This window comes from Hordeum vulgare, chromosome 4H, assembly GCF_904849725.1.
Source record: "Hordeum vulgare subsp. vulgare chromosome 4H, MorexV3_pseudomolecules_assembly, whole genome shotgun sequence".
In the NCBI taxonomy this organism is placed as follows: domain Eukaryota; kingdom Viridiplantae; phylum Streptophyta; class Magnoliopsida; order Poales; family Poaceae; genus Hordeum; species Hordeum vulgare.
Window position 1 is genome coordinate 370909592 of NC_058521.1, and position 72089 is coordinate 370981680.

Here is a 72089-nt window from a genome sequence, read left to right on the forward strand (position 1 = left end):
AATTCACAAGTAAGTCAAGGTAGATCAATAGCAATGAGTATGCATAGAAACACACAGACAGATAGAAAAGTGGGCTCGTGCAACCAAAAGATGAGCACAAAAATGTGGTTTTCCATGAAAACGCTCGTGTTGCACAACACTAGAGACACGCTAGCACGATTGCTCAAATGGGCGTGATACGAATTTGTGCACAACCTATAATAAACAAAATGTGTCATCTTCCTATTCCCGACTTTTGCTATATGTATAAGGCACAATGTCTCTCGCTCAAGTGATCCAAGATGATTAAGCATGATATTTTCTGATATCAATGTGATGCAATTGGCGATCTATTGCTCTTTGCGCTTGCTTAAAAGTTTTGTTTTTCTTTCTTTTGATGAATACATTTTGTATGGCCCCTATGCGGGAGATTCACAAACAAGATAACAATTTTGTATGCGGGTACTAATGAAACACAAAAGATACTAGTATGACACCACAATATGATGGTTATGGTGTTTGCATGCAATTGTAGCTATGCGGCGTATTTATCACTAATGCGCACAAGTAGCGTGGCCCGCAATACTTGATGTCTAGTATCGATAAGAAAGTTACACAAGAAACCTCCGGGTAACAATGCAATGGAAAGGGTATATGTCAAGGGTGTCATTGCGGTTACCGTCCTTGCTTACGGTGAGGTGTCAATGAAGACTTGGTTGGCGATGATCCGTGGCGACAATGAGCGGCGATGTTGGTGTATAACCACTCCTAATTAGCCGAAACACCTTAATAAGTGGCGGGGCTTGTGACTCAGAATCTCAAATGCAAAGGATTGCGAAAGAAAAATGGCGGAAAAATTGCAGAAGAAATGGCGGAGTTTGCGGAAGCGAAACGTTCTGCTTAAGCTGGAAGGACCGGTATGTCCGGAGTTTCCGGTGGCCGGAAGTTCCGGGCTGGCCGGAAGGTCTGGGGAAAGCGAGAAGTTCCGAGGGTCCGGAAACACATGATGAACCCTAATGTCCATATCTGAGATTTGGGCGGAAAAACAGGAAGAAAAACTCAAATCCTGCAGTGAAAAAGAAAAATTGGTGGAAGGAGGTGATACGGCCATTTTGCATCATGTTTTATTACTGTTATTTATAGTTTTTTATGCATTTTGTCACTTGGTGGAGTAATTCTAATGCGTTTTCTCTCATAATATGCAAGGTTTACATCAAGTGGTAGAATGCCAGCAGATGGAATCCTGAACCTAAAAAAAGCTACGTTAGACATAACTATTCTGCACATCTCCAATTGGGATGAAAATTTATGGATATTTATTTCATAATAAATAAAAAATACAAGAACAAAGAAGTGTCGATGGGGGGCCACCAGGCGGCACTAGACACGAGGGCGCTAGGCACCCATGGTGCAGCTTGATGTCTAGTGGGCCACCTAGCCCACCTCTGGCGCCCATCTTCCGGTATAAATTCTCCTTCACCCTACAAAAATTAAGGAGATGACTTTCAGGATGAAACATCACCGTCTCAAGGGAGAACATGGACAGGAGCACTTTTGCTCTACGGTGGAGTGATTATACCGGAGCAACTTCCCTCCCACAGGGGGAAATCGAGGCCACCATCGTCACCAACAACCCTCTCATCTTGCGGAGGCCAATCTTCATCAACACCATCTCCTCTCAAAACCCTAGTTCATCTCTTGTATTCAATCTTGTGCCAGAACCTTTGATTGGTACCTAGGGTGTGTCTAGTAGTGTTAATTACATCTTGTAGTTGATGCTTTATGATTTATTTGGGGGAAGATCTTATGTTCAGATCCATTATGCTATTTAATACCTCTCTGATCATGAACATGTTTATCACTTGTGAGTAGTTACTTTTGTTATTGAGGGCACATGATAAATCATGTTGCAAGTAGTCATGTGAAGTTGATATTCGTTCGATATTTTGATGATATGAGTGTTGTGATTCCCTTAGTGGTGTTATGTGAACGTCGACTTCATAACACTTCACCATATTTTGGGCCTAAGGGTATGCATTATGGAGTAGTAATTAGAGGGTGGGTTGTGAGAGTGACAGAAACTTAAACCCCAGTCTAGGCACTACTTCGTAAGGGCTGATTTGGAACCCTAAGTTTAATGCTATGGTTAGAATTTTTTCTTAATACTTTTCTCGTAGTTGCGGATGCTTGTCGGAGGGTTAATAATAAGTGGGAGGTTTGTTCAAGTAAGAACAACACCCAAGCACCGGTCCACCCACATATCAAATTATCAAAATACCAAACGCGAATTAGCCTAACATGACGAAAGTGACTAGATGAAATTCCCGTGTGCCCTCAAGAACGACTTGCCTATTATATGAAATTGTTCTGGCCTGTACTTTTCCACAAAAGGATTGGGATACCTTTCTGGACCTATTGTTACTATTGCTACTTGTCCCTTGTTACAATTATCTTGCTATCAAACAACTTGTTATCGCTATTTTAGTGTTTGCAGAAATTACCTTGCTGAAAACCGCTTGTCATTTCCTTCCGCTCCTCGGTGGGTTCAACACTCTTACTTATCTAAAGGACTTCGATTGCCCCCCTATACTTGTGGGTCATCAAGACTCTTTTCTGGCGCCATTACCGGGGAGTGAAGCGCCTTTGGTAAGGAAAAGTTTATATTACGTGCTGAAATTTACTGTTACTTGTCACTATGGGAAGTAATCCTTTGAGGATCTTGTTCGTTGTATCTTGACCTCGACCAGAGACACCAAGATTTGTCCCTCAACCTGCTAAACCTACTGAAAATGTTTACTATGACATTCCTTTGGCGATGATACAGAAACTGCTAGCTAATCCTTATGCAGGAGACGGAACAAAACATCGAGATATGCACCTAATGTATGTGTATGAATTTTGTGGATTATTTAAGCTTGCAGGTTTATCCGGAGATGAAGTCAAGAAGAAGGTTTTCACTTTATCTTTGGGGAAAAAGCATTGACATGGTATAGGCTATGTGATGATATAGGATCTGAATTGGAATCGATTGCAATTGGAGTTTCATCAAAAAACTTATCCTATGCGTCTTGTTCATCATGATCGGAAATTTATCTATAATTTTTGGCCCCGTGAAGGAGAAAATATCGCTCTAGCTTGGGGGAGGTTGAAGTCAGTGTTATATTCATGCCCCAATCATGAGCTCTCGAGAGAAATTATTGTTCAGAATATTTATGCTTGGCTTTCTCATAATGATCAAACCATGCTCGATACTTCTTGCTCTGTTTCATTTTATGAAGAAGACTATTTAATTCAGGTGGGATCTTATGGAAATAACTAAATGCAACTATGAAGTTGGGAGCTCGACGAAGTTAAAGAGTGAGGTATAAATCCGAAGTTGAAACTGAAACTATTATCACCCACCTATTAAAAATATTTGAAGAATCAATTAAAGTCGAAGATGAAACTATTATTTACAATGTTGACCCAGTTGTGCCTACTCCTTACATTGAGAAACCACCTTTTCCTGTTAGGATAAAGGAACATGCTACATCTTCAACTGTGGTTAATAAAAGTTATGTTAGAATAACCAAACCCCTGAGCAAATTAAGGTAGAACCTAGTACCGTTATTGTTGAAGATCTCTTGGTAGACAATATTGATGGGCATGTTATTTATTGCTGTAATGAATCTGCTAGAATTGCGAAACCTAATACCAAAGATAAGAATAGACCTGTTGTTGGCATGCCTGTCATTTCAGTCAAAATAGGAGATTGTTGCTATCATGGTTTATGTGATATGGGTGCTAGTATTAGTGCTATCCCTTTTTACCTTATATCAAGAAATTATGCATGCGATAGCACCCGCTGAGATAGAAGGCATAGATGTTACTATTAAACTTTCTAATAGAGACACCATCACACCACTTGGGACTGTTAGAGATGTTGAAGTCTTGTGTGGAAAATTAAAATACCCTACTGATTTTCTAGTACTTGGCTCACCACAAGATAATTTTTGACTCATAATATTTGGTAGACCCTTCCTAAACACTGCCAATGCTCAAATAGATTGCAAAAAGAAAACCGTCAGTGTTAATTTTGGTGGTACGTCTTGTGAGTTTCATTTCTCCAAGTTTAGTAAACAACCCCATGACAAAGAATTGCCTAGTAAAGATGAAGTAAGTGGTCTTTCTTCTATTGCCATTCCTCCTGCAGATCCATTAGAACAATATTTGCTAGACCAAGAAAATAATATGCATATGCATGAAATAAATGAAATAGATAACATGTTCTTTGAGAAAAAACCTATCCTTAAACTGAACTTGCCTGTTGAAACTTTAGGAGGTCCTCCTCAACATAAGGTGATCCTATATTTGAATTAAAGCAATTACGTGACACTTTAAAATATGCTTATCTTGATGAAAAGAAGATATATCGTGTTATTATCAGTGCTAACCGTAGAGAGCGTGAAGAAAAAAGATTATTAAAAAATTTAAAGGAAGCACCGAGCTGCTATTGGGTATACTCTTGATGATATTATATAAGGGCATTAGCCTCACTCTGTGTCACCACAAGATAAATATGGAACTAGATCCTAAACCAGTTATTGATCACCAATGAAGACTGAATCCCAAAATGAAAGAAGTGGTGAGAAATGAAATATTGAAGCTTCTGGAAGTAGGTATAATTTATCCCATAGCTGATAGTAGATGGGTGAGGGAGTCCGGAATTAAGTCGTCCTGAGGTGGTCGGCTTTTATCTTATGGGCCGGACTAATGGGCTGCGCTGTTGAATACCGGATTGCATGATGACCTTGTATCTGAGAAGGAAAGATCAGAAGACTGGCATGTCATCCAAGTTAAGTAGTCTAGGTCGGTGCATCTATCCCCGGTTGGAGGTTGGTTATGTGTAATCGTAAGAGCCCATGGTCTCTATAGAAACCAGAGGGTTCCATCCGTATAGGCAATTTGACTCATCTAGGGTTTTAGCTCATACTATCTTGAGGTAGATCAACTCTATAATTCTCATGCACATCAATATAATCAAGAAGGACGTAGGGTTTTACCTCCTCAAGAGGCCCCAAACCTGGGTAAACACTGTCTCCTCCGTCCCGTGTAACCCATCGATCCAAGGTCCACAGCTCGGGACCCCCTACCTCAGATCCGTCGGTTTTGACACCGACATTGGTACATTCATTGAGAGTTTCGCCAGTAGGATTGCATGAAGGGTTGATGGCACTCTTAGTCATCACGAAGAGATTCACAACAAAGATGTCTTTGTCCCCGGATAGGTCTTCATGTTCAAAAGCATCGTTCTGCATGCCGATTCGGCCGACCGCCTTGTCCATGTCGAAAGCTTCACCCCCAGCCAGGAAGTAAGCTTGGAGAGCCTAGAGTTCACCACTGACCCCAGGGAGATCTTGTGTTAATAAAGCTCCTAGCTCCTTTCGAGGAGCCCACGAGCCCCGATGCTTTGACTTCGGAAGCCATGGATCCTAATACTGGTATGAATTTTGCCCTTAGTCCGACCTTAGAGCCCGACGTGGTCGATACACCCAGATTCGTCTCAGCCAAACACAGCCCGGGAGCGTCCTCGAACGGCCACGGGCATCAGTACCGCGGGCCAACTCCGAGAACTCAAACGATATGGACTCTGTCGAGATCCCATTACTACAAGAGTTACTCGGCCGGATCCAATCTATGGGCATGATCGATGACCAACCTCCGATCTACGATCGAGTCAGGCTTAGACTCGATGCCACGGAAATTCGCGTCCCATCCATCACGCATTTGGTCGCCACCGTCGAGTGCCCGGCTAAGGGCTTCCCACATCAACTACCAGAACTAAGGACGGTCTACGTCCCGGTTACCGATAATCCGGACTCCCCTATAATCCAGAATTCGTATCTCATCCCGATAATAACCTGGGGCGAGTGGACAATCCGGCACGCTACCCAAAATCAGCGCTGTGGGGTATCGTCGTAACCATGGACCCCGAGCCTGCCGCGCTAAACCCCACTAGAGCACTGGACACGGTCGCCAAGATCTTGGACTCACATCTCATGGGAACACAAATTTTTTTCCCATCCAACACCCAACTCGAGCATCCCTCGGGAAAAGCAGAAGAGTTTGGTTTATTAGGCCATATAAGGTTATACAATGGCCACGGGAATCAATACATCACTTCTGAGCCATCCTCCTCAATAAGGATATGGCAGAGGGCCGCGGCAAGTAGGAGATGATCAACGCCTTCCAGCATAGTTGCCATGATGATGGCATCCTCAACGCCCTCGCTCATTGCCGAATTGAAACCTTCATCGAGCTGTCAAACCTAATGCTCAAATATTGCGCCATGGATATCACTTGGGAAAAACAAAAAATGTGTACATAGCCTGGCCATATCGAGCAAACTAGAGGAATCCGGAGAAGGCGCACACCCCCATTTACGGGGCCGCTTACCTCCGATCCCACAGAGAAAAGGAACAAAACACGGAGGAGAGCTAGCTCGGTCCTCGACGCACTACTGGACAAGCCATGCCCCATACACTCGGCCCCGCCTAACACAAGCTCCACCCACAGCCTTCGAGCATGTTGGGTCGTCAGGTAAGTTGCAAAAAGTGGAGAAGGCATTCTCAAGGCTACGAAAGAACGGCGAGGAACGCCGCCTGATAGCAACGCACATATCCTAACGATCTCCAAAACATTTTCCTCGAAAAATCAAAGAACAAGAGCTCTTTGAGAACTTCATCAAATCCACCATGTAATACCGACAAACCCATGGTCGGACACACCAATTATCTTTGACAAGGATGACCAGCTGATCACCAACACATCCCGAGCACCTACCGCCCTAGTTTTAAACCCATAGTCGATGGCTACATACTAAATAAGGTGATAATGGACAGGGGCATCGGTCTAAACCTCATTTATGAGGACACACTCGGAAAAATGTAGTTCGATAGGTCCCGAATTTGACAATGCAATACCACCTGTCGGATTTTGGGCTCCGCAAAACCCTACTGATTCGAACACTGGGCGTGTACGAAGGTCTCTCCCTGCTTCGCCTCGCCTCACTCATTACTCGATGCAAATGATGAAAGACTCACTCGATGGCGAGGGGAACACAGAACACAATAGTTTACCCAGGTTCGGGCCGCTCCAAAGCGTAATACCCTACTCCTGCTTTTGGTGGATTGCCTCTCTCGGAGGTGGTGGATGAATTAGTACAGTGTTCTTGGGCCTCCGGAGGTCGAGCGACTAGGTGTGTTGTTCTACCGTCCGAATGAACTCCCCCTTTCTCAAGTATCCTACCCTATCTATTTATAGCGGAGTCCGGGTCCTCTTCCCTCATAGCTTCAGCGGGAAGGGATCCCACAACGGCCAATTTTGAAGGGGAACAGGGGAACATGGTCCTCTGCCCAGGAATGGTCTTCGCCTGCAAAGTAAGTGTCCGTGGCGCAGAGACGGGCCCGTGGATGACGTTTGCCCTACTAGTGGGATGTTGTGGCTTTGTTGCACGAGAAGGGAAACCTTTGGAAGATGCCTTTGGGAAACCTGTATGCTCCCGCCTCCTTTGCACCAAAGGGGAAACTGACCCGTCTTGCCATCTGTTGCTCGCCTGACGTTCCATGGCGTCATCCTTGACTCCTGAGGCCCGATCTTGCTTTGAAATATCCGTCGTTCCGGAGGGGTCCTGAGGAGGGCCCATGCGGGTCTTGATGTCATTCTTCCTCGCGAGGCTTGGCCCCTCGCGAGGGCCTCGTTCAGGGTGGTGCTGCTCCTTGCTGATCTTGCACTGATGAAGTGCGCCAACCCTGGGCCCCAGATCCCAGAACGCCGACAGTAGCCCCCGGGCCCAAGGCATGCTTAGGTTGGCTTCTCGGCGAAGCCTTGGAGGCGTCCCGAAAGGCCGCGGGCCCCATTTGCCTGCGGACCGATCCTTTAAAATGGAGAGCCAATCCCATCTGAACTACATCTCCTAATATGAATCTCTCGCCCGTCTCCGCCCCCTATCCATTCCGCCGCTGGTTCTTCCTCCTGTTCCATGCGAGCCGCGTCATCTTTACCTTGTTCTCTTTGTCATGCCTCAGAAAGGGGGAGAAGGCGGGGACTCGCGGGGCCCACTTGTCCCGGTGGCGCCCCGGCCTGCGTTGGAGCGGTCGACGGCGGTAAACCTCGAGGGGTTGGAGAAGGTTCCGTTGGTGGTTGCCTGTCACGCCCAAGATGCGACCCTATCCTCAATTTGGCACGAAGGCCTCGTCAGGGATAGAAGCACATCTCGTCGTGTCGCAAGAATGGATATCGTTACAAGTACATGTACTGAAAAGAAGAGATATATATACAGAGTTGGCTTACACTCGCCACAAGCTACATCAGAGTCACATCAGTACATTACACAATCATCAAGAGTAAGAGCAGGGTCCGACTATGGACGAAATCAAACGAGAAAAATAAGAACGACGTCCATCCTTGCTATCCCAGGCTGTCGGCCCGGAACCCAACCTAGATCGATGATGAAGAAGAAGAAGCAACTCCAAATGAACAAACATCACGCTCGCGTCACGTAACCTTTACCTGTACCTGCAACTGGTGTTGTAGTAATCTGTGAGCCACAGGGGACTCAACAATCTCATTTCCAAAGGTATCAAGACTAGCAAAGCTTAATGGGTGAGGTATGGATAAGTGGTGAGGTTGCAGCAGCGGCTAAGCATGTATTTGGTGGCTAACTTACGAGTACCAGAAATAAGAGGGGGAAGATCTACGCATAACGTACGTGAACTACAGATGATCAAATGAATGATTCTGAACACCTACCTACGTCAGACATAACCCCACCGTGTCCTCGATCGGAGAAAGAACTCACGAAAGAGACAGTCACGGTTACGCACATAGTTGGCCTGTTTTAATTAAGTTAATTTCAAGTTATCTAGAACCAATGTTAAACAAAGTTTCCACGTTGCCACATAACCGCGGGCACGGCTTTCCGAAAGACTTAACCCTGCAGGGGTGCTGCAACTAGTCCATCACAAATTACCACAAGCCGCATAGAAATCCTCAATCACGAAGCTCGCGATCTCGTCGGATTCCCTAGTGGAAAACCTCAACCCTGAGATTACTCAAAGCATCACCGGAATCCCGATGCACAAGATATCTCGTCAAAGGTAAAACTAATCCAGCAAGGCCGCCCGATGTGTCGACGAACCCGATAGGAGCCGCGTATCTCGTTCTCAGGACACGACGGATAAGCACAGCGTACGGTGGCCTGATAGAAATCTCCCGAGTTGCCCCGGGTTGGCCCCGCAAACGGCTCTAGTTTTGGACCAGCACCAACAGCACTGGCCCCCCTGTATTATGTAGAATTACTCCTCGGGTAGCGCTAACTCCCTATGCATTTCAATTTAACAGAATTATTATGTTGGGCAAATAGTACCAATGTTGGGCCTTGCCAGACCAACTTTAATCTAAAACGAATTATCAAGGGGGTCCCCATAACAACCCCGATTGTGTTAGGAGCGCTCAATTATGGAACATAACACCGGTAACCGAAAACTAAGAGGGCAAAGGTGGAACAAAACACCAGGCTAGAAAGGCCGAGCCTTCCACCTTTTACCAAGTATATAGGTGCATTAAATTAAATAGCATTAATATGGTGATATGACAAGGAACCCATGTTTTCACATGGAGGCATCTACACCCGCAACTAGCAACGCTAACAAAGGGTTAAGCAAGCGGTAACATAGCCAATCAGTGGTTTGCTAGGTCGAACAGGTTGAAGGTTTCATGGCATTGTTGAGAGGCTGATATATAACATGTGGTAGGCAACGAGACATAACGATAGAGACGGTAAAACTAGCATGGCAATGATAGTAATGGTATCTGGGGAAATGATCATCTTGCCTGAGATCCCGCTTGGAAGAAGAATGCCTCCGTGAAGCAGAAGAACCGACGTAGTCGAACGGGTCCTCATAATCCGACACGCTTGCGGAACTCTAATGAGACGAAGCAAACCGGAAACAAGAATCAACACACGGAATTCACCACACGATGCACAACACAAATGATGCATGAGCAGCTAAATACATGCAGGTCACGGCATGACAATTCACACAAACAAACACTACACATTAAGTGAAGTTCAATATGCAAAGAGTTGCAAATTGACGAAACTTCACATATGAATTATTAAGTTCACTCCCGGTTATTTACATGGAAATATTAATGTTGTCAAGCATGCAAGAGGTGAAGCAGAAATTAACCTACCTATCTAGTCATTTTAAATGAGGTCGGAAATGACATATAGCATCTCCGAGACGACCTCACACGTTAATTTCCAATTCTGTCCAGATCGGAACTAATGCATCTAATTAGTTGTTAAACAGCAAAAAATAGGTTCACGTGATTCTACGCGTCAAGGCAAGCAATTTACACATAAAGAACATCTCCAACGGAGCTACGGATCAAAAGTTACAAGCACCGCAAGGTATGATGGCATGAATGCAATATGTGTGCAACGACGGCTACGAGCACTTTAAAACAAACAACCAGCAAGAGAAAATGAAACTACACGAGATTCTAAGCAAGTTTCATGTAGGACACGATCAAAACGGAGCTACGTTTCGAAAACTACGAGCAAAATAAGAAAATACTACAATCTGCCAAAATCAGCCACATAGCATATTCTACGCCTCACAACTTCGGCTACACAACTCCGATAAGCTCAAGCAAGGCATGGCACGGAAGAGGGCAAGAAGCACTACTACAAACATCTAACAACAACTAGCATGGAAGCAAGGAGCACTAGGAAAAGAAGACACAAAATGGCATCTCACACACTATGTCAGACTTAGTGAAAATAACACCTCCTGAAAGTGCAGTTTTCAGCCTGAAGCAATATTGACAGCAGAAAAATCCTAAGCTACATGTCTCCAAATGGCATGAAACTTCACAGCATGCTAGAGAAACACAAGGGGTACAACTAACTCCATTGGACCAACCTCAAAAGAGCTACAGATCACAAGATGCAAGCAAGACAAGACAGCAACAAAATAATAACAGATTCCAGACTTAGAAATATTTCAGCTCCTCTAAAACAGCACTATTTCTAGCAACTTGAGAGCAAGCAAACAACACCTAAACATGCATTTATGTTGCAACTAAAAATACCAGGGGCTAATCAAAACATCTAAGAAGAACTCTCTAGTTGACAACTCCGTCAAACGACGCACGGAATAAATCCTACGAATTAAACAAAAGGGCAACATAGCAAAATATCACGCGAACTAACTTGCTCAAAAGCTAAAACTAATTGCACATAAAAATCCAATGGATTTTTCTGCCTCGGAAACATATAAAATATGTGGGGTTTGCAACACCAAATAAAGCCACACAATAATGCGGGAGAAAAATCCTAGACACGGAAAAAATAAGCTACCGGCAATCCCTACACGTAAAAATACAATTGACCGCTCTAAAATACGTGCAAAAATGATTCCTAAAACGTGGGCATTTATACTACGGCATCCGGGCTATCCGAACACGCGCAAAAAATAAATACCGGTCGTTCCCCTATTGGGACAGCACGCTAAACAAAGCATTTGGCACGTTAAACTAGCTCAAATAATTATGCAAGTTTTATAAACGGGTTCTACTCGAGAAACTACACGAAAAGCATATAAAAAACTTCGCGATCCGACATACGGATTAAAAGTTACGGGCGAAACTATATTCGTCTAATTCCTGAAATAAAACTAAATCAAAAACTCCTAAATTCCAACGGGCCGAATCTGGTGGGCGTAACATAGCAACACAGCGCACGGGGCGAAAAACAGAAAGGGCTTGGCGTCTCACCGTTGGGCCTTTCGGCCTGCTCGGAGGAGTAGCCCGGCTAGGCTGGTCGGGCCCCGAGGCCAGGCGCAGGAGTCGGCCGACTCGGGCCAGGGAGGCTGGCCAACTGGGCCGGGACAGAGGAGGCCCACGGGGCGAGCAACGTCCTCGTCTCCTCCCGTGCCCGAGGGCACGAGGACAGGACATGGCGGCGGCGGTCTGGAACCGCCGGAGGACGTCGACCATAGGGCGGAGACGGTCGGGATGGGGCCGGGGTCGGCCGGATCTGGCCGGCCTTCGCCGAATCTGACCGCCGGCGGGGGCGAGGCGCAAGGGCGGCGGTGCTGGGCAAGGCGACAAGGGCTCGGCCAGCAGGGAGAGCGCGACGCTCCGGCGGCTGCCGGTGGCCGGCGGGAGGCGGCGGGACCGGGTGTAGCAGGAGCTGCGAGGCTCCCCGGCGAGGGGCTGGCCGGCGGCGCAGGAGGCTCCGGTCAAGGAGGTGCGGCGACGCCCGAGAGGAGGAGGCACGGGCAAGGAGCTCGAACGGGGCGGCGGCGGCTCGGGCTTGCGCGGCGGCGCGATGCGGGCTCGGGCGGTCCCCGGATGGGCCTGGCGGGCCCGCGAGGCTGGCGGGGAGAGAGGCTGCGGGAGAGAGAGGAGAGGTGGGGCAGCGCGGATCCCGAGGTGGGATTAGGGTTAGCTGCCTAAGATTTAGGAGGGGGTCTATATATAGACAAACGGGGGGGGGGGGGTTCGGTTAACCGGAACCGCGTTCCGAATCCAACCGCGGGGTCGGATTCGGACAATTCCGAACGCGGGTATGGGTACGCGGCCGTGTAGAGGGAATATCCGGAGACGAGAGGGAGAACGGGCGGCGCGGCAACAATTTTTAAAACACCGACAAACGTCCGACGGTAGCCCGAATACGATGCCGCTACGGTCGACCGTTCGGGTACCAGACGGACTCCGATCGCGACGAAATTCGACAGGCGGCCTGGCAATATTAAAATAAGACCGCACGTCAAATCCCAACCCGATCAGAGAAAGTTTTAAACGCACTTTAAAAACAGGGTTTCGACGGTGCCGCGGGCGCGTGTGAGTGCGGTCGGGCTCGGAACGGACAACGACGAACGCGAAGAGAACCGGCAATTAATAACGGATGCAAGTTTTAAAAACGGGCGGCAACGGAGACGCCAATGCAATGCAGATGATGCGCATGATGCGATGATGATGCGACAACTGAAAATACCCACACGACGAAAACGGAAAGAAAGGGGAAGCTTCTGGAACGTCGGCATCGGGCTGCCACATTGCCACCAACTCCAATGAATGAAGGGCCACCCAGATTCGGCTGGGCTCATGGCCTCAGGGAGAGAGGGCATCTCCCGCGGTTCCTCTCCATTTCCATGCCCTTCTTTCGGGTGTGCTGCCGCCATTCTCGGGCTCCCTTGGCGCGGTGCTTTTGCACTACCCGATCCACGCGCTCCATCTGCCCCCCTCTCTTTGAACCTCCTCTCAGCCTTTGCGTTCTTGTGCGAGAACTTTGTGGGAGTCACCTCTTCCGTGGCATTGCTCCGCCACTTCTTCTCCCTTGTGTGGCCTCCGAGATGCAGTGTTCTGGGTGTGCGTCCTTGAAAATTGATGACGTATCAGCCCTCAGGATCCCAGGCGTCGAGTTCCTCCCCGAGGTGGAAGGGTTGCAGCGACAATGGGTGGTGGTTGAGGCTGCCGGGGATGGGGCTCTGTTTCTACCTCCTACTTCGCCGGCGACGCCGAAACAGGGGTGGGAGCGCGAAAAGCTTAGGAACCCCCGGCTCGCGGCGGTCTTGACCCGGTTTGGACAACTGAGGGGTGCGGGGGTGTTGATGGCGATGGTGGTGCGCGAGTTCATCTGCCGACGGATTGTTCCCCTTAGACGCCACTCCCGCCCCATGTGGGCTTATGCAGGGCCCAACGACTCGATGAGGACTCAAGTCGCCCACTTTTCCCCTGATGTCCTGCGTGAGCTGCTCTACCGGTTGACCGGCGAAAATCTTGATGAGCTTCCCCCGGATGGCCAGCCGTTATACCGCCTCAAGGCCCCGAGAGCTATCACTGCGGAGATGCCGCTCTTCGACGAGTGGGGGATCCTCCCTGAGGGGGAAAACATTTTCGGAGGCTGCGCCCCCTGGGGTTCAGCCCCGCGAGGACCCTGATTGCGTGATTGCCTCCGTGATCATGGTGAGCGACGCACCGGCGCCCGCCCCCCAGCTCTGGCTCCGCGTCGAGTCGGGGTTGGTGGTGACGATGGTTCGACAATAGAAAGCGCCGCCCCCGCTACCGAGCCTCGCTCGGGAGATGCCGAGTCCCTCTGCCGGGGCGCCTCCGCCGGTCGAAAGAGGAGGTCGCCCGAGGGCGGCTGGCTCCCGACGCATGGGGCTTCGGCGAGGAAGAAGTGGATGGCCATTGAAGAGTAAGTGCCGGTCTCCCTCCTTGTCCTCCCTTTCGCGCCTGTCTTCTAAGCCTATGTTCCTCAGGACTCCGTTCGACGACCCGGGAGGCAAATCTGCACCGCCCGCTCCGGAGGCCGCTGGGCGTCCTGCGGCTTCTTCCCTCGCACTCCTCGGAGCCCGGCCTCCGAAGCCTCCTCGGCGCTAACCCCCTGCGGCCTTCTTCGTAGGAGGCCTTCAGTTCTTCGAGGGGATGCCTTTCCCCTCACCCGTGGCACCTCCCGTGGCCATGACGCTCCTTCCCCATGGGCCCCTCCAGCATGGTGATGAGGGGCCTCATGGGATGCTTAACGTCGACGAAACGAGCACATGGGAGCCCCTAGCCCCTGAGCACGGACTTGGGCCGGGCGACCTCTTGCGCGCTTCTCCTATTCGCTATTCTAGAGATGAGGACCCCCGCCTGCCTCTGGAGCCTGTCGCGGGTTCGCCCGCCGCACCCTGGGGCTTGCTCCGCACCGCTGCGGATGCGCTTCAACGTCTGGGGGCGGGGCTTCCCAGTCACGAGGCCCGCCGGGAAGGTGAACGCCAGTACCTTGCGTCGGGGTGGCGCCAACTTGAAGTCGCCGTGAACCTAGGCCGTCTGCAGCGGGATCATGCTCACGCAGAGGCAGAGGCATCCCTTGCTATGGCGGTAAAGGCCCGCGAGCGCGCCCTTGCCGAGGCTCTTAAGGCTGGTTGTCGATGCAGGGCGTCCGAGGACCGCCACAAGGAGCTCTGCGCCCTCATCGCTCGTCTCGGAGAGCAAGCTCCACCGATGGTTCCCCAGGGGGCCCGCCGGTGGAGTCCTTCCTTGTCGGTCCTCGAGCATCCGCCGACTCGCTGGTGCTTGCAGAAGGGAAGTAGTGCTTGGAGCAGGAGTGTTTAGAGATGCGGGAGCACCTGCTGTCACTTGTCGAGGAGTCCCTTGCCTCTCGTGAAGCGAAGCTTGAGGAGGAGGTAGTCAGGAGGGTGGCGGAGGCTCGATGTTCCCTCCTCCTTGATTAACGCGCGAAGTTGAGGCTCCAAGAATCCTGCTTCCTTAAGCACCGTGACTGCGTGCAAAATGAGGTCAGTTCCCTCCGGAAGAGGTTGGATCAGGAAATGGAAAGCCGACAGGCCACGCTGGACGCACATGCCATTGCCGAGTGTAAGCTGTCTAACATCTATAAAGAAGTGAAAGGCGCGTCTTCCCTGGTTGGAGAGGCTTCCGAAGAGGCCGCCCGCGCTCGCAGCCTCCAACTTGAACGCTCCAGGATGTTCCAGTCCATTGAGCAGAGGGCTTCCCGCGCCCTAGGCGACATCTACGGAGAAGGCGTCTCTGGTCCCCTGATTCCCAACGACTCCGGGTACTTGGGCTTTTTCTACGGCGTCGTGTAGCGTCTTGAGGCAAGCGCCGAGAAGGCCTTCACGCTCGCGGAGGAGAAGAGTCGTGACCTCTTGAGTCAAGCTGCCTCAGACGTCTTCAGTCACCTTCTTTGCCTTGACCCTCATTTCGACTTCACTTTGGTGCTAGACCCAGTGCCACAGACGATCCGCACGGCCCTGGCTGAGTGGGTCGAGGTTCACGTGGAATACCTGGTGTCAAGTCTTGCTCTAGAGGGCCGCGGTATGGGCTCCGATAATGACGTGCCCTCATGATCTTCAGCCCTGTACTCCTGATAGGTTCATGTGATAAGTTTAACACAAGTTGGGTCGTGTCTGATGGGTACCTTTTAGCGTGTTTCCTGGTGTCGAGGTACGTGTGGCATTTCCATTCTTGCTGCGATTGTCGCCGGCCTGAGATGTCGCAATGCTGATGTTTTGTCATGCGAGCGTGGGCTCGTTCACGTGTCTCCTTCCTGCTTTTGGGGTGGTTTGAAGACCCTTTCAGCACTCTATGTGTGCGGGTCCCGGTCCCGCACATCTCCCTGTCGCCGTGCGGTGCAACCCCTTACCAAGGCTGCTCCTCACGGGGCAAAGCCCCGATGCCCTGGGGGGCCAGGTATCATTGTGACCAGTGAGGCACCTAAGGTGTGCTGCTTAGGAGCCCCCTTTGACACTCAAGCCGCTCTGCATCATCGGACCCCAGTCCCGCACATATCCGTGCCACCGCGGAGCTTGCACTTCGCAGGGCGGGGCCTCACCACTTCCGGTGCTGAGCAGGTCATCGCCGATAGTGGCAAGTGGAATTATGACTAGTAAGGCTCCTAAGGTGGGACCCAGGAGCCCCCTTTCTAACGCTCGAGCGATTCCGCATTCCACCCGTTTTTGCGATTGCCCCTGGAGGACCTAAGACCCCTGAGGTTCCCGCTAAATATCAATCAAAGGAAAGGATAAAAGGGAACACAAGTCCGACGAGATGAGAGAACACAAAAATGAATTCCCCACCATTCTTTTCTTTTCAAAATGTCAAACAGGGAAACTCGCGAGCTCTCGATAGCTCAGGATACGACAGAAAGGGAAAGGCCTTAGGGGGCCTCAACTTAAAACACAATGAGGAAACAAGAAGAAACCGCGTCCGACATCCTAGCTATTCACCATCTCCGTCTCCCCCCAACGCTGAGCATAGGGATTCCACTAGGCGTGGGGTGGACCCCTTCCGCGTCCTCAGGGGGCCCTGGGCGTATACAACCTCGGCTCGTTATTATATGAGAGTTTCATGATGGGGGTGTATATGGGAGGCCGTGAGGATGCTTTGGCCTCGCGAGTTTCCCTACCACCGAGGCATTAGGCGCCTGATTCCTGAAGTCATTGGGGGACTGTGTTGATTCCTTCGTCTTCTCCACTAGGCGTGGTGTGGAGCCCTTCCGCATCCTCGGGGGGCCCTGGGCGTATACAACCTCGGCTCGTTATTATGTGAGAGTGTCACGGAATGAAGTAGGTTTCGGAAGAATTGAAGGACGATGCAGAGTGGATGCAGTGGCGGCGCTGGGGCGTCGCGAGGTTGCGCCGAGGTGCTACGGGTTGATTCGGGGCCCGGGGATGCTTTGAGGGCTCCATGCCTCATGGGCATGTGCCCCGCTCGCGATCCCCGGGCTTGTAGCGGCATAGCATGACCCACCTTGAGTGAGTCCCCGAACAAGGGGGAGCCCCCTGCGCCATCCGGCCGGAGGACTTGCCCAGGTGTTGGGTGCGGGATCCCCGAGGCGATGCCCGAGTGTGCCTCCCTCGGGCCCCCGGGGTTCCCTGGATGATACCCAGGGCCGCGCCCCCAGGCCTGTCTGTCCAGCGTAAGGGCAGCGACTCGTATCCGAACACATGTTGGTAACCGAACGAGGCCTGCATCGGTGACATGGGCGTGTGTTCCACCCTCCGTCCCCAAGTGAGCGTCGCGTGCCGTGGGGGCGGGAGTGGGTATACAACCCGGCCCCCAGGTTGGGTTCGTCTGACCCGGGAACATGGGCGTATGTTCCATCCTCTGTCCCCAGGCTCGCCCCCTCGACCTAGACATGAGGGTGCGTCCACCCTGTCCAAGGCGAGAGGTCCACGGTCCCTAGACCCAGACGCCTGCAAGAGGCAGCTCCCAACCAGCAGGTGTGCCCCACGAGCATACCCGCGTTGGGCACCCTCGTGGAGCCACCCCCTAGGAACACCCCATCGTGTTGTTCATACCTGTTCATGCGGGGGCACTCCGTGGGGTCGCGCTCGTACCTCCTGCTGTAGTGATGGCCCGCAGGATCTCCTCTGCGGTGCGTAGGTGGGCCGGTGTGGTTGTCGTCGGCCCACGTGTGCCCCGAGGGTTGATGTAGTCGGGCCTCTGGTACTCTCTCCCTGCTCCGTGAAGCATGTCGGGGAACGCTGGATGACGCCCTTCAAGCGGGGCCGAGTCTTGCACCCCCATCCGCTCGTGTCGGATCATCTGCGGGGGCGAGCCTTGATGGAGGTTTGAGGCGCGCTAGATTGGTCCTTCTTTCGCAAGTCCTGGCGGTGCGGGCTGACGGACATGGCCCGTGCGGGGACGATGTCGGGCTTCTCCGGCGGCAGAGAGCCCGAGGCGACGCACGTGACCTCTGACGCGGCGGTGACGCGCGGTGCGCTGGCGCCTGAGCTCATACGCCACCAGCAGCACGACATGCCTGTGCGTCGGGTGTTAGCAAGCTTGGACGAGGGGAGGGGCCAGCAGGACGCGCGAGAGAGCCAGGGCAGCGCGGGGATGCTGCATGGTTGGCGAAGATGGCAAACCCCGGCGCTCGCCGGAAGTCTGTCCAACATGGCCGTCGGGCATCAGGGTGGATGGGGGCAGCTGGGCGTCTTGGCCTGCCCATGCCGTCCGCGCCACGCGGGAGGACGTCTCTCTGCACAGACTCGTCACTTCCCCGCCATGGAAGCGGTCAGTTCCGGTGAGCCAAACTTTGGGGGAGACCTCGACACGCCCCCTACCTGGCGTGCCAAATGTCGGATTTCGGGCTCCGCAAAACCCTAAGGATTCGAACACTGGGGTGTGTACGAAGGTCTCTCCCTGCTTCACCTCGCCTCACTCACTACGCGATGGAAACGATGAAGGACTCACTCGATGGCGAGGGGAACACAGAACACAACAGTTTACCCCGGTTCGGGCCGCTGTGAAGCGTAATAGCCTACTCCTGCTTTTGGTGGATTGCCTCTCTCGGAGGTGGTGGATGAATTAGTACAGTGTTCTTGGGCCTCCGGAGGTCGAGCGACTAGGTGTGTTGTTCTACCGTCCGAATGAACTCCCCCTTTCTCAAGTATCCTACCCTATCTATTTATAGCGGAGGCCGGGTCCTCTTCCCTCATAGCTTCAGCGGGAAGGGATCCCACAACGGCCAATTTTGAAGGGGAACAGGGGAACATGCTCCTCTGCCCAGGAATGGTCTTCGCCTGCAAAGTAAGTGTCCGTGCCGCAGAGACGGGACCGTGGATGACGTTTGCCTACTAGTGGGAGGTTGTGGCTTTGTTGCACAAGAAGGGAAACCTTTGGAAGATGCCTTTGGGAAACCTGTACGCTCCCGCCTCCTTTGCACCAAAGGGGAAACTGTCCCGTCCTGCCATCTGCTGCTCGCCTGACCTTCCATGGTGTCATACTTGACTCCTGAGGCCCGATCTTGCTTTGAAATATCCACTGCTCCGGAGGGGTCCTAAGGAGGGCCCCTGCGGATCTTGATGTTGTTCTTCCTCGCGAAGCTTGGCCCCTCGTGAGGGCCTCATTCTGGGTGCTGCTGCTCCTTGCTGATCTTGCACTGATGAAGTGGGCCAGCCTAGGGCCGTAGGCACGCAGGTCTGGGCACCCCGGTTCCTAGAACGCCGACACCACCTTCCAAGGTTTGTCCCCGGGAAAGAAGTACGTTGTACCGAACGAGTAACACACGACCTGGTACACCACGTCCGAGAACTACCGATCCGAAGAACTTCTTTTTCATATCACACCCTTTCACAGTGGTTACCATGCCCTGTTAGGACGCGAAGCCTTCACAAGATTTCACGCCGTACCACATTACGGATACATGAAGCTCAAAATTCCACGGCCAAACGGTGTGATCACAGTCATAAGTGACCCCAACAGAGACCTCCTAGCTGAAAATAAAATGGCACCCCTAGCCCTTGAGGTACTAGCAGAAACCCTCGCCATAGAAGAACTCACTACACTCCGTTCCATAGTGGACAAGGACGATGTGATCCTCGGTAAGCAGCACAAGTCCAAATCCTTCAAACTTGCGCACAAGATCACCAAATTTTAGGTGCACCCAACAATATTGCGTCCATTGGAGCACAACTGGACCCTGCAATCGATGAAGCATTGTGCACCTTTTTGCGTGAAAATTGGGACATATTCGCCTAACACCCCTCAGACATGCCAGGAATCCCTCGGGGGCTGGTGGAACATAGCCTGAATATAATAACATGCTTCAAGCCTGTCAAACAGTCCTTGCACTAATTTTCTGAACCAAAGCGTCAAGCTATGGGTGAACAACTTGCCAAAATACTAGAAGCTCGGCTCATTAGAGAAATTAAACATCTCAAATGGTTGGCAAACTTGGTGATGGTACAAAAGGAGGACAAATCTTGGCCGCTATGCATCAATTTCAAAGACCTCAACAAGGCCCGCCCTAAGGATCCTTTTCCCTTACCCCGAATAGACCAAATCATCGAAGCAACTGCTGGACATGACTCTGTGTGTTTCCTTGATGATTTCTCCGGATACCATCAGATTAAAATGAAGGAATCCGATCAGGCTGCAACCGCCTTCATAACACCCTATGGGCCATTCTGCTTTAACAGAATGCCTTTCGGATTAAATAACACGGGCGCCACTTACTAGCGCATGATCTAGTCATGCTTGGAGAAAAAAAATCTGCAAAACAGTAGAGCCATACGTTGACAACATCATCTTCAAGACCAAGGACGCCGGCCAGCTGGTAGATGACCTCAGGCATACCTTTGCCAACCTACACGAATACGACGTATGACTTAACCCGGACAAGTGTGTCTTCGGAGTCCCAGCTGGCAAGCTTCTCGGATTCATCGTGTTGCAAAGAGGAATAGAGGCCAATACGGCCAGGATCCAAGCCCTGTCATAACTCGCGATCCCTACAAAGCTGAAGCATGTCCAAAAATTGGTAGGCTGCATGGCGTCCTTGAGCCAATTTATCTCTCGCCTTGGCGAGAAAGCCCTGCCACTTTATATGTTTCTTAAGAAGACCAAGAACTTCAAATGGGCCGACGAGGCTGCGACAGCTCTGGAGGAAATCAAAATGTTGCTCGCCAACAACCCCATTCTTGCAGCACCCTGTGTGGGGGAACCGATGTTGCTATACATCTCGGCCACCAATCAAGTGGTCAACGCGGTCCTCGTCGTAGAATGGAAGGCTGAGAGTCACCAACTACGAATACAAAGGCCGGTCTACTATGTATCTGAGGTGCTTACCCCATGCAAAACCAGATACCCACACTAGCAGAAGATTGCCTAGACAGTGTTTATGGCATCACGTAAGCTCAGACACTACTTTCAAGAATGTGCGGTCACGGTAACATCAGAGGTACCCGTGAACGACATCATTAACAACAAGGATGCCACCGGCCGAATAGCTAAATGGGCCATCGAGTTCCTACCATTCGAGATCACTAACAAGCCACGATGAGCCATCAAATATCAAGTGCTCTCCGACTTCGTCGCCCAATGGACAGAGGTAGAGCTCCCGAGAGAGTATATCACTTACGCTCACTGGACCATGTACTTCGACGGGTCCAAAACTCTTGTCGGACTAGGGACTGGGGTGATCCTCACATCCCCTACCTCGGATAATGTCCGATACATGCTACAGATCATGTACGCCAATTTGAATAACACAGCGGAATATGCGACACTACTACACGGTCTTCGGATGGCAACCTCAATGGGGATACAACGGCTCGAGGTATGGGGGGACTCCAACCTCGCCATCTCACAAATCAATGGCAATTTAGATGCAAAAAAAATCCAAAAATGGCATCATACAGAAACACCCTCCTTAGAATATCAACACGGTTCGAGGGATTGGAATTCCATCACGTCTCGAGAGACAACAAACAAGCCGCGGACATCCTCGCCCGCCTAGGCGCAAAGCATGACCCCGTCCCGAGTAACACATTCGTAGAGAGGCTTTTCAAGCCATCCATGGTATGGCAAGACAAGGTTAGTAGAAAAGGAGCTGATGGTGTAGAACAGACAGTACCCCCCATAGCCGATCCAGACAATCAAATAGTCGGCGGATCTATAATTGAAGAAACACCTTCAGATCACGAAGTCATGGCAGTGATAGCGCCATGGACCGTGCCCTTCCTTGCTTACCTTCTGCACAAAGAACTCCTCGACGAAGAGTCCGAGGAGAGAGACACATCATCCGCCGATCAAAGGCCTACAAGGTCCATGAGGGTGAGCTATATAAGAAAAGCATCATAGGAGTTCTCCAACGGTGCATCTCCAAGGAAGAAGGGAAGAACCTTTTGGCCAAAGTACACGCAGGTATGAGCAGCCACAATGCAGCGGCACGGGCCCTGGTCAGCAAAGCTTTCCGAGCTGGTTTCTTCTGACCCACAGCCCGAGCGGACGCCCACACACTCGTCCAACACTATGTGGGGGTAATTCCATATGCCCCCAACGGCTCTTCGGACAACCGTGATCACCTGGCCCTTTGCAGTACGGAGTTTGGATATGGTCGTACCACTTAAAGTGGGGACCAAGAAAAATAAATACCTCCTGGTTATGGTTGACAAGTTCACCAAATGGATCGAAGCAAAGCTTGTAAGCTCCACCAAAGCCGGGCCGGTTATCCATTTCGTATCCAGTGTCATACACCGTTATGGTGTCCCCGCAGCATAATAACGGACAATGGATCCAAATTGACCACCCATGAGGTAAAAGATTGGTGTGCAAACTTGGGCATCAAGCTCGACTATGCCTCAGTATATCACTCTCAGACCAATGGGCAAGTCGAATGATCCAAGTGGCTTATTATGAGTGGTATCAAACATCAGTTGGTCCAATCTCTTAAAGAATCAGCTGCCACTGGATGGAGGAGCTCGACTCCGTACTATGGGGCATGCGTACCACCCCGAATTGTTCTACATGGTTCACACCATTTTTCTTGGTGTATGGGGCCGAGGCGGTCCTCCCTTGCGATATCATCCATGACGCGCCTCAGGTGCGCATGTACGAGTAAAGAGATGCTGAGTTAGATCGTCGAGACGACTTAGACGCATTGGAAGGCAAGTGTGATATAGCTCGGGCATGATCTACTTTTTATCGACAGCAGGCTCGACGTTATCACAGCAGAGAATTTCAGGAAAAGGCATACAACATGAGCGAACTCAATCTATGCCTCCCAGAGAAGCAAAAGCATAAACTTAACCCCAAGTTGGAAGTCCCTTTCATAATTGATGAAGTCTTGGCAGGAGGAGCTTATCGCTTGCGTAATCGAGAGGACAACCGCCTCGAGCCAAACCCATGGAATGCATTTCGCCTTCGGTGTTTCTATGGCTAGCCCAATGTCGTTACCTTCTTTATACCCTTGCATTTTTCCTTTTTCCAGTTTTCTTGTTTACTATTGTAGGATTACTTAGTTTTTCCCAGGATATGTTTGGCTCAATTGAACTGCTTCAAGCATTTACTGGAACAAATTCATGAAAAGTAGAATGTCCAAACCCGATAGCACCTGGGGGCTTCATAGGGAATCCGTTCAATGTATTTATTTCTTCTACATATTTATGTACTATATGATATGACTGAACATCGATTTATGCCACTATATGCATCAATTGGACTTAAGATTCTTGCATTGCTGGGTTGCCTTGCTCCTATGCTTACCCTCTACGTCCCCGAATGTTCGGCTAGGGGATAAAGGGAGTACCTCTGCGATTGTTACGACCGGTTCACCTGGATACGTACCTCACATGGGTGAAGCCAAAAGCTAGCTTTTCTTAAGACATAACTTGGCCGACTGCAAATGAGGTTCATATAATCGGCAATCTTTGCCACAAAAGGGGATCATTCATATCGAAATAGCAGCTATCCACACTCTAAGGATACATAACTATAACATCTACCTTTTATGTAGTAGCCCGAATAAAGGAACCCATCGAGGAACTATTTTCTTTGGAAGATGTTTCTGACGCCCCAACGTAATATAACATAACCCCCCCGTGCGCTCTCTCTCTATTTGCACCACATGGCCGGATTGCCCGGTCCTCGAAAATTAGTTCCTATTACCGCAAGATACACGGTACGGAACACTGTCCAGTTATTAACAAGGGAGGTAGAAGCCGATGTCCATTTAAAGACAGAGTTTTCGAGCATGGAAGGAAGTGTCTTGATACAGAAATACAAAATTACATATAATCACGTGCTAGGCGATTGATTGAGATGGTCTATTATGACATCTAAGGTGTAGTCTTCTTGTGAAAGGCGGGTGGTGGGTATCACTTGGTTATAAACCAAGTGAAGAGGAATCTCTTTACCACCCGGCCCTGTCGACCCAACCCACGCATGTGCTCTGGATTAAGTTGGTAAAACGGGTCTTCACCATAGCCCACGCCTCCCGAGCTCCTTCTCGGCAGGCCGAAGTCTTCCATAGCTCAACGCGACTCTGGGCTCCTTTGAACCACTCGGCAAGCTCGTCCACTCCTTATGGAGGATTTTTATTTGGCCATAACGCTTTCATTATGATCCTCATAGCATTTCAAGCTCGCTCAGGCACAATGGATAACTCCCTCAGCAGGCCCCCCAAAAGAGTTAACTTCTTCCTTGGGACATCCAGTCAAGAGACCTGATCAAAAGGAGTTGCACTTTTTTACGATCAACACAATAAAAAGTGATTTATCACATTGCAGGTTGGGATTTTGCTTACAGAATATGCGGCCCTTTAATTTATGATTCTCTTCATGGTTTTGTACCGAATGAGCTTTCAAATTCGCAATTTCTTCAGCTTGTCGTTTATTCTCCTCCTTGAGTTGGTTCTTTTCCTCACGACAATGCTTTTATACGCGCTGACCAGCTTCAAGCTGGGATTTAGCATACCTGTGTGAATCTCGGGATGCATCTAATTTTTTTTTGCAATTGGCCTATAGATTTGCTTGCTGTGAATAAGTTCTTTGTTATAAAGGAAATCCTATTAAATTTCGGCACATTTCAAATAATTTTACTCACCGTGTGCTTCTCCAGCGAATTTCTTTACCTCCTCCAGTTCGGCCTTGCTGGCTTGCTATTTAGACTGGTTTAACTCGAAATCCTTGTACAATTTTTCGTTCTCCTGCTTTAAAACCTGTATGGTGGCAAAATATTTTGTCGACCCTTAACTCGGTCGTCCTGACCAAATTAAGGCTCGGGGGCTACTGGGTTCAAACTTACGTTCGGTTATCAAAAACAATTCACTTACCTACAGGTTGGAAGACATCACCCTGGCCGCTTCCTTGAGTCTGGCTCATGCACCCCAAGGCATGCATCCACTAAGCTAAGAGCATTAAACTCTTTTTTAGGAAAAACAGGGTGACACAATGAATCCTTTTTCCATCGATGATTCATCGCACTTTCAGCTTCAGAATTAGTTGTCGTAAACCCTTCAGAGTCATCAGGGAGTGGGTCCGTATTTTGGACTCTTGCGTTAGCCGATGACCTTGGATTTTGATGATTGCCTAACACTTCGGATGAAGAAGGTTGCATGCGTCTCCTGAGTATTTCAGCTAAGGGTCATGCACGCGTCTCCTTAGTATTTCAACTAAGACAATTATTACTGTAAGGGGCAGGGACTGATATGCATACCTCTTGGTCGAAGGGATGACCCACATGTTTTCCACCGTTGCCCCTTGTCCGAGGATAATGTTCTTGTTTGACGCAACCCACGCTGGTATAGCTCGGTACGGATTTCAACGCGAGGACTGACGACCCTTGGGGGTGGAGACAGGAACATTCGGGACAACGGGAGGCATGGCCAATCTTCGGGTGTTGGCTTTCCTTTTGTTCGCTTGAGAAGATGGAAGAGACCTAGGGTTGTCAGCCTGAACGGCCACCTTGAATTCGTCGACGCTTTCTTGATAAAATACTCCATCCTCAAATCTTCAGATCCTCATGGAATCTGGGGTCATCATCATGGGAGGAATTCTCAGGCTAGGGGGCGGGATAGTTGACTGTCTCAATCCAACGCCTCCAGGTGTGCTAAGAGAATGAGAGGTTATTGAACGGCAAAATCAAGCATAAGCATCCGATCTATAAGAACATAATCACACTTATCCATTCAATGGGATCATATGCCAAGAAGCCGCCCCTGATGGTGAGGTGGGCAAAATCTTCTTTTTGCCCTTCAAGAGATTGGGCAGAATAACTGCCAAGGCTTCCTGATTGTCCGATCCCCGTTGTCGGGATAGGGTAGTGTCTGTTGTACCGTTATAGTGACACAAGGGGTGCGTGCTCTGTTGAAATGGTTGGATGCACTGGGTAATTACCGCAACCATCAGCTCAATGATGGACAAACCGTTGTGAGCTAGTAACCTCACCTTGGCGGCTAGGCATTTTACTTCGGAGCTCTCTTCTTTGGAGGAACTCCCCGGCCGCCATCTGAACGACTTCTTTAAGGGGGCCTTGGAATATTCGGGAAGACCCCTCCGAACTGGGCCGAATAAAGGAACGTCTTTGATATAAAACCATTCCAAATACCACTCCTTGGTTTCCTTCTTTGAGGGTCCCGACTGGGTATCCTGTACAGACTACACGCCACACATCGGCTCCGCCCACTTCCCGAATTGACTTTCCACTAGTTGGGGGAATGATGAAGAAGTATTTTCTCCATAGGTCGAAGTGAGGCTCGCAGCCCAAGAACATCTCGCAGAGGGCTACGAAGCCTGAGATGTGAAGGATTGAAGTTGTGGAGCTGCAGCTCGTAGAATCCAAGTAAGCCCCTCAGGAAGGGGTGGACCGGGAAGCCCATACCTCGCAACAGGAAAGATATGTATAAGATCCTTTCACCCTTTTGAGGGGTGTGGAAATTCTCTGCGAAGGCCTCACCATTTGTGGAGGTCAACCCAGAGTGAGCGGGGGTAAGATCCTACATGGGAAGATAACCTTGTATTTCGAGATCACGCAACTAGAGCACGGAAACTGAGCAACTTGCCCAGTCTCCTGAGAGGGGGCCAAAGGGTCGCGAGGAGGAACCCACCATGACTTTGGGCGCTGAAGCTTTAGGGTTTCTTGGTGGTGCTTGGAATTTGATTATCACCCCTGATGGATTTTGATCTGCTTATAAAAGGTGTTTTCTCCCTTGGTTACGAGAGGCGGTTCCTTGAAGGACTGCTAGATTTCTTGTCTTTATTAATACACACAGAAATCGAGTGGTGCCATCAATCTTCGAGCGGAAAGGTTAAAGGCCATGGGCCCCATGATGCTTCGATAAAAGAGAACTGTTCATTGACTAAATCATCATTCTATGAATCTGAAGGGATAGAGGAACTCGGCTTGCAAGTCGAACACTTTGGGTGCAAGGACCTACCAAAGATGATACACATTGGCGTTGGAGGCCAATTCGGGGGCTACCAAGGGAGTCCGGAATTAAGATGTCCTCAGGTGGTCGGCTTTTATCTTATGGGCCGGACTAATGGGGTGCATTGTTGAAGACCGGATTGCATGGTGACCTCGTATTCAAGAAGGAAAGCTCCGAAGATTGGCATGTCATCCAAGTTAAGTAGTTTGGGTCGGCGCATCTGACCCCGACTAGAGGTCGGTTATGTTAACCCTAGGAGCCCATGGTGTCTATGTAAACAAGAGGGTTTTATCCGTATAGGCAAGTTGACTCATCTAGGGTTTTATCTCATACGATCTCGAGGTAGATCAACTGTGTATTTCTCATCCACATCAATATAATCAAGCAGGACGTAAAGTTTTACCTCCTCAAGAGGGCCCTAACTTGGGTAAACACTGTCTCCTTAGACCCCTCTAACCCATCGATCCAAGGTCCACAACATGGGACCCCCTACCCGAGATCGGCCAGTTTTGACACCGACAATGGGTAAGTCCTCTTCATTGTGTCCCTAAGAAAGGAGGTATTACTGTTGTTCCTAATGACAAAAATGAACTCATTCCACAAAGAATTGGGACTGGCTATAGAATGGTAATTAATTTTAGAAAATTGAACAAATCTACTAGAAAGATCATTATCCTTTACCATTCATCGACCAAATGCTAGAATTATTATTGAATGACACATATTTTTTTTGCTTTCTAGATGGTTATTCTGGTTTCTCTCAAATACGTGTGTTTCAACCTGATCAAGAGAAAACCACCTTTACTTGTCCTTTTGGAACCTATGCTTATAGACGTATGCCTTTTGGATTATGCAATGCACGTGCTACCTTTGAAAGATGTATGACTCTATATTCTCTGATTTTTGTGAAAAGATTGTTGAGGTCTTCATGGACGATTTCTCCATTTACAGAACTTGTTTTGATGATTTCTTAAGCAACCTTGATCGAGTTTTGTAGAGATGTGAGCAAACTAACCTTGTCTTGAATTGGGAGAAGAGCCACTTTCGGTGAATGAAGGTATTGTCTTGGGTCATAAAATTTCCGAACTGTGTATTGAGGTGGATAAGGCTAAAGTTGATGCAATTGAGAAGATGCCATGTCGTAAAGATATTAAAGGTATCCGTAGTTTCCTTGGTCATGCTTGTTTTTATAGGAGGTTTACTAAAGACTTCTCTAAAATTTGTAGGGCTCTTACCAATCCATTACAAAAGGATGTTCCTTTTGTTTTTGATGATGATTGTGTAGAAGCCTTCGAAACAATTAAGAAAGCCTCAACTTCAGCACCTATTGTTCAACCACCTGATTGCAAAACTCTAGACAGTTGATAACTTGTGTGATGCTAGTGATGACGCTGTTGGTGCTGGTCTAGGACAAAGAGTTGATAAGAAATTAAATGTCATTCAATATGCTAGTAAAACTCTAGACAGTGCCCACAGAAATTATGCTACCACTAAAAAAGAATTCTTAGGAGTTGTATTTGCTTTTAACAAATTGATACCTTACATTGTTGACTCTAAAGTAATTGTTCACACTAATCATGCTCCTATTAAATATCTTATGGAAAACAAAGATGCTAAGCCTGTACTTATTAGGTGGGTTATCTTGCTACAAGAATTTGAATTGCATATCACTGATAGGAAAGGAGCTGAGAACACCATAGTTGATAACTTGTGTAGGTTCGAAAATGTTCATGATGACCCACTACCTATTGATGATAGCTTTCCTAATGAATAACTAGTTGTGGTTAATGTTTCTCATAATACACCGTGGTTTGCTGATTATGCTAATTACATTGTTGTTGAATACATACCACCTAGTTTCACCCATCAACAAAACAAAACAAATTCTTCTTTGATTTAAGACATTACTTTTGGGATGACCCACATCTTTATGTAGACGGAGTAGATGGTATTATGAGACATTGTATACCTGATCATGAATAGGAACAACCTTCAGAAGTGTCTTTCGGAGGATTATGGAGGACACCATGCGGGAGAAAGAACTACACACAAGGTATTACAGTCTTGATTTATAGGACTATCGTTTTCAAAGATGCTCGTAAGTTTGTCCTCTCTAGTGATGAATGTAAAATAATTGGTAACACTAGTAGACATCAGGAAATTCCTATGAATTATGCACTTGTTATTGAACCATTTGATGTTTGGGTATTTGATTATATGGGACCTTTTCCTTCATCTAATGGGTATACACATATTTTGGTTTTGTGTTGATTATGTCACTAAATGGGTAGAAGATATTCCAACCAATAGTGTTGATCATAACACCTCCATTAATATGCTTAAGGAAGTTATTGTCCCACATTTTGGAGTCACTAGATACTTAATGACTAATGGTAGTTCACATTTTCTTCATGGTGCTTTCCGTAAGCTGCTTCCTAGATATGATGTTAACCATGGAATTTCATCTCCCTATCATCCTCAGTCTAGTGGTCAACAAGAATTAACCAATAGAGAAATAGAATTAATATTGCAAAAGACTTTCAATAGGTATCGAAAGAATTGGTCTAAGAAATTAGATGATCCATTGTGGGTCTATAGAACAGCTCATAAAAATCCTATGTGTATGTCTCCTTATAAAATGGTTTCTGGCAAAGTATGTCATTTACCTCTTGAGTTAGAACATAAAGCTTATTAGGCAATTAAAGAACTCAACTATGATTTCAAACTTGTTGGTGAAAAGAGGTTATTTGATATTAGCTCATTAGATGAATGGAGAACCCAAGCTTATGAAAATGCCAAACTATTCAAAGAAAAAGTTAAAAGATGGCATGAGAAATGGATCCAAAAGCGAGAATTTAAAGTTGGTGAATATGTTTGATTGTACAACTCTCATCTTAGATTTTTTGCAGGAAAACTCTACCCAAATGGGTAGGTCCATATATCATGGAAAAATTTATCGGTCTCGAGCTATTAAGATCAATAATCCCGAAGGCACTAACCCGAAGGTGGTCAATGGACAAATAATAAAGTACTATATTTCACGTACACCAATTAATGTTGAAACAAATAATATCCAAACCATGACAACGGAGGAGCACATTAGGGAGACCTTCTAGAACACACTAGAACCCTTAAAAGGGAGAGATATGTGATACAGTAAGTAAACGGGCTCAGAAAAATATGCAGAAATATTTTCTAGCAGTTCTGGAATTTTAGAAAAATTAGGAAACTAAGAAACACACGATAAGGCAACCGAGGTGTCCACTAGACACCAGGGCGCGCCATGCCCCCCACGCGTAGCCTGATGTCTAGTGGCCCCCTCCGGTACCTTCATGGATTCTTTTTCTTTTGGAACACGTATTTCCTTGTATAATGATTCTCTATATATATCTCACAATGATTTGACCCCAGTACCCCGGAAAAATCCTCCATTCTTGTTTCGAGCTGTTTTTCCTGGCAGATATGAAATTATGTCGTCTGAAGATTCGAAGGGAGAGAGCTACATCGCTGATTTTGTCACGAACCCCAAGGTCTACGGAGAGGTGGATCATTACGGCTGGACTACGGAGGAGGAATACGAGGATATGAAAGAAGCAAAGGGAGATAGCTCCGAGGAAGAGGAAGATCCATTGCCTCAACTTGGAGATATGCATGTGGAATTCAAGAAGTCAAGCCTCCGAAACAAATACCAACCTAAGGTACAATTTATCACTTCCTGTTTTCTGCAGGAGAGCAAAGCGGCACTATGTGAAAAGATATTAAAGCTGGATTTGGAGAACAAGGATCTGTGGGAGGACAACTTGCGCCTGAAGAAAAACACACCACCACCACCTCCATCTTCATCACCAAAGAAGGAGACTTGAGTACACGGGTATGGGCACTCCCCTTGGCTTGTGCCAAGCTTGCGGGAGGCGCCCCGATATCGTATCACCATCACCCTTCTTTATCTCTACCCATCCTAGTTCGATCTTTAGCTATTTTGAAATCTAGTCTAATAAAAGTTTAGTTCAATCTTTTTATTTTGAGTGCAAGTTTTGTGATCTATCTATCTATGTAATCGAGTGAGAGCTATATAATAAAGTTTAGTTTGAGTTTTGTGTGGGAGTCCGGTACTACAGGATCCTCGGGCGGTCGACCCATTTCTTACAGGACGACCTAATGGGCCAAGTTGTTGAAGACCGGATTGCGTGACGACCTCGTGTTCAGGAAGGAAAGCTCCGAAGACTGGCATGCCATCCAAGTTAAGTAGGCTAGATCAACACATCTGTCCCCAACTGGAGGTTGGTTGTATGAAATCCTAGGAACCTCTGGTGTCTATAAAACCAGAGGGTTTCATCAGTATAGGAAAGTTGATTCATCTAGGGTTTTAGCTAATACGGTCTCGAGGTAGATCAACTGTGTAATTCTCATCCACATCAATATAATAAAGCAGGACGTAGGGTTTTACCTCCTCAAGAGGGTCCGAACCTAGGTAAACACTGTCTCCTTCATCCCCTATAACCATCAACCCAAGGTCCACATCTCGGGACCCCCTACCCGAGATCCGCCATTTTTGACACCGACATTGGTGCTTTCATTGAGAGTTCCGCTGTGAGATCCCCAGAAGGATAGATGGCTCTTTTAATCATCAGCGATCGAATCAACAACTGGGACATCTTTGTTATGAGGTAGGTTCTCGCGTTTGGCAGGTTTACCCTGCACGCCGCCCCGACCGGCCGCCTTGGCCTGGTCGGAGGATTCGTCCCCATGAGGAGATAAGGTTCGAGAACCTTGAATTCTCCACTGACTCCCGGGGAGATCTTTTCCATGCTAAGATCACGACTCCATTCGATGAGCTCCAAAATCCTGAAGCCTTGACTTCTTGACTCTTGCCCGGCCATGCCCTTAGTTCCTTCTTTGTTGGAGAGTTGGCTTGGAGCTTGGACCCAATCTCAGCGCCCGAGCAGCAACAAACGATCATTGCCGAATACGCGTCCCTCGTGGAAGCCATGGAGGTCAACTCCGTAAACCATCAAGAGACCGATGAGGACAACCTCTCGATGTGAAACGAGACGCTCGACCAGATCCATTCATTAAAAATCGTGGATGGCTCGGGCTAGAACTATACTCGGATCGTTCTGGATGTGGATTATGAGAACTTTTACAGCCCAGCCACCACCCACTTGGTAGACACCGTCAAAGATTTCACCGACATGTTGGATTACGCCTCCAAGAAGGTTGAAGACATGTATGATGAGGCCGATAACACTGCCCCTGTAAATACCGGGCGGTGGACTGCCACCTACACCTACGACATCTACATGGTGGACACACCTAACGATAGTGGCGATCATACCCCCAAACAAAATAGCGGTAAGTACGGGGAGAAGCCATAGAAGCACCGAAGGCAGAATAAACAAGCCAAGGCGAACAAGGGAAGGGGGGACCATACAGGACACCATGGAAAATACAACCCCGGAGGAACGCGACAACCTTGAAGCTCCCGAGAAGCCACCGGGGGACACGAACAAGCCCAAGGGCCAGTCCGATTCCGACGACCCTGACAAGTCAAACGACGACAACTACCTCCCCCCTGTCGACGTGGAAGACAACTTAGATGCTGAAGACATCAGAGTTCTCGAGGACCTTGATGGTCAAGAACGTTCCGGCAGCAACTTATAGCTACCTCCCATAGCCTACAAGCAAAGCAACACCGACTCCAAGCCGAACAAGACACCATCAACAATAGATGGATGAAAGTACTCGCAGCCGAAGAAGGATATGGCACCGAGTGACCGGATCAAAACAAAAGCTACCTACACTGGCACGTGATAACTCAGTTTGATGACGAGGCCCCGGAGCCCATGCCCCCGGGCGCACACAATACGATTAGCCCGATCGCCCACCCCAAGGGCGTGACAGAATGGTTAGAGAAGCCAAGTATAGACCTGAGTGTCCCTACATGAAAGGAAAGGACCATGTGCAACCCAGGGGCATACATGCTCTACGACATGACTTGGACAATAGAACATGTCACAACAGGTCCATCTATGGATCTAGAAGGTACTCCCCCACTCGATGGGATGGACATAAACCTTAGTTTACCCACAACAACAAAGATCGGGAGCCGTACCGGGCACAAACAATAGCTAATCTATGGTACAATATAGCCCGAGTCAGAGGCGCCGCCCACCCACTGTGCTTTACAGATGAGGTCATGCAACACCAATTCCTAGAAGGGTTTAAACCCGTGAACATAGAACAATATGAGGGGACTACGGACCCTGCCGTATGGATAGAAGATTTCCTTCTCCACATCCATATGGCCAGGGGAGATCACCTCCACGCCATTAAGTACCTACCCCTAAAGCTGAAAGGACCAGAGCGGCACTGGCTAAACATCTTACCTGAAAATTCCATCGGAAGCTGGGAAGAGTTCGAAGAAGCCTTCCTGTCTAATTTCCAGGGATCTTATGTCTGACCGCCAGATTCCTCTAACCTGAGTAAGTCATCCAAAAGGCGGGTGAATCGGCTAGAGAATTCTGGAATAGGTTCCTAACCAAGAAGAACCAGATCATGGACTGTACGGATGCCGAGGCGATAGCCTCCTTCACGCTTAATATCCGAGACAAATGGGTGGCTCGGTAGCTCGACTAGGATAGACCAAGAACAATGTCCGCTCTCACTTCCCTCATGAACCGCTTTTGCACGGACGAGGACAATTGTTTAGCATGGCACGACCATAATGCAGACGACCCTGGTACATCTCAAGTTCGAGATGGAAATGGAAGCCAAGATTAAACAAGAACAAATGCCGCCACCGTAATGGTGACCCTGATGACACAGCCGTAAATTATGTCTTGCGCAGCTCAAAACCCGGATAGGGAAGAAACCCCTTCAAGGGAACAGGGATGGACCGACTCGATTATATAAAATTATGGAGAGGCCCTGCCAGATCCATGGAACCCAAGACAAGGCCGCTACTGTAGCGATGTATTTTTTGGAAAATAATTTCCAGAAAACAGGTCTCTATGTTTACTAGCCCCAGGATTGTTGTTAGCCGGTAGACACTTACTTGATACAGATTATCCAAGAAAAATACAAAAAAACTGGGTTACAAGACCATGAAGGTCTACTGGGTTGGACAAAAGTCCGAGGTTGACGAAGGAAGCGACTCGAGGAATTCTCAAGTGTACATGGGACTCCAATCCCATAGGAACAGCTGACCTGCATAAATTTCTATCTCACAAGGCTGCTATCCTTGACTCCTAGGTTTCGGGATTGACGACATCGTGGTCCGCTCTGAACGCAATCTGGCCAAGACAATTGCCAGGGACAAGCCAGTGAGTACTTTGAATGTACTCGCAAACATCAAGAAAACAAATAAGTTAAAGAAGGGACAAGCCAGTGGCCAAGACAATAGTCACTCGGACTAATCCTGCTTACGGTATTTTAGAAGTAAACTCTCAGAACAAGTGCACACCCATTTTTACCCCCGCGAAGCCCGGCTTCACCCGGACTATGCTTCTAGGGAAAAACCATAATACGGGGAGGCTTCGACCTCAACTAGCATGGGATTAAATTTATACCGCGCGCTAATAGGGAAGGTCCATTCCCTCTTGGTCCCAGACCGGAAACGCCGAGGGCCTTGGTTACCTTCATCCCGGCCTCTCTACTTGGTGTGTACCTGGTAATAGATTTATGACCTACTAGATCGTATCCCCTTTCTGGAGGACCCGTGGAAGCATGAAGGGTAAGGTGACACACACACAAGACTCGATCTACGGTCGACTTAGGACGTTTAATATTTTCCTGCAAGGGTTAGTACCACACAGTCTTGCTGGAGGAATTATCTCAGAGTTACTACCATCACTCCCCGTCATGCTTTCACTGACCACTCTCGTCTCGCGAGGTCTCAACCTATGGTCTCATTTCCACCAGACACACCTTACTCCGAGGTTGTCCAGACCAACGTAGCATATGAAGTATGAGGCAGTAACCACTCACCACTTTCCTTCCAAAAACTTAGCATCAACAATATCCATCACATGCTCTTATGCAATTTATTATTTCATGCAAGATTTTTTACATAATCTAAAATCAGACATTATATGCACCACCACAGACATCACACAACTTTATGCAAATTTGGATTCAAGATGCTTGCCTTTGGGAGTTTGAGGAGGGTAATGTGTACCCCAACACCATGGAGTAGGTATCCTCTCTTCAAAATACTATTTGAAAATATTTGAATTAACACAAAAACATAAAACAGCTCACGAAAGTTGTTTGATTTTTTTGAATTAAATATGTAAATAAACTAGAGGCAATTAGAACGTGTTAGGAAGAAGAATCAGTCCATTTGGAAGTTCCTATAAAAGTTATAACCATTTTAAGTTTATGTTTTAATCTATTGTTTAAAATCAAATATAAAAGAAAACACTTCAGACAGAGTACGCTTCCCCGCAGAGGAAATGTATTTACCGAAAACGGCTATGGACGAAGGCGCTTTGCCTACGGGGAAGCGTACCACGGGGCTCTGCCACTCAAGGGTTGCGGCTGACTCACCGACAGGCGGGGCCCGCGTGTCGGGTCCTCGTGGCTCCTCCTGCGCGAGCGTGATAGAGAGAAGAGGAGAGCTTCAGGGAGGCTCACCGGCGGCACAGGGCACCTCCCGACGTGCTCCAGCTATGCACACGCTCGGGGAAGGATGCCGCATCCATTTTTGGAGGCTAGGAGTGCGGCGGAGCTCGGGGCTGGGCGGCTCTGCAACAATGGCGGATGGCGGTTTCTAGTCCACTGGCCTCGGCCTCCGACGGCTCCTCATCGAGTCCGAGCGGCGGAGAGGCTTCGAGGGGGTTCATGGAGTGCATCTGGTGAGGTGGGGTGCGACTAGGGGCTTCGGCTGTGGTGCATCTCACCGGAGGGCTACAAGTCAGGGGAGGCTGCTGTGAAGCTCAGAGGGCTCGACCGTCCTTTATATAGCCTACTCGAGGCGCCTCACCGACGCTTGCAGATAAGCTCGCCGGCGACAGCTTCTGTCAACTACTGTTCACCAACTGGGCGAAGCAGGGCGACGACAGGGGATAAGCAGGGCAGCAAGCACAAGACGCAGGGGAGAGGGTCCAGGGAGTGGTGGCGCTCGGGAGGTGCTCGGGCGGCGCCGACTACTGCAGGGGTCGGAAGATGCCATGACCGTCGCGCTGCCGTAGTACTGCTCGCGCATAGGGGCGGCTACTAACAGTCGAGGGGAAGAGTTGATGCAGCTCTACGTGCAGAGCAGAGGGCGAGGGCGCATGGACGCAGCGGCTCGGCACGCGCGCATGCAAAACATGCGCTCTGGGTGAGCCTAGAGCATGCACGCAAGGTGCTCGACACAATGCCAATGTACCCAAAATAGTATCAATGCTTGTGAAACTACACAGGACTACGGTAGGGTAAGGGAAGAAGTTAGTGGACACGCTAGTTGGGACACAGAAGGAAATTGCCAATGCAAACTCAAACTGATGCCAAATCTGGCTATGCACTACAGGTACTTGATGGAATGCTAGAGACTCCAAATGATCTTTTCTGTAACCCAAAAACTCCAGATCATAATCTCCCTAGGTGTTAGCAATGGTGCTAGGGTTGGTTGGAGAAAATAAGAAATTCGTTAGTGCAACTCTTGGAGAAAACCAATTACACACAGAATGTTGAAGCTAATATCACATATACTTAAAGTCATCCAATGTGGCTCAACTCCTAGAGTTAAGGTTTTGGTAGGGTGTCATACAAGCATGAAAAATATCAAAGCAAATAGAGCAAGTAAAAAACATGATTGTAGTACAAAGTACTACACTGGACCAGAAGAGAACAATGGTTGTTTTGTTAAATTTTTCCAAAGCACAAGGTTGTGTTTTGCATAAAAGTGAATCTCATGCATCACTTGACATCCCCCAATTTTTATAGAATTTTTGAAAGATTATTTCTTGGCGTTGTAGTACAAAAAGACAATAGGGCCAGAAAAGAAAAGAAGTTAACATGCTTAAAGTTTTCAAAACACTTGGCTAGTTTTTTGTAAAAATATGATCCACGGACATCATAGGTCAAATTTTTCCAAAGCACAAGGTTGTGTTTTGCATAAAAGTGAATCTCATGCATCACTTGACATCCCCAAGTTTTTATAGAATTTTCAGAAGAAGTGGTCACAAGGTTGTAGTGCAAAACAACCCCTTAAAGAAAATATAAGTCTTCTTTGAATAAAAGAAACCTTGGCAAAATATTAAAATAAAATATCCCATGAATTTGAAGGACAAAAAAAATGTTTTGATTCAAGCACTCAGGTTCCAACATAAATTTCTAAAAACATTTATTTAGGGAAAGGATTCTTTCATAGAAGGAAATGGAGTGTTTCAAAGATTAATTGAAAACCGAGAAATCCATATTTTAAATAAACATGGTCAAAGTAATATCCCATTTAATTAACAAAAAGAATGTCAAAAAGGTCTCAAGTAAGGCTCAAGCACTAAATGATCTTTGAAATGCCACTTGAAAGAAAAGTTTTTGTAAAGGGGCTTAGAGAAGAGTCATAAAGCAAATTACTTTCAAATTTTTTGTTCTAGGCAATATTTTATTTTATAAAAATATTACTAAACTTTTGGGGTGATAGACAGTGTCCCCCTTAAAAATAAATCTCGTCCCCGAGATTTTCTTAGGGAAAGAAGATAATTCACTCATGAAAACATGGAACACCATCACTAAAGTGCACGCGCAAACAAAGCAATCATATATCGACACTCACTCATATGTAGGTGCAAACAATCCAATCAAATAGTTTATCGCTACTCACCTAGTATTAGCAATACATACTACTAGACTAACGTATGCTCTGGGGGCGGTCAACGCGATACGACAAGGTGTTCCTGAGAAAATACTCTCGGTCGGGGAAAACACATTCTACTTCTCCTAGAAGGAGTTTTAGAGAACGTGTCCCCTTCGTCTGACAACAACGGACTACTAATGGAAAATCTGGAAAAGTGTTTCCACTAGAGGGAGTGTGGAATTTATCCGCCCATTGATGGGCCAACACCCTTGGTGATGACCTGAAGGACAAGGGATGGGCATACCCGGGCTGCTCTATACTGGGCTGCGGGGCAACGCGGTTACCTTTGTGGGGTTGCATCCAGAATTTCTAGAGAATCCTAGTGGGTACTCATGGGGAGGTCTGGCTCGGGGTTGCGCACTTCGTGAGAAGTGCTCGGAGCCGTCATGGGTGCTCTCAAAAGGTACCTGGTTTAGGGACACATAGTATCACACTGGTGTGACCAGGTTTATCAGGGTGGAAACTCGGGTATCAACTCCCAAGTGATACATCACTCGGGTAGCTGGCTTGGTGGCTAGGTGGTCACGCCCAAAAATTTAATCTAAGGCCACATGGACTGGTTTACGCAAATTTACTTATAAAAACAAAGGCGTACATGCATCATGCAATTTTATTAAAACCCTTCTATCACAAACACGTGAATACAATGTTACATGCATGGTAACACGGTTACTAGGGCTTGACAGCTACACTGACGTACCGGCTCCGCCTTCATTGGCCTCTGAGCTGACGGGCTTAGTAACCAATAAGGCTACTCCATTTTCCGAGGCTCCTGAGTCAAGAGGGCCATGGAACGGGGTTGCAGGGTTGCGGTGGCAACGACGTCTTGGGCGACGCGCCCTTGGCACAACTTCATTGCAGAAGGCATCCAAACTGCGGCGAATCTCTGTCGGGGTCATGGTTGGTGGGGGAGGCCTTAAGGATCCAATAGGCCTTCCAACCAAGATGTGCTGGTTGCGGGAGGCAGTTGCGGCTTCATGACTTGCCGGGATCCGGCGAGCAGTTGGCGTGTGGCTCATGACCAAGTCAGAGGTGATCTGATCGATGAGTGCCTCCTGCGCTCTCAAATAGCGCACAACCTGCACCAGGGCAGGGTCTGCCTCAAGGTCTTCGCTGGCAACTCGGGTCAGACTACCATAGCCTTCACGACTAGGATAGTAGCAAAACGGTCGGCTATTCATCCATGGTGACAGATGTTGCAACTGTATTATAGCTTCTAAGGCTACAAGTTGACGGGCTTGGGCTTCGCTTGTGGATGCTCTACTAGTGAAATAGTCAGGGCACCCTAGTGAGGGGTTCCCTCCATAGATGTGCACCGAGGCCCAAAAGTAACAAATAGCATCACTCGTAGGCTCCTCATGTACAACATACACTGGAGGTTCTTCTATGCCAAAAACTTGACGGCTGAGGTCGGCGAGGATGACTACGAAGTCTCCAGGCTCGGACATGGTGGTCCTGTTGCAAAGAATGCGGCCAGACATCTTGCAAGTCAAGGGGGTTACTAGGGTAGTGGTCTCAAAGTTGCGGGTTGCTGGGTTGAGGCAAGGCCTTACTATATAGGCTACGGAGTCTTTCATCGCATGCTAAGGGATGCAACAACTCCGGTGTCGGTCATAGACACACAACTGAAGGGCTAGGTTGACAGGTTAGGCATCGACTTCCAAAAGGAGTCGGATGGCCACCGTGATTGGCTGTTGGGTTGGCTAGGATGGGTTGTGGATATATAAATATCCGGGGTAGGGATAGCGACCCGGCTAAGATAGGTTTATCCAATGGTCAGCCTTGCTCTGATACCAAGGTTGTAGCGATGTGTTTTTCAGAATATAATTTCCAGAAAAAAAGTCTCTGTGTTTACCAGCCCCAGGATTGTTGTTAGCTGGTAAACACTTATGTGATACAGAATATCCAAGCAAAATAGAAAAAAAACTGCGTTACAAGACCATGAAGGTCTTCTGGGTTGGACAAAAGTCTGAGATTGACGGCATAAGCGACTCGAAGAATTCTCCAGTGTCCATGGGACTCCATTCCCACAGGAACATCCGACGTGGATAAATTCCTATCTCACAAGGCTGCTATACTTGACTCCTAGGTTCCGGGATTGACGGCATCGTGCTTTGCTCCGAACGCAATTTGGCCAATACAATAGCCAGGGACAAGCGAGTGAGTACTTTGAATGTACTTGCAAACATCAAGAAAACAAATAAGTTAAAGCACGCGAGATGCATGATAAATTTCCACTAACAATTATATCATGCCATTAGAGTTTAATTCATGAATGCATTTATGCAAATACGCTATTTTCCACCAATGTTGTATAAACAAGCAAGGAAGGTAATACTGAATAAGTAATAATATGTGTGCCGCAGTCGGGCGTCTGAGTGACACCACAGAAGGGGCTTATAAGAAATAATAATAAGCATACCTCAGTTGGGCGTCTGAGCGACACCACAGAATGGGCTTATAAGAAATATTAATAAACGTGCCTCAGTCGGGCATGTGAGCGACACCACGAAAAGGGCTTAGAATAAATAATAATAAACATGCCTGAGTCGGGCGTTTGAGCAACACCACTCAAAGGGCTTATAAGAAAATAAAAGTATATATTGAATATCCAGGAGGTAGAACCATCCCAGGGATATCCAACAGTCATAATCATAGGGGTTAGTCGAGATTAATAATAATAATAATATGGTCATCCACCACATTTCCATTTTATTCTCACGATTTCTTTACCTACCTCTAAAGACCGACACTCAGACCGACACTTGACTAGTCAACCACTCGTCCTTGACCGTGGACACGGCTACTCGAATAGTTTTGACTCTATGGAGGGTGTACTCTTTACCCACAACCCACGGGTTTCAATAGTCACTCGGACTAATCCTGCTTACGGTATTTTAGAAGTAAACTCTCCGAACAAGTGCACACCCATTTTACCCCCGCGAAGCCCGGCTTCACCCGGACTATGCTTCCAGGGAAAAACCATAAGATGGGGAGGCTCCGACCTCGACTAGCATGGGATCAAATTTATGCCGCACGCTAATAGGGAAGGGCGATTATCTCTCGGTCCCAGACCGGAAACACCCATGCCCCGTGACCGAATGACTGGATTTAGTTCAGGGCCGTGGATACCTTCATCCCGGCTTCTCTACTTGGTGCGTTCCTAGTAATATATTTACGACCTACTAGACTGTATCCCCTTTCAGGAAGACCTGTAGCAGCACAAAGGGTAAGGTGATACACATACAAGACTCGATCTACGATCGACTTAGGAGGTTTAATACTTTCCTGCAAGGGTTAGTACCACATAGTCTTGCTGGAGGAATTATCTGAGAATTACTACCATCACACCCCGACATGCTTTCACTGACCACTCTCATTCCACGAGGTGTCAGCCTATGGTCTCATTTCCATCAGACACACCTTACTCCGAGGTTGTCCACACCAACGTAACATACGAAGTATGAGGCAGTAAACACTCACCACTTTCCTTCCAGAAACTTAGCATCGACAATATGTATCACATGATTTTATGCAAAGTATTATTTCATGTGAGATTTTTAACATAATTATAATCGGACGTTATATGCAGCACCACAAACATCACACAACTTTATGCAAATTTGGATTCAAGATGCTTGCCTTTGGGAGTTTGAGGAGGGTAATGTGTACCCCAACACCGTGGAGTAGGTATCCTCTCTTCAAAATCCTATTTGAAAAGATTTGAATTAACACACAAACTTAAAACATGACACAAAAGTTGTTTGAATATTTTTGGAATAAATATGTAAATAAACTAGAGCCAATTAGAAAGTGGTAGGAAAAAGAATCAGTCCACTTGGAGTTTCCTATTGAAAGTTATAGCCATTTTATGTTTCTGTTTTAATTTGTTTTTTAAAATCAAATATAAAAGAAAACTCTTCGGATAGAGTACGCTTTCCCGTAGAGGAAATGTATTTACCGAAAAGAGCTATGGATGAAGGCGCTTTGCCACGGGGAAACGTACCAGGTGCTGCGCCACTCGGGGGCCGGGTCCTCTTGCCTCCTCCCGCGCGAGCGTGATAGAGCGAAGAGGAGAGCTCCGATGAGGCTCACCGGCGGCACAGGGCACCTCCCAACGTGTTCCGGCTATGCAGACGCTCGGGGAAGGATGCCACATCCATTTTTGGAGGCTAGGAGTGTGACAAAGCTCGGGGCTGGGCGGCGCACCAACAATGGCAGACATCTGTTTCTGGTCCGGTGGGCTCGGCCTACGACGGCTCCTCATCAAGTCTGAGTGACGGCGAGGCTTTGAGAGGGTTTAGGGAGTGCAACTGGTGAGGTGGGGTGCGTCTAGGGGCTTCGGCTGTGGTGCAACTCACCGGAGGACTACAGCGGAGCTACGACCAGAGGCGAGCGAGGCGAGCAGCTCCGGTCGAATTGAGGCAAGGGGGAGGGAGCTACAGGTCAGGGGAGGCTGGTGTGAAGCTCAGAGGGCTCGGGGGTCCTTTATACAGCCCGCTCAAGGCGGCTCACTAACGCTTGCGGATAAGCTCGCCGGCGACAGCTTCTGTAAATTACTGTGGAGCAGCAGGGCGGCGACAGGGGCTGAGCAGGGCACCAAGGCAGCGGGACAGCAAGCACACGACGCATGGGAGAGGGTCTAGGGACGGGTGGCGGTCGAGGGGCTCGGGCGACGTCGACTACTGCAGGGGACGGAAGACGCCACGGCCGTTTCGCTGTAGTGGTACTGCTCGCGCACATGGGCATCTACTAACGGTCGAGGGGAAGAGTTGGTGCAGCTCTACGTGCACACCACATGGCGAGGGCATGTGGACGCGGCGGCTCGGCACGCGCACGTGCAGAACATGCGCTCTGGGTGAGCCCAGAGCATGCATGCAAGGTGCTCGATACAATGCCAATGTACCCAAAATACTACCAATGATAGTAAAACTACACAGGTCTAGGCTAGGGCAAGGGAAGAAGTTAGTGGACACGCTAGTTGGGCGAGAGAAGGAAATTGCCAATGCAAACTCAAACTGATGCCAAATCTGGCTATGCACTACAGGTGCTTGATGGAATGCCAGAGACTCCAAATGATCTTTTCTGTAACCCAAAAAGTCCAGATCATAATCTCCCTAGTTGTTAGCAATGGTGGTAGGGTTGGTTGGAGAAAAGAAGAAATTAGTTCGTGCAAGTCTTGGAGAAAACCTATTCTGGATAGAATCTTGAAGCTAATATCACATGCACTTCAAATCATCCAATGGGGCTCAACTCCTGGAGTTAAGGTGTTGGTATGGTGTCATACTAGCATGAAAAATATCAAAGCAAATAGAGCAAGTAAAAATATGGTTGTAGTACAAAGTACCACACTGGACCAGAACAAAACAATGGTTGTTTTGTTAATTTTTTCCAAAGCACAAGGTTGGGTTTTTGCATAAAAGAGAATCTCATGCATCACTTGACATCCCCAAATTTTTATAGAATTTTTGAAAGATTATTTCTAGGGGTTGTAGTACAAACACACAATAGGGCAGAAAAGAAAAGAAGTTAATGTGCTTAAAGTTTTCAAAACACTTGGTTACTATTTTTGTAAGAATATGATCCACGGACATCATAGGTCAACTCCAAGTTTTTATAGAATTTTCAAAAGAAGTGGTCACAAGGTTGTAGTGCAAAACAGCCCCTTAAAGAAAATATAAGTCTTTTTTGAATAAAAGAAACCTTGGCAAAATATTAAAATAAAATATCCCATGAATTAGCCAGGACAAAAGAAATGTTTTGATACAAGCACTCAGGTTCCAACATAAATTTCCAAATACATTTGTTTAGTGAAAGGTTTTATAAAAGGAAAAAGGAGTGTTTCAGAGATTAATTGAAAACCCAGAAATCCAGGTTTTAAATAAACATGGTGAAATTAATATCCCATTTAATTAAGAAAAATAATTTTTAAAAGGTCTCAAGTAAGTCTCAAGCACTAGATGATCTTTAAAATGCCACTTGAAAGGATAAGTTCTTGTAAAGGGGCTTAGAGAAGAGTCATAAAGCAAATTACTTTCAAATTTCTTGTTCTAGGCAATATTTTATTTTATAAAAATATTATTAAATTTTTGGGGTCTGATAGCTACCTACACCAACCATAACTGGCGGGTGTTTAAACATACCGGCAAACTAGCAACCGAGGAACAAGGCAAGGGCCCACAAAGTAAAGACGACGACGAGCCCCGCAGTCCAAACACTGGGGCCAGAAACACTCCCCCCCGAGTGGTGAAAACCGTGAATATGATATACGTTACTCACATACCAAAGAAGGAGAGGAAGCAATCCCTTAGGGAGGTATACGCCATAGACCCCGTAGCCTCGAAGTGCAACCCATGGCCGGCTTGCCCGATCACCTTCGATCGCAGGGATCAACTGACCAATATCCGTCATGGAGGGTCGGCCTCCCTTGTCCTAGACCCCATAATAGATGGGTACCATCTCACTAGAGTCCTTATGGACCGAATAAATAGCCTTAACCTGATTTATTCAGTTATGGTGAAAAAGATGGACATAGACCCATGAAGGATCAAACCAATCAACACTATCTTTAAAGGAGTGATCCCAGGCATCGAAGCCCGCTGCTCTGACATGGTAACGCTAGAGGTCGTATTCGGCTCAGTCGAGAACTTCTACTATAAAGACATAATCTTCAACATCGTCCCCTTCCGCAACCGGTATCACGCACTACTCGGCCGCATAACATTCGCCCACTTCAACACTGTTCCTCATTACACCTACCTAAAGCTCAAGATGCCCGGACCCAGGGCAGTTATCACCGTCAAAGGCAACACAGAGTGCTCCCTCTGGACCGAGGAGCACACATCATCCTTGGCAGCTGAATGCAAATATGACAGTGAAGCATCAGGCCACAAGCTATCCATCAAGGCGCGGCACGCAGGCAAGCGACCTCGAGTTCAATCAGATCCCCCAGAGACATCTTCGGCTCAAAGCAAATAGGGATACACTCCCCACGGCACCCATAAGGTATGTCCCTCATAGACACAACTTCACTCTTAAAATACCATGGGTAGCTATGGGGATCCACCAGCAAGGACCGTATGTTCGCTTCGACCAAACTACGGTCCAAACGTCTTTAGAGGCAAAAACGAGATACCATTAAGGATCTTCCAAGAATCAAGCTCACACACACGACGACAGCTTCTCAAGACCCTCTATTCAAGGTCCGTGTGCTGACAGCAACCACCTCTAAAGGATACTACCTCTCCCTTCTAAGAAGAACAGGAGAAATTGCGCATCTGGAAACACGATGGACGTCAAGTCACCCATGAAGGCCATGGGGAAAACGTTGCTTTGAAATATGTTTTTCAAAACAATAGTTACATGTAACAGCTGCCTTTGCACCATGAAATATAAAAATTCATATAAAAAATTATATATATACTCTTTATAGTATTTTTTACATATATATGTTTCCAGCTTATTGCTACCAAAAGGTAAAATTTATCAATACATATCAAGTGCTACCGGCTAATAGATCGGGGGCTTGGATGAAAATACCGCCCTGAGCACTGCTTTCTAAGTGTTCGGTTTCTCGGATATTGCTTTATATGAATCGATTCCGAATTATGTCTTGGGTAAATAGTTAGGTTGCCCCTCTCCTGTGCTTACCCCCTTACGGTCCGCTAGTTTGGCTAAAGGGGTAAAGGGAGAACCACTGTGATTGTATTCCCAGTTGGTCTGGCTACAATACCTAAGTCGAGAAAGCCAAAGACTGACTGTCATAATAAGCGAGAACTCGTCTGCAATCCGAGCATAAGTATGAAAACCGCTGGAGGTTATTCTGTGTCATACGAGGGGTATGTACCTTTGCAAACCTTGTGGTAACTATTTCAAAATCCGGTTTATTCGACTACCATAAAAAAATCAGGGCTCGTAACCAGCCCCTGAATTCAAGATCCTAAGGTTAAGTGAAAGCACTAAAGCCACATAGTCCAGTTGCCTCGTTTCCTTCACACACTACCGCCTCCGAGCACCAATATATCGGCTAATGGTTACAGTGCGGATGAAGAAACACCCCTGTAGTCTCTACATGGGGGATGAAACTGATGAATGGAAGCTTTCAGATTAAACAGCCGAACAAGAGTCAAAATAATACAAAGTGCATTACATTGGGACAAGCCTCATAAGAACAAATTGTTCCAGGGCACACGACAATACCCTCACTCATAAATTACATGTTTGGAACACCGGGCTTCTATTATATGAGCACCCTCCTCTGCGGCAGAGGAATAACGCTCTGGACACTTGTGCTCATTTCTAGCAGGCGGATGTCGTGGGTATAAGCCTGACAGTAGATGTGTCGGGTATGAAAAGGATGGGCAGAGTCCCAGCTACGGCGATGTTGTATGAGTTCAGGCCCCTCTACGTTGGAGGTAATAGCCCTACGTCTCAATGCTCTGGGAGCTTGTTGTCGAGTGGAATATGGAATACAATGATTTTCTAACCCCTGCACCAGAGGGGGAGGGTGGCTTACATAGAGTGTGCTGCCCTCCACAACGGTTCCGGTACAGGGGTCGAGTAGTGGCGATTGAATGCGTACGTTACCGGTAACGTACGTCCTAAATGCTAATAAATGCACAGGGAAATGTATGACCGTTTCCCTCCAGGGGGGTTACGATGTTCCGAGTGGCAGCCAGTCGGTTAGTTGGTGTTCTCCGAATGCTAGTCTCCGACTGGATGGTCGAGAACCTGTTGCCGACTGGACGATGGGGACTCCTTAATTCATTCGGAACTGACTAGGGGCCTTGTCCCTTATGAGGGGTAGTCCTTGGGTAGGACTTAGAGGGCAGGCCTATGACCCTACCCTAGGACTATAACCCCATCATTAGTCCCCGAATGGATTGGGGTTGGAACGATGAAGCGATGCTTGAAGTTTGGATCCGACTGGAACGGATGCGACTTTGGCGTTGTCTGCCTCGATCCATTTTATCTTCTCTGACCAACGATCCGAGTGGAAATCTTTGTGGAACAAACTGTCGGAAACCGAGTGCTCCCAGGGTATCTCTTGACGTGACCAGTCAACTGACAGCAGCGGATTTTCCGGGATCCTCAAATTTCGGTTTCCGCACGCTCAGCGGGGATGACGCCAGCGCGCTCGAGTAGCGCCTGACGCCTCGATTCTCGCGCCTTCAACTTCTCCACTGATATCGCCGCGGTCGGTCGGGGGATAAGGTTTCGGGGCCACCTGCCAGCGGCCTAGTCGGAACCTTATTTAAATCCTAGCGGTGAGGGTTTTTCGTTACGCCCGCCGGATCTTTTGCCTTTGCTTCGTCCTCCTCGCCGCCTCCAGCGCACCTAACCTCTCCACTCTTCCTTCCTCTCCGCGGATTCGTAGCTTCCGCCATGACCAAGGGTCAGACCAGCAAGATGGAGGCGAGGAAGAAGAAGGGGAAGGCGGCGGCTCCTGCTCAGCGGTGGCAGCGGCCGTTGCCGGCGGGGTGGATCCAAGGCGACTTCCTCCCCTCCACGCTGACGGAGGGGGATTTGCTGCAGCTGGTGGAGCATGGGATGATCGTGCACAAGTCTTGGAGGCTGCCGGCGGAGAATGAGGTCGAGCCGACGCCCCGGGAGGGGGAGCGTGTCTTGCTGCTCAGCCATGTCTATCGAGGTTTCTCTCTGCCCCCGCATCCTTTCTTCAAGGGCATTATGAACCACTTCGGGGCATAGCTTCACCACATTCCCCCGAATGCTATTGCCCATCTCTCTGCTTTCATAGTTATGTGTGAGTGCTTCATCGGTTGCCCTCCCCACTGGGGGTTGTTCAAACATATATTCTCTGCTAGATCTCAAACTATCAAATGACTCAGTCAGCCGGATGATAAAAGACATCTTCTCCAACTCTTTGGAGGCTTAGGTTTCCAGAAAAAGAGTCGGCGTAGTTATCCTGCTCTTCAGCTGAGTGAGTTGGTTAGGAACTGGCAGTCGACGTGGTTCTACTGCCAAGACGTTGCCTGCCCGAATGCCTCGACAGGGTTGCCTCCTTTTAGCTTAGATCGTCCCGCTCCACCTAAGCAGCTCGCGCTTACGAAGGCGGAGAAGATCGACATCCAGCCCCTGGTCGACGCACTCGTAGACGTCGTCAGAAGGGGAGTCACCGGCATGGATTTGCTGGAGACTTTCCTTGGTCGGTGCATACAACCACTGCAGGCTCGCGACCACGCCACGTGGCACTACACGGGGCCCGAAGACTCCACTCGGACCAACGTCTTGAGCGTGACCGAGGAGAAGGTGGCGTCGTGGGTGCTCCAGATCATAGGCGCCTGTGAGAACCCCAGAGGGTCTCAGCGAGTGAGGGCTTTCAGCGCGGACAATCCTCCTCCGAACCAGGTGAGTAGCATTTGTCGAGTTCACGTATCTGTTTTAGTTTCGTCGTTTTCTTGAACCTCTGCCTGTCGTTTGATGTCGCCAACTGTATTTCACGCAGAAGTGGACCAACTGGTTTTCTCCTGTCTCGAACGGGGACCCGTACGAGGAAGAGGAAAAAGGTAGCCAGGAGGGAAGTGTGGAGAGCGGCGAGTATGTCTCTGACAGTGGGGAGACGGAGGAGGAGTCTGGTGAAGAAGAGGAGGATGACAAAGAGCAGGACTCGCCGCCTCCACTGCCAGAGCACCGGACCAAGCGCCGACATGAACCTGCGCTTCCCTCAGCCCCTCTGGCATCCTCGAGTGCTCCGCATGCTGCTCCCGTGGTTCCGAGTGCTCGGAGCACCAAGAGGGCCAGGGACGCTGCTGTCGAGTCCGTGGGTCAGCCTTCCAAGGTGGCCAAACCGAGTGGGTCTAAACCTCGGAAGGCTTTGCCGCGGATAAGGGTCGTCGTTCCTGTCACCTCGACGTAAGTGTTTTGTTCCTCCAACTTCTTATGATATTCGGTCGAACTCCTGTTTGAAGGTCGAATGAATTTCACTCGACAGGATTGCCACCTCTGCCACCTCTCCGGCGCGCCAGGAGGATGATCCTATGGACGCGGACAACGTCGTCTCGTCCCAGCCAGGTGTGTTGTAGAGACTCCGAGAGTGTTATACTATCGTGTCGCGAATTCTATCTTAAGTCTTGCCTCTTTCTTTCTCTGAGATCTCGTGCCGTTCGGTCTATCAGGGGCGATTTGCGTGGACGAGGGCGACCAGGGGAGACCTGAGCAAGCTGTGGAGCCTGTTCTTGAGGTTGCTCCGCCAGTCACTGCTCTCGCCGCAGACGTGCTGCCGACTGAGGCGATGCCGCCGACTGAAACGGCGCTGGTGGCTGATGAACTTACCGGAGCGGGTCTTGGGATGCCCCAGGAACTTCCAACGATGTCAGGCTCGTCGAATGTCGAGTTCAACATCCAGCGTCTCCCGGAGGAGCAAGTGGGAGCGGCCAAGGGGGCCATGGTGCAGGCGGAGCTGATGGCGGGAGAAGCCAAAAAACATACGACTCCATCGCATCCCTGTACCAGCGGAGTTTGGAGCTGCGGGAAGATATCCGAGTAAGTGGGCTAGTAAGTATTTACTTTTCTCTTGTAACCCACTGGGTGTTCTCGGTTATCGGATGATGTTTGCAATGGGTTCACTCTGAGTGAACCCAGTGGGTGTAGTCCCCGAGACTTTTGTCGAGTGCTTGCACCGGCAGTTGTCTTTATACATATTGTCTTTGCCTTGGTCAGATCTGGAAATAATATGGTCGACTGCAAATGGTTGTGGCAGTCGGGGTGCACTTACTGTAAGAGTCTCCGAGAGTAATTTTACTCAGGTCGGGTAGTATGAGCCTCGTAGGCGTAGGTGGTAACATGTATCTCAATAGGGTGGGCCTGCTTGAGTTGCATGCGAGTGGGGTCACTCTTAGTGAACCCACTGGGTGTAGTCCCTGAGACCGCTGTCGACTGCTTGCGTCGGCAGGGGTCTGAAGAACTTAGAGTTTTATTGTTGAATTGTCTAATTGTCTCTTGGTGCTACCTGGCAGAAAACTTGTGAAATGGGGACAGCATATGAGACTCTGAGGGCGGAGAAGATTCAGTTTGCTGGTGAGTGGGATGCGGCAGTGCTTGCAATGGCTGGTATGAAGGAGGTTCCAGCGGAACGAGAGAAGTCGTTGGAGGAGGCTCGTGAAGCAAACAAAGTGCTGACTGAGGAAGTTGAGAAGATGGGGAAACAAAGGACTGCTCTGATGGGACAAATGGACGTGCTGAACAAACGGTGCAGAGCACAGGAGAAATACGTCAGTGACTGGGTCGGCAGATGATGACGCGTCTTGCTGGTAAGTCCTGCTTTTTTCGAGTGGTTGTGGTATGTGCGTCACACTTGGCGTTTATTGATTGCTTGTCTTGTTGTTGCAGATTTTTGCATTGACGCTGAAGCTGAAGCAGCTGATGTGGAGCGGTCGATTCGTGAGAACGTTCCACTCGGCGAGGACGCCAATCGAGATCTGCTCGCAGCACACATTCGCGTGGGCAAAGTTGGTCCTTTCATCGGTCGACTGAGAGAAGTCGTCGGCCGGATCGACAAGGAGCTTTGGCCGGAAGATGAGTCGCGGCAGGAGATGGAGAACTTGATGAGTCGACTGGAGGAGGTCCCCAACCGAGTGCAGTCATGGAAGAAATCGGCGGCTTGCTGTGGTGCAGATGTTGCTCTATCCTTGGTCCGAGTGCATTGTAAGGAGGTGCGCGAGGAGAAGCTGAAAGCGTTGAACATCGCCAACACGAAGAAACTTCGATTCGAAGACTTCATGGAAACCTTCCTTGAAAGTGCCACCCGCATCGCCGACGGAATCAACCTGGACACCTTCGTGGAGCCCTCCAGTCCTGGCGCTACTCCAGACGACGCGTAAGAAAACTTGATCCTCGGTATGCCGAGTGTTGATTTGTAAGAAACTTTGGCCACTGCTGTTGGCCGTCACATTCTTGTTTCGGTGTGGGTAAGCTTGATCCACACCGAGCCACTATCTTTGGTTGAACTTTGAATCGAATCTTTTGCTCTTCTGTTGCAATTTTGACTCGAATTTTTGTTTGGCGTTTCTTGGTGAAGCCAAAGGCAAACATTCGGAACATGTTAGTTGTCTTGACATCTGCATGAGCCTCATTGAGGGTCCGTGGAATTTCCGATTGGATCTGTATTGTCACCGAGTGGATCGGTAGGATCGCCGCTAGGTTGTCAAGTGCGACTATCAGGTCGCACTCGGGGCGAGTTGGTACTGATGTAGTTGTTAGTTGTTTTGACATCCACATGAGTCTCAATGAGGGTCTGCAACTCATGTAGATGTCAGTTGTTTTGACCTCCACATGAGCCTCAATGAGGGTCTGCAACTCATGTAGTTGTCAGTTGTTTTGACATCCACATGAGCCTCAATGAGGGTCTGCAACTCATGTAGATGTCAGTTGTTTTGACCTCCACATGAGCCTCAATGAGGGTCTGCAACTCATGTAGTATTCAGTTGTTTTGACATCCACATGAGCCTCAATGAGGGTCTGCAACTCATGTAGTTGTCAGTTGATTACCCGAGTGTACCTGTAGGATACAGTCGAAGGCATGTGGGTGCTTAGGCGATTCTGCATCGCATCTAAATCCCCGAGTGTGGCGTTAAGTGCACACTCGAAGAAAGTTAATACTTAGGCAATTCGTGATCGCAGCTAAGTCCCCGAGTGTGACGTTAAGTGCACACTCGAAGAAAGTTAATACTTAGGCAATCGTGATCGTAGCTAAGTCCCCGAGTGTGACGTTAAGTGCACACTCGGAGAAAGTTCATACTTAGGCGATTCTGGATCGCAGCTAAGTCTCCGAGTGTGACGTTAAGTGCACACTCGGAAAAAGTTCATACTTAGGCGATTCTGGATCGCAGCTAAGTCTCCGAGTGTGACGTTAAGTGCACACTCGGAGAACGTTCATACTTAGGCGATTCTGGATCGCAGCTAAGTCTCCGAGTGTGACGTTAAGTGCACACTCGGAGAAAGTTCATACTTAGGCGATTCTGGATCGCAGCTAAGTCCCTGAGTGTGACGGTAAGTGCACACTCGGAGAAAGTTCATACTTAGGCGATTCTGGATCGCAGCTAAGTCCCCGAGTGTGACGTTAAGTGCACACTCGGAGAAAGTTCATACTTAGGCGATTCTGGATCGCAGCTAAGTCCCCGAGTGTGACGTTAAGTGCACACTCGGAGAAAGTTCATACTTAGGCGATTCTGGATCGCAGCTAAGTCCTCGAGTGTGACGTTAAGTGCACACTCGGAGAGGGTTAATACTTAGGCGATTCTGGATCGCAGCTAAGTCTCCGAGTGTGACGTTAAGTGCACACTCGGAGAAAGTTCATACTTAGGCGATTCTGGATCGCAGCTAAGTCTCCGAGTGTGACGGTAAGTGCACACTCGGAGAAAGTTCATACTTAGGCGATTCTGGATCGCAGCTAAGTCTCCGAGTGTGACGTTAAGTGCACACTCGGAGAAAGTTCATACTTAGGCGATTTTGGATCGCAGCTAAGTCTCCGAGTGTGACGTTAAGTGCACACTCGGAGAAAGTTCATACTTAGGCGATTCTAGATCGCAGCTAAGTCTCCGAGTGTGACGTTAAGTGCACACTCGGAGAAAGTTCATACTTAGGCGATTCTGGATCGCAGCTAAGTCTCTGAGTGTGACGGTAAGTGCACACTCGGAGAAAGTTCATACTTAGGCGATTCTGGATCGCAGCTAAGTCCCCGAGTGTGACGTTAAGTGCACACTCGGAGAAAGTTCATACTTAGGCGATTCTGGATCGCAGCTAAGTCCCCGAGTGTGACGTTAAGTGCACACTCGGAGAAAGTTCATACTTAGGCGATTCTGGATCGCAGCTAAGTCCTCGAGTGTGACGTTAAGTGCACACTCGGAGAGGGTTAATACTTAGGCGATTCTGGATCGCAGCTAAGTTTTTTTTTTGAGACCGGAGTCTGCGACCGTGGAAGAACGTTGAACCTGCAAAAAACTCAATCTGCTTTTCACCAAAACTTGTTCTTTACATTGCTTCAGTCGACGGTCACGTGTAGAAGCGCTTCAGGAGATCTACGTTCCATGCTCGCGGCTCGTCTATCTCCCTGTCGACATTGTAGAGTCTGTATGCTCCATTGTTCAGCACCTTTGAGATAATGGAGGGTCCTTCCCAGGAAGGAGCCAATTTGTGAGGTCTTTGCTGATCCACTCGGAGCACCAGGTCGCCTGCTTGGAACGTACGACTCCTGACGTGTCGCGCGTGAAAACGCCGCAGATCTTGTTGATAAATGGTTGAGCGAGTCAGTGCCATCTCGCGCTCCTCCTCTAGAAGGTCCACTCCGTCTTGCCTTGCTTGTTCTGCTTCAGCTTCGGAGAAGAGTTCGACTTGTGGAACGTTGTGACGTAAGTCACTCGGAAGGACTGCTTCTGCTCCGTAGACGAGGAAGAACGGTGATCGCCCTGTAGATCTGTTCGAGGTTGTGCGAAGACCCCAAAGCACTGAAGGTAGCTCGGTGACCCAAGCGCCAGCGGCGTGTCCTTCCTCTCGCAGGAGTCGGGGCTTCAAACCTTGCAGAATAAGTCCATTTGCCCGCTCTGCTTGTCCATTGGACTGCGGGTGCGCCACGGAAGCAAAGTCCACTTGGATACCTTGGCTTGTACAGAAACCTTTGAATCTGTCCGAGTCAAAGTTTGTCCCGTTGTCCGTGATTATGCTGTGAGGTACACCGAATCTGGAGATGATGTCCCTGACAAACTTGACAACTGTTGAGGCGTCGAGCTTCTTGATGGGCTTGGCTTCGATCCATTTCGTGAACTTGTCGACTGCCACCTACAGATGTGTGTATCCACCTTGGCCTGTCCTGAATGGACCGACTGTATCTAATCCCCACACTGCAAATGGCCACACAAGAGGGATTGTCTTCAACGCAGACGTCGGCTTGTGGGACTTGTTGGAGTAGAACTGGCAGCCCTCACATCGGTCGACCATATCTTTAGTCATCTCGTTTGCCTGCAGCCAGAAGAAACCAGCCCTGAATGCCTTGGTGACGATTGCTCTCGAAGAGGCGTGATGACCGCAGGTTCCCGAGTGAATATCCTCCAGGATCAGCTGCCTTTCCTCTGGAGAGATGCATCGTTGAAGAATGCCTGAAACGCTTTCCTTGTACAATTGGCCGTCAATGACAGTGAATGACTTCGACCTTCGGACTATCTCCCTGGCCTGGACTTCGTCTTCTGGTAATTCCTGCCTCAGGATATATGCATTGATCGACACAGTCCAATCGGGGATGACAGCAAGAATCTCCATGATCAAATCAACCACAGCAGGTACATCGACTTCAGTCGGATCTGTTGAACTCTTTGGTTGTACTGGTTCCTCTGTAAAATGATCTTCTTTGACTGAGGGAAGGTGAAGGTGCTCGAGGCAGACGTCACTCGGGACTGGTCTCCGAGTGGATCCGAGTTTTGCCAACTCATCAGCTGCTTGGTTCTTCAGTCTCGGAACATGGTGAAGTTCTAGACCTTCAAACTTCTTCTCAAGCTTCCTCACTGCATTGCAGTATGTGTTCATGGTGGGGTTCCTGACGTCCCACTCTTTCATCACTTGATTGATCACCAAATCCGAATCGCCGTAGACCATCAAGCGACGGACGCCGAGTGAGACGGCCATGCGCAATCCGTAGAGGAGAGCTTCATACTCTGCCTCGTTGTTGGAGGAATCGAAGTGTATCTGTAGCACGTACTTGAGTTTGTCGCCCTTTGGCGATATGATCACAACGCCAGTGCCGGAGCCATTCAACATCTTGGACCCATCGAAGAACATTGTCCAATGGGCCGAGTAGATGTGGGTCGGTTGCTGTTGTTCTACCCATTCTGCTATGAAGTCAGACAGAGCTTGAGACTTAATAGCTTTCTTGGCCTCGAACTTGATATCGCAGTTCAGCATCTCCATCGCCCACTTCGCCACTCAGCCTGACGCGTCTCGATTGTGGAGAATTTCCGACAACGGAGCATCAGAAACAATAGACACCGAGTGGTCTTGGAAATAATGGGCCACCTTCTTCGCAGTCATGTAGATCCCGTAGATAAGCTTTTGCTAGTGGGAATACCTGTGCTTGGAAGGAGTCAGGACTTCGGAGACATAGTACACTAGCCGCTGAACTTTGTATGCTTTGCCTTCTTCTTCTCGTTCGACTGTAAGAACAGTACTGACGACTTGATTTGTAGCCGCGATGTACAGAAGAAGGGGCTCTTTACTGAGCGGAGCAGTAAGAACCGGCTGGGTGGAAAGTAGGACTTTGAGGTCGTCGAATGCGACTTGGGCTTCGTCTGTCCACTCGAAAGTATTTGATTTCTTCATGAGTCGGTACAGAGGAAGTGCTTTCTCGCCGAGTCGGCTGATGAACCTGCTCAAAGCCGCTAGGCAACCTGTGAGCCGTTGAACATCGTGTATTCTGACCAGCCTCTTCATTCGGACGATGGTCCCGATATTTTCGGGGTTGACATCGATCCCTCGTTCGGAAACGAAGAAACCGAGTAACTTTCTGCTGGGAACACCGAATGAACATTTGGCGTGGTGGAGCTTGATATCGTACCTACGGAGGTTGGCGAATGTTTCTGCCAAGTCAGTCAGCAGGTCGGAACCTTTGTGTGACTTGACTACGATATCATCCATATACGCCTCCACATTCCGACCGATCTGGTCGAGGAGACATTTTTGGATCATGCGCATAAAGGAAGCTCCTGCATTCTTCAAACCGAATGGCATAGTGATATAGCAGAAGCACCCGAATGGGGTGATGAAGGCTGTTTTTAACTCATCGGGACCATACAGACGGGTCTGATGATAGCCCGAATAGGCATCAAGAAATGACACACGCTCGCAACCCGCAGTAGAATCGACAATTTGATCTATGCGGGGGAGCGGAAAATGGTCTTTCGGGCAAACCTTATTGAGATGCTTGAAGTCGATGCACATTCAGAGCGACTTATCCTTCTTGGGCACCATGACAACATTGGCGAGCCACTCGGAGTGGTGAACCTCACGAATGAAGTTGGCCGCCAGCAGCTTGGCCACCTCTTCCCCAATTGCCTTCCTCTTGTGCGCGGCGGACCGGCGCAGGCGCTCTCAGACAGGCCGAGCGGTGGAATCCACGTGCAGTCGGTGCTAAGCCAACTCCCTGGGTACACCTAGCATGTCAGAGGGTTTCCATGCGAAGATGTCCCAGTTCTCACGGAGGAATTGGGTGAGCTCGGCTTCCTATTTAGGATCGAGGGTGGTGGAGATGTTCGTCGGGGCAGCAGTGGCATCCGTCGGGTGGATGCTAACCTTCTTCGTCTCTCCCGTCGGGTGGATGCTGACCTTCTTCGTCTCTCCGCCGACTGGAATGCAGACTCTAAAGCTGGCTTCTTCGAGCGCATCAGGTCGGCGGGGTCGACTATTTTCTTGTACTCATCAAGCTCGAGGACGGCCATCTGCTGGTCGGCGATTCTTGATCCCTGCTGCAGACACTCTTCGGCTCACTGCCGTTCACGCCCTTCGGGCCTGGCATCTTCAGCTTCAGGTATACGTAACATGGACGGGCCATGAAACGTGCATACGCTAGGCGGCCCAGAATTGCGTGATAAGCGCTCTGGAAGTCGACCACTTCGAACATCAGCTTTTCCTTGCGGAAGTTCTTGTCGGAGCCGAAAACGACATCCAACGTGATCTGGCCGAGTGACTTGGCCTTCCGTCCAGGGACGACTCCATGGAACTGCATGCTGCTCTCGCTGAGTTTGGACATCGGGATGCCCATCCCCTTGAGTGTGTCGGCGTACATGATGTTCAAGCCACTGCCGCCGTCCATGAGGACTTTGCGCAGTCGAACTCCTTCCATCACCGGGTCGACGACCAGAGCCTGTCTCCCCGGGGTGGGTACATGTGCCGGATGATCCGACTGGTCGAAGGTGATCGCAGTCTGAGACCATTTGAGGAACTTGGGGTTGGTGGGGGTGGCCATGTTCACCTCTCTGTTCACCAGCGTCAGTCAACTCTTGCTCTCAACGTCAGCAAAAATCATGAGAGTTGCATGGACTTGGGGGAACGGATCCTCCTTATCCTCCTCATCCTGTTCGTTGTCCTTTTCACTCGGTTGCCCTTCGCCGAATGCCTGGATCAGGATGCGACACTGTCGAGTGGTATGCTTCGCATATATGGGGTTGCCCTCTTCATCCATCTTCGTATGAACCGGACATGGCTGGTCCAGGATGGGGTTATTGAACTGTTTCTTCTTGGGGGTGAACTGAGCCTTCCCTTTTCCCTTGAACTTGGCATTGGTTACGGCTGCAGCTTCTGCTTGCGGAGCAGTCGGAGCTTTCTGCTTCTGCTTCCGAGTGTTGCCCCCATCTCCATCAGCGACTGTTTTGTGCTTGCCGCTTCGGATGCGGTCTTCTTCTTTGCCATTAGCATAGCGCGTCACTATTTCCATCATCTTGCTCATGGAGATGTCGCCTGTTCGGCCGAACTTCACGTACAGATCTCTGTACCGCACGCCTGCCTTGAAGGCGCAGACTGCTTGATGCTCGGTGACGTTCTCCACCGTGTGGTAGAGAGTTGTCTAACGCTGAATGAAGTCTCGCAGGGGCTCATTCTGCTTCTGGACGCAGTGCTGGAGCTCCATGAGGCCAGCAGGGCGCTTGGACGTCCCTTCGAAGGTCCTGATGAACACTCGGGCCAGATCTGCCCAGCTGTAGATGCTTGAGGGGGCCAACTGGTTCAGCCACGCTCGCCCGAGCCGTTGAGCATCAGAGGGAGGTGCTTCATGGCGACATGGTCGTCTCCTCCTCTGATCTGGACTGCTACTCGGTAATCATCTAGCCACGTTTCTGGCTTGGACTCCCGTGTAAACTTGCTAATTCCCGTCGCCAATCGGAAGTTGGGAGGGATGTCAGCCGAACGGATGGCTCGACTGAAACACTCGGGACCAGAAACGATGGCCCTGCTTCCACTCGGACGGTCAATATCGTGACCATCGCGGTGGGCCCGGCCCCTGTCGACCCTCTGCTGGGCGATATGCCCTCTTGCGTCGGGCCTTGGGTAGTAAGTGTCACCGACTGAACGCCGATCATCATGATGTCGGGGCCCGTAGGGACCACCCCGCGGAGGGGTGCGTGAACGGCGGCGATCTTCGTGATTTATGGAATGGGTGTCTCCTCTGTGCCGCTGATGGGAACCTAGGCTGTGAACCGACCGATGCGTATTCGCATGAACAGAACTATTATGGATCCTGTTATGCGACTGGGAGACTGCCGAATTCTGCTGCTGCGCCGTGTGGAACAGAGCTCAGATCTGCTCGATTCCCCTACCAGCCTCTGAATCAGTCGGCTGGAGGGAATCGGCTATCTTGGCAGCCGCAGCCAAGTTGAGGAGGGGCGTGCGGAACAACTCCACGTTGCTCCGCCGAGTGTGTCGACTGGCAGAACAGCGAGGCGGACGACGCGCGCTGGACGTTTCGCCGATCTCGTGCTCGTTCCGGCCAGCTTGACGGGGATCTTCATGAGAGTTGGCCATGTGTACTTCTGCTGCAGGCCCGCAACCCGCGTACTCGGAAGGAAACTCAGTCGGAACCGAGCCCGAGTGCTGGGACAGCGGGGCAACCACAACAGACTCTAGAATCGCCACTTGTGAAGACGCGTTCTGGCGCGCCTGGGCGTGTTGCACCCAACGCTGAAGTCGCGGACGGCGGGACCGCTTGCTACGGCGCGTGACGGCGGTATAGGATGGCACCGGAGCCGACTGCTGGAGAAGAAGAATGCCGCGGGTGCCAGCACGGAAGTGCGTAGCCCCACGACAGGGAAGCGCCTCGATGTCGAGAGTAGCATCCCGAAGCCACGCCGAATCGTCGACGATGAAGGAGAGAGCGCTGAAGAAGATCTGGTGACCCATGCTCGAATCTCCACCGGACGACATGACGAAAGGAAGTAGTCGCAAACTCGCCGGAAGTCGCTCAGACGCCTGCCCCACGGTGGGCGCCAACTGTCGTGGGTATAAGCCTGACAGTAGATGTGTAGGGTACGAAAAGGATGGGCAGAGTCCCAGCTACGGCAAGGTTGTATGAGTTTAGGCCCCTCTACGGCGGAGGTAATAGCCCTACGTCTCAATGCTCTGGGAGCTTGTTGTCGAGTGGAATATGGAATACAATGATTTTTAACCCCTGCACCAGAGGGGGGGTGGCTTATATAGAGTGCGCTGCCCTCCACAACGGTTCCGGTACAGGGGTGGAGTAGTGGCGATTGAATGCGTACGTTACCGGTAACGTACGTCCTAAATGCTAATAAATGCACAGGGAAATGTACGACCGTTTCCCTCCAGGGGGTTACGATGTTCCGAGTGGCAGCCAGTCGGTTAGTTGGATGTTCTCCGAATGCTAGTCTCCGACTGGATGGTCGAGGACCTGTTGCCGACTGGACAATGGGGACTCCTTAATTCAGTCGGAACTGACTAGGGGCCTTGTCCCTTATGAGGGGTAGTCCTTGGGTAGGACTTACAGGGCAGGCCTATGACCCTACCCTAGGACTATAACCCCATCAGCAGAGGTGCGGTTTCCATCGCAAGGGGCTTCACCCCTAGCCAGTGCGTCATGGTACTCACAAAAGCCATGCAAGCTCCTTGTATGCAAACAAAGCGCTTCAGGACCTCCATCTGTGGCACGACGTTGAACAACTTCCGCACTAAGCCAAAGTAACTTCTCGGAAGAGGCTCAGCAGGCCACAACCGAATGTAGAGGTCCTTCATGCCTACCTCCGCCATCCTATGCAACTCCATGAGCTATTTTCATCTGGTAGATGAGAAGGGGGTTGGGCTTGGGAGTCTGAAACTATACCCAGAAAAGCCTCTGCTCGACTTCCCCGTCTTGGGTTGCGTAGTGCTTGGCCGCGTCTACTGTATTCTGCGATAGGTCTATAAATGCGCCTGTGGAACGCCATTGTCGGGACCCCGATCCTGAGTCATAAGAACCCAGCCTGTAACACATCACATCACTTTGCGGCCTCACGCATGGTAAACTCCACGGCTGCCACCTTACCTTGGCCTGGACCATTTGCGTCTTTTGTCTCACATGTATGAATATGTTGCTAGCGTTCAAATTACAAAGAACCCGGGTCGACATGACTAGTTATAAACCCAAGCGGTACATCCGTACAGGTACAGGCATACATAACCCAGCAAAGCAGGTGTCGATCAACAGCGTGTGTAGACGAGTCGTAGCAAGCTACAAGGACTCCATTACACCGTGTGACATTTCCCCGAGGGGACAGACACAGCAGCAAAGAAGGATACACGCCGGTCAATCAATGTGTCTAGAGCAGTAGCAAGCTACCAAGGCTCGATAGAAGCACAAAGAGGCATTTCCCTGTAAAGATTACTACTAAAGGCACACAACTAGGTGTCGAATCCCACACATATAATGCATTTCATAACATACACACAATATGCATGATATTTGTAGATACAACATGGCATCACAACATAACTCTATGACTCAAGCTTTTATTAAGGACTCATAAGAATCAACATAGTGTGTTATTACAAACAGGGGTCCCGTGACCCGACACTCAAGTCATACAAACAACAAGCGGAAGCAAATGGTGTCTGGGTACAGACATCTACTAAAAGTGGCTGGAAGAGCCTGAAAAGCTACTACGACCCTACCAAAGGAGCCAGACCTCTGTCTGGGATTCCCAAGCTATTCCGGTCAACATCGAACACATCGCGTAGAAACCTTTCATGATACTAAATCTTCTCTGCAAAACATAAATAAAGCAACCATGAGTACAAAGGTACTCAGCAAGACTTTGATCAGAACTATCTACATATGCATCATGTTTCAATGGAAGATTCGTGGGGTTTGATTGCAGCAAGCCAACTTTGACTCTTGGCTAACCTGTACTACGACTACAAGTTCTTTCTTTGAGGTGGGATAGCGCACAGGAGTCCACATATTCACCAATGCAATACACCACTATGGATCCACTCTCGTATCCTTACGCGAAAGCCTTCCATAGCACTCACACTTATCTTGCATGTTTTAGAGTATCCATTTAAATTGTCTATGTACCACGTAATGTTTCCAAGTAGTCCATATCCGAGGACGCGGCTATTCGAACAGATTGATTCACCCTGCAGGGGTATACTTCTTCACACATGCTCTCACCACTTAGCACCATATGCACGTCATGCATCTCGACAACCTTCAAGCGGAAGCACTAGCGTGGGTGTCGGCCACGACCGTTAACCACACAAGACCCTAGTCCAGGTTTATCGCCTATTTGAGACTGAACCCGCAAGGAAGTCTGGCCGAGGTTTCCTCTATGGCCCCAAACGATGTGCGCAGGGTTCCCAAGGCCACCATCCGGGTGCCACTTGGTACACCGTGCCACTGTGTATCTAACGCAGAGAAGCCTACCCCGTCGGGCAGAGCTAAACACGACCACCAACACTTTTCCTACAAACACCAGAAACTAATTGCAACTCCTGGAAAGGGATCTAGGCAATTAATAAGCCGAGCGGGGTCATATTTCAGGGCCCAATGCATGGTAGTATCTTGTCTTGGATAACATAAACAGAACTCAGTTCTTAAGGACGGTCCCAATGAGACAACCCACCATGTACTCCTACATGGCCTCTCATCGCTACCTTTACCAAATCGGATTCACACTTTTACTCTCACACTGTAGGACATGAACACAACCATTCTGATTCATCATCCAGATGGATCACACCCGACACGACTCTAATCATAGCAGGCATTGTAAACAAGCATGGATGAGTAAGCACAACAAGGCTCCAGCAGTTGCTACTCATGCTAAGTGGTTTCAACTATTTACTGTGACAAAATCAGGTCATGCAGAGGAATGGGTTCAACTACCGATAACATGTACACTTGAATCGTGTTTGTCCTAATGCAGTAAGAGAGCAGGAGCGAGAGAGTGGGTTTATATCAATATGCTCAAGGTGGTTTGCTTGCCTGACACGTCTGAAGATAGCAATGAGTCTTCATCAATGTCAACGATCACATCATCGGAAACATCGTCTACCGAGAGGGAACAACACCGGCAAACAACAAAGAACAACAATTACTTCACGGAAATGCAACACTATGATGCATGCTCAAGACATGAAATGAAAGGTGGCAGGGCTAATGTGGCTATCATTTCTTAAGTTGAAGTTGGATTTGAATTTGAATTCAAATATCACTTCAAGCAAGGAATTTTCTAGATACCCTTTTAATTGATTCGACCTGATGTTCAGGTACAACTTGTCTTTTTAACATGCATGAAGATGGTATTTTGAGGTATTGATTTTCCTTGATCAATGTTTGGTCATATCAATTGAAGTGGAATTCAAATAGGTACCAAATTCCAACTCCAAACTAATTATTAAATTTATCCTATTCACCATTTGGCCTATTTGGTGATGTTAACTTTTTCAAACATGCATGAAAATGCCATAATCAGATTCTTTGGATTTTTCTGATCATTTTTCATATATAAATTATTTTCATTGGACTTACAGATTATTTTCTATGATTTTTAAAGTTTTAGGCATTTTCTGGTATTAATTTATAATGAGAAAATGCTATTATTGCATCAGCACTAACGTCAGCAGGTCAACTCGCGTGGGTCAGGTCAAACCTGACGTGTGGGGTCCACACGTCAGTGACAGAATTAAATTAACAGAGTTAGGTTAATCTTAATTATTATTTTAGAGCTATAGGGCCCACTGTTAGTGTTTCATTAGGTTAGTTAATTAACTTTCGTGATTAGCTAAACTTGTCACGGCCAGGACCACCTGTTTGTGACCCTCGGAGGTCAAATCCCCCGGTCAAAAGCCACATCCACCGGCGGCTTGACGGCGGCGAGGTTCGAAGCGGCGAGGGTGACCGGAAAACTCCCTCCGGTGACCAATCGAGCGGCGGAGGACACCTACATGGAGCTGGGGCTCTCCTGAATCCATTCCGACATGTTTGAGGTGCTGGGGAGGTCTGTGGCCACAGCGGCGATGGGCGGAGCGGCGACGCGCTACGGTCAGCAGGGGGGCGACGGCTACGGTGGGGAACAGGTCACGGGGAAAGGGGAAAAGACGTAGGAGCTCACAGCAATGCGGAGGGGGCACACGGCGAGCTCGGGGAGGCGCAGATGGCCGCGAATCGTGGACGGAGGCCTTCGATGGCTGGAGGTTGAAGAAGGGATCTGGATCAGTGTTGTGGAGCTGTTTTGGTCACATGGCTCGACGGGGAGGAGCAGTGCAACGAGACAGAGCTATTGGGCACGGAAGAGGGGCGAGGGGAGGTCGGGGCTGCGTGGACAGCGGTGGCCTGCTCGAGCCAAGCTCGGCCATGGCGAGGGAAAAAGAGGAAAGGGGGAGAGATAAGGGAGAGAGAGAGGGAGGGGCTCGGGGGAGGAAGAAAAGAGAGGCACGGGGGGGGGGGGGGGGTTGCTGACGGAGAGGAGGCGAGGAGAGGCTGCCACGACGAGTAGGAGGTGGCAAGGTGAGCCGCCGTGCTCATCTTCTCCCGTGCCTTCTGGCAGGAGGAGGGAGACGACAGGGAACCCCCCTGGTGGGCTGGGCCTGGAGGTAAGCGACAGGTAAGTCTCTCTCTCTCTCTCTCTTTTCCTTTTTCTGTTTTTATTTCTTTCTGGCATTTAGATTTAGGTTTTAAATAAAATGTTTAACTATTTTATAAAACCCTAAAATAGTGTTATGTGACACAGATAAAATAATCAATGCCACAAAATAGTTTGAACATTTTTGAAACTTTTATTTTAAAAGAAAACAAAATAACTCCATTCCAAACAGTTATTTGATCAAATCAAAAATCCATTTCAAAATGTTTCTGTGATTAAAATTTTGGTTTGACAAATTTATTCCCTGTCACTATTTTCCCAATTATTTGGAACATTTTCCTGGTCCCTTTTAAGGTAATATTTTTATTGCCCTTTTGTCAGATTTCCATTCATTTGGGCTTGATCACCTCCCTTTTGTAGATCATCCCCATTCCAATGAGTTGATTTGAATGCATGCATGAATGCCTGGCAAACAGAGCTATGCTAGGGTCGTGACAGCCATAGCCATGTAAGAAAGGCAAACCTGTTTCCACCAAAGGCACATTGCAGTAAGTATGGCTTACCATCATCAATCTTCTTGCACTGGCACACTTCTTTGGAAAACCGCTTGTCTACCCTCTCCAATTTGAGATCGCAGGACAGCTTGGATAGTTCAGCCACTTGTTCTTTGGATTTTTGTTCCAAGGCCTCTCTCTTAGCGCTCGCATCTTGAAGCTCTTGCTGGACCTCGGCTACTCTAGCCTCGTGCGTGCCGCTCTCAAACTTCAGTGAGCTTAGCTCGGCGGCTCCTTGGTTGGCCACCATCTTATGACCGGCAGCCTCCTGCTTGGCCTTCTCCAATTCGGCCTAGAGTTTCTCAAACTCTATGTCCATAGCTTCTGACATAATCGGAATCAACATTTCGTATACCAAAGCAGGACAGTCCAAAACTATTAAGGACAACAAGAGTCTTAGCAGCATGTATCAAGCTTACCGTGCTTCTCGTCGAGCCGACTATCAAGTCGGTTGAGCTCTTCACCGGAAACCTTGACTTCCCGGTTTAGCTTGGAAAGTTCAAGGGCGTTGGTGTCCGCAGCCTAGGACAAGAACCGCGAGACAAGTTATGGATTAATAAGCATCCAAGCTATAAGGACTGAGGTACAAAACTACTCCCCCGAGATGTTATAGTTCAGGGATGCCCGAAATATTTTTATTCATGTCTATAAGTTCTTTTGATCCATGGAAAAGTTTTTCCAACTCACTCGTGGCTTGGGGGCTATTATACTTATAAGGCAGGTAAAACCTTATAAATAAATCTAACACTACATGGTTTACCTTGAAGCCCGACAACAAACCACTGAAGGCCTCCTTCAGTCCGCTATCAATGGACTGAATGATTTGTAGAATCGCACCCATAATGGTGCGATGTTCATCGACAATGAATGAGCCGGATAATGCCTATTTCATTATTATAGGTCATTCGGCCCCAGCCCATTCTGTCACAGGAAGCACCGGAGGCAACGTTGAATACGCTGGAGGATTGTGGGTCCTTGGAGTTGTCTCCGGAGGAAGCTCGGACGAATCGGGACCCTCTCCACTTGCCGGGAGGGGATAAACCTCCTGGGTTTTGGTGACCGAGCCATGATCTTCGACCGGGACCTCTCGGTCTTCGGTGGCCGATGTATGAACCTCGGCCATCGCCACCTCGCCCCCATGTTCGGAGGGGCCTGGTGGGATATCACTTCGTGGCCTCGTCCAAGGCCCGAGGAAGGGTAGTACGTCACGCGTTCCCGCTCTCCGCTAGCTCGGCCGATTGTGAACCCCCATCTGAGACCTGGCCGTCGAGAGATTTCGAGCAGGGCCGGGTCAGGGAAAATGGCACGTATGTTTACTAAAAAGTCTCGGTATAAGTCCACTATATATAGTTCGGATTCCGTATCTTTGGGCCACGTGATTGATCCTGGGGTCCTTTGGGGAACCCTCTCAAAGGCCACAGAGTCGTCATCGGAATCCGGGCTGTCGTCGGGCTGGATGACCTTGCTCCTGCATAGTCTCTTGAGGGCCTGATGAGGCAATCCGTCCTCGGCCTCCTCTTGCACCGCCCTCTTTCTTGTTTTGAGGGAGTCATTCTCCTCTCAGTCCTCCGCATCCTCTTCCTCGTAGGTAGAGGAAGCGCGGGTGTCTCCGGACTTGGTATCCGGAGGACCCCTCGAGCGGAGGCCCCTGTGGGTCTCTCTCTTCTTATTCTCCTTTTTCTCCGGTGTCGCATATGGCGTGATCACCAGCATCGCAGTCAACAATGGTGACCTGGGGTCCTTAGTCAAGGGGGCTGGACCGTTTATTTTCATGGTCTTGTTCAGCCAGCCCTGCAGGGACAGTGGGGGAAAGGATAAGTTGCTAAAAACAAAAGATTTGAATAAGAATAAAGGCTCGGTTATACCTTAAAAGGAGGGTTATCGACATCTAAGATGATGTCTTCTTCCTTGGCCGGGCATTCCTGTTGAGGTTTGAACAACACCCTCCACAATTTCTCGTGGCTAGTGTGGTAGAACTAGTGCATGGTGCCGGGGTCGCCGAGCTGGTAGGACCACATTGGAGTATCACGATGCTGGCAGGGTAGGACGCGGTGGCGGAGCATGACCTAGTCATGTTTGTCATCTCGATCTTTGCCTCCACCATATGCGTGATACAATTTTGCAGTGACTTCACCTTCGAGGCCGATGCCCAGTCATGACCTTTTCTAACCCACGAGGTTAGCCTCTCAGGGGGTCTGAATCTGGACTTGGCGGGAGCCGACCAGTTTGTTTCCCGAGGTTCGGTGATGTAAAACCACTCTTTTTGCGAGGCTTTGATGGTATCAATAAAAGTAACCTCCGACCATTCAACCTGGGGAGATTTCTGATCACGACTCCTCTGAAGTTGGCTGTTGGACACTGACCGTCTTCGGCTTGACATTGAAAGTCTTGATCCATAGGCTGATGTGTGGTTCAACCCACAGGAAGGCCTCACAAATGGTGATGAAAGGTGAGATGTGCATAAAAGAATTCAGGGGAAGATCGTGAAAATCTAACCATAGAAAAACATCAGGTCCTGACAAAGGGGAGGAGTGGGAAGCCTAGTCCTCAGATGAAGTTATGGACGAACACCACCCTCTCGCTTGGATTTGGTGTAGGCACCACCCGGCCTTTCTCCGGCGCACGGTGGGCAATGCTGGGCTAGAGATAGAGGGGTGGTTCAACTCCCGGATATCCTTGTCGGAGACGCATGAGACCTCCCACTTGCCTTGGGAGCCCGAACCGTCCATGACTGAGCTTGGGGAAGGGCAGCTGGGAGAGGTCGGAAAATGAAATGGATCTGGGCGCTTGGAGCTTGGATGAATGGGGGCTTGAGTCTGGAGTGTGTGTGGCAGCTTTGAGGATCTTTGTTCCCTCTTAAGGCCAAGATTTCATGTTTACTACACCGCAGGCCCTGCCACTTCCAAAAAGGACCACACCATTGAACGCATGCATGGGAAAGTTGCCTCGAATCGCGAATCGAGTTTTGTCATAACTGGCTATCACGACCTTTCTTCAGAAAGGCTCTCAGATGAGGAACTGTTCACACCCGGGCTTTTAAGCCTTCAAATTAAGCAATGCCTATTTGAAAGGCATGACATCACCAAATGACCAAGTCAAAACCAGTCGAACATGAAGGGAACTCGCCTTCCAGGCCAATCACTCTGGATACGAGGAGCTGCCGAAGACCATGTATATCGGTGTTGGAGGCTAGTTCGGGGGCTACTTAGGGAGTCTGGGACTAAGGAGTCCTGTGGCGATCGACCCATTTCTTAGAGTCCGACCTAATAGGCCATGTTGTTGAAGACCAAACTGCATGATGACCTCGTGTTCAGGAAGGAAAGGTCCAAAGATTGGCGTGTCATCCAAGTTAAGTAGGCTATATCGGCGCATCTGTTCCCGACTGGAGGTCGGTTGTATGTAACCCTAGGAACCCGTTGTGTCTATATAAACCAGAGGATTTCATCCATATAGGCAAGTCGACTCATCTAGTATGTTAGCTCATACGGTCTCGAGGTAGATCAATTATGTAATCCTCACCCACATCAATATAATCAAGCAGGACGTAGGGTTTTACCTCCTCAAGAGGGCCCGAACCTAGGTAAACATTGTGTCCTTCATCCCATGTAACACATCGATCCAAGGTCCACATCTCGGGACCCCCTACCCGAGATCTGCCGATTTTGACACATACATTTTGATTCTCTACTTTCTTGCCGCAATCCAAGCAAGGAAAATAATGAAAACGATCATATGCCTATCTTATAGTTAGTAGTGACATCACATAAGGAAAAGTATAAGTGGTACATTTGTTGAGGGTTGACAAACATAGCATTGGTCGGTGATGCAACAGATGAAAGAATTAATAAGGTAAGAGAAGATTTACATGCAAATACACTATCCTTGACACCTTTTATGGTTGTGAGCCCCCATTAATTCTAATACCCCAAAACTGTTGACATTGGGCAAGGAAGACAACGTAATGATTTATGCTTGTTGACATTAACAAAGAAGTTATATTATTATAGATCCTCTAACATGTGGTTCTTGCCCAATACCTTCGCTAGCCAAAAAATCCGCACTAAATAGAGATACCACTTGTGCATCCAAAACCATAAACCCAAATCTATGTTTCAAGAGTCCACCATACCTACCTATGGATTGAGTAAGATCCTTCAAGTAAGTTTGTCATTGGTGCACAAAGCAATACAAATTGCTTCTAATCATGTTTGATTGTTTAGAGTAAGGGAGATTAAGCATTGTACAAACTTGTGATGGCGATAATAAAAGCGACAAACTGCATAATAAAGTGCCATCACAAGGGGCAATATAATGTAACGTTCCTTTGCACTAAGATATTTAGCATACAAGTAAAAAGCACATGACAACCTGTGTTCCCTCTGCGAAGGGCCTACCTTTTACCTTTATGTATTTACTTTTGTGCAAGAGTCAAAGTATTTTCCTCTACTTCCTTTATCTTCTCTTTTACAAGCATCATGTGGCCGGGAAAGGTCTAAACATATATATCTAGATGAATGTGGGTGGTCATGAGTTGTTATTGTTGACATCAGCTTTGAGGTGAATACGTTGGGAGGCAACACTATAAGCCCCTATCTTTGTATGTGTCCGGTTGAAACCTTTTGCTCATATGTATGCGTTAGTTATTAGCAATCATAGAATACTAAATGATGGTTGAGTATGTGGACTTGCTTAAAATCTTAGACATGTGACCCTTCCTGAAAATATGATGAATTGTGTTGTAAAGTTGATTGAGAACATAGTTTGTTAGTGTTCAATAGAGTTTATGCTTCATACTTCGATGTTGTGATGAATTTCTACTTGTTTATAAGAAGCCTTTATGATAAAAGTTATATGATGGGAATGCTGTGATGAAGTTTTTTATAAAGTTTTATTTGCTCCTATAATAATGAGCATGATGCTCCTATGTCCGTATTTGAATTTAGCAACACCTCTCTCTCAAAGCATGTGGTCATGATTTTTGATATCGGCTTTCGCTTGAGGACAAGCGAGGTCTAAGCTTGGGGGAGTTGATACGTCCATTTTGCATCATGTTTTGTTACTGTTATTTATTGTGTTTTATGAATTTTGCCACCTGGTGGAGTAATTTTAATACCTTGGGGGAGAATGCCGGCGCATGGAATTCTGGACGTGAATGCCGACAGATGGAATTCTGGACCTGAAAAAGCTATGTTCGAGATACCTATTCTGCACATCTCCAATTGGGATGAAAATTTACGGAGATTCATTTTATAATAAATAAAAAATAGTAGAATGAAGAAGTGCGGGAGGGGGCCACCAGGCAGCCACTAGAAATCAGGGCGTGCCAGCTACCCCTGGCGCGTCCTGATGTCTAGTGGGCTACCTGGTCCACATCTCGCACCCATCTTCTCATATAAATTATCCTTCACCCTAAAAAAATGAGATGACTTTTTGTACAAAGCACCGCCATAACGAGGCAGAACCTGGGCAGGAGCACTTTTGCCCTCCGGCGGAGGGATTTTGCCAGAGGAACTCCCCCTCGGAGGGGGAAATCGAGGCCATCGTGATCACCAACAACCCTCACATCTTAGGGAGGCCAATATTCATCAACATCTTCATCAGCACCATCTCCTCTCAAAACCCTAGTTCATCTCTTGTACTCAATCTTGTATCGGAACCTCGGGTTGGTACCTGGGTGTTGGTGCACTAGTAATGGGGTACCTAGTGCCCCTCACTTGTGCACATGCGTTGAGAGCATCACCCCTCAAGAGCAATCGCCAACCCAAGCGAAGAACCAGAACCAGACGCCGCCAGGAACAACACCAACATCCCAAGACATGCCAAGAACCCCTGGCACCTGCCGGGGGCGAAGGCACAATCATCCTCATCAAGACCCAACAAGGCGCCTCCCCAGCAAGTGCGGGCCAACCTACCAGAGCTCCACCTTATCGCTACACTAGTCACTTATCAATGAGGTGTCCAGCTCCCACGAGGCTAGGTGGCTGTCGCTGGCTACGTGGCGGCGCGTCGGAAGACATGTTACAACCTGTTGACACCAGTCCAGAGGCGCGTCAAGACCCCAAGCCATGGCTAGCTTATAGGTGGCAAAAGCTTGCCGGGAATGCACCCCCGCTCGCCACCTAAGGCTGCATTTTTGGTTCTCTATCTTAAGTGCCAAAGTTAGGTATGAGAGCACTGTTAGCTATCTGATCATGTCAGTTGCCACTGTGGATGCCCCTTGAGCTATAAAAGGAGGCCCGAGGCAACCTAGCAAAGGATACAGATCTTTGGATATCTGAACACTTGGAGATTCGATACTTGGTAGAATACGTTCCCGCGGGATTAGAGCAAGGTGTAAGTATACATACGTGGTAGGTCTACCCGGCAACCCTTGTCGGGGGATAGCTCCGTGCAAACTTCGTCTTCCCTAATCAATCCACCAAATCAGGAGTAGGGTTTTACACTTCACAACGACCTGAACCTGGGTGAAATCCCCGAGTTTCATCATCGTTTTGCTTCGTAGTGTCTCCTCTTTGTGATATATGACCTCCCCGCCGAACCACAAAGGGGCCTAAGGTCCCATAGGTGATCGTGTGCACACCTGCACCAACATATTTGGCGTGCCAAGCAGGGGGATTTGTTCGCGCAAAGATGAGGATACGAGCAGCGTGTTGATCTTCATTGTTGTTTCCTTTTCATCATGACTCCCAAGAAGAAGACTGGCCTAGACGCCTATCCTTCTACTTTGAAGGCCATGACGCTTGCAGCTGCACACGCTGCTGGCGCCGCGACGACATCAGGCGACGCGGGCTCCGCGGGCGACGCGGTTGGCGTAGGAGGCGCTACCGTCATTTCCCCCGCGGTCGAAGCCAGGATGAGGGGCGCTGGAGGCGAGCAACATCGATGTCCTAGCGAGCTCGGCCCTCGTGCCATGGGCGAAAGGGACACCCAGGCCCCACACATCCGCCGTATCAGTGACCGTGCTCGCAACAGCGATGCCCAATCCAAGGCAAACCGCGATCCACTAGCCACACCTATCACATGCGCTGCTCCGTGGCGTGTGCCTCGTCCAGAACAAGATGGAGTGCTGAGCAGAGCCACGGATCCACGAGCCCAGCCTCCCACATGTCAGGACACCACGACAACCGGCACACGATGACAAGGGCGCGGCGAGGCTCCTGTTGGTTCCACCAGGAGTCGAGCAACGTCACAATCCGCCTCTTTGTCTATGCCGGACATGGCCGCAGATGCAATGGCACGGGCTGAGCTGTTGTTGAACTTCCCACTGCGGCTGACAAGATGGACGTCTGGAGAGCCACCATGCATAGTCTGATTGGCTTCACCGAAGCCAGCAAATCTTAGCAAGCACGGCCGTCTCGTCGCCCACGGATGGCAACGGCGGCCTGAACATATGGTCGTGTTGAGGGGGCCACACCGGCAGTGCAGTACCCTCCTCGACAGCAAGCTCAAGGGCAGCCCCAACAAGCTCCACACATCGACGGGGCTGACGAGGCATCTATGGCCTCAACCAGCCCGCAACACCAGTGATACCAGCGGTGTGTCCTAGAAGACCAGCGGAAGGAGGACGTGCGTACCACCGTCGAACGACGTCGGGAAGCACACCGTCAATCCAACAAGCGCAATGGTGTAAATACCTGCGACTCCGCGCCTAGTGCTAGCGGAAACCTACCTCAAGAGGTCGGGTGTCCTGCCTTCACTCGCGAGCTGCGACGGATCCACTAGCCGTTGAGCCGGGCTTTCAAGCCCGAAATGATGGAAAAATATGACGGAAAGCTGAACTCGGCAGAGTTCTTGGGCATCTACACAATTGCCGTCTAGGCCGACGGATAAAGGAATGAGAAGGTGCTCGCCAACTATTTCCCTTTGGCGCTAAAGCCAAATGTGAGATCATGGCTTATGCACGTGCCGGAGAATTCCATTGTGTCATGGGCTGAATTATG